The 72089-nt window shown below is 43.0% G+C and overlaps 1 protein-coding gene and 1 pseudogene across 2 annotated transcripts; one reads left to right on the plus strand and one right to left on the minus strand.

The window, feature by feature from the left end:
• Window positions 1-14197: 14197 nt before the first annotated feature.
• LOC306665816 (putative vomeronasal receptor-like protein 4) lies at window positions 14198-15084 on the plus strand (the record flags this gene model as incomplete). Its single annotated transcript, XM_079147415.1, is given in 2 exon segments — window positions 14198-14938; window positions 14941-15084. Coding segments are annotated over 2 exon segments (885 nt in total).
• Window positions 15085-50961: 35877 nt separating this feature from the next.
• LOC306666995 (vomeronasal type-1 receptor 4-like) lies at window positions 50962-51747 on the minus strand (annotated as a pseudogene). The gene has a single exon. The product of its transcript is annotated as a vomeronasal type-1 receptor 4-like (transcript).
• Between the last annotated feature and the right edge of the window lie 20342 nt (window positions 51748-72089).

The following is a 72089-nucleotide window of genomic DNA, read 5'->3' on the forward strand; positions in this document are numbered from 1 at the left end:
TACACTCATACATTGCTGATGGGGCTGCAAATTAGTGCAGCCACTCTGGAAAGCAGTGTGAAGATTCCTCAGAAAGCTTGGAATGGACCCACCATTTGACCCAGCTATCCCACTCCTTGGCCCAAAGGACTTAAAATCAGCATACTACAGAGATACAGCCACATCAATGTTCATAGCTGCTTTCACAAGAGCTAGATTGTGGAACCACCCTATATGCCCTTCAACAGATGAATGGATAAAGAAACTGCAGTATATATACACAATGGAATATTAGTCATAAAGAATAAAATTATGGCATTTGCAGGCAAATGGATGCAGTTGGGGAATATGCTAAGTGAGATAAAACCAAAACCAAAGAATGAATGATCTCTCTGATAAGTGAATGATGATACATACTAGGGGGTGGGAGGCAAGAATGGAGGAAGGTTGGATTGTATAGAGGAAAAAGGGGTGGGTGGGGTGGAGGGAAGGAAAAATAACAGATTGAGACAAACATCGTTACCCTATGTACATGTATGATTACACAGATGGTATGATTCTACTTCATGTACAACCAGAGAAATAAGTTTTACCCCATTTGTTTACAATGAATCAAAATATATAAATTATTTAAAAAGTCATAATTTTGTTCTTCTTTAAAGCTGAATAATATTCCATTGTGTACATATACCATGTTTTCTTTATCAATTCATCTGTTGAAGGGCACCTACATTGGTCCCATTGTTTAATTCCGGTGAGTTGAGCTGCTATAAATATTGATGTGGCTGTGTCACTACTGATTTTAAATTCTTTGGGTATAAACCAGGAATGGGATAGCTCGGGTCAAATGGTGGTTGCATTCCAAATTTTCTGAGGACTCTTCATACTGCTTTTGAGAGTGGTTGCACCAATTTGCAGTCCCAGCAGCAATGTATGAGTGTACCTTTATTCCCCACATCCTCTCCAACACTTATTATTGCTTGTAGTTTTGATAATTGACATTCTGAGTGGAGTGAGATGAAATCTTACAGTAGTTTTGATTTACATTAGTCTAATTGCTACAAATGTTGACCATTTTTTCAGGTTTGTTGATTGATTGTATTTCATCTACTGTGAAATGTCTGTTCAGTTCCTTAGTCCATGTATCAATTGGTTTATTTGCGTTTTTTGGAATTAAGTTTTTTGAGTTCTTTATATAACCTAGAGATTAATGCTTTATCTGAGGTGCATGTGATAAAGATTTTCTCCCAGTCTGTACACTCTCTCTTGACATTGTTGATTGTTTCTTTTGCTGAAGAGAAACTTTTGAGTTTGAGTCCATCCCATTTATTGCTTCTTGAGTTAACTTTTTGTGCTTTAGGGGGTCTTGCTAAGGAAGTCAGATCCTAGGTCGACGTAGTGAAGATTTGGGCCTACTTTTTCTTGCCATAGTCTCAGGGTCTCTGTTCTAGTGCCTAAGTCTTTGATCCACTGTGAATTGAATTTTATGCAGGGTGAGAGATAAAGATTTAATTCCATTTTGTTACATATGGTTTTCCATTTTTCCCAGTACCATTTATTGAATAGACCATCTTTTCTCCAATGCATGTTGTTGGACCCTTGTCCAGTGTGATGTGACTGTATGTGGGTTTGTCTCTGTTTCTTCTGTTCTGTACCATTGGTCACCATGTCTGTTTTGGTGCCAATACCATGCTGTTTTTATTGCTATAGCTCTGTAGTATAGTCTAAGGTCTGGTATTGTGATGGTTTCTGCTTTATTCTTCTTGGTAAGGATTGCTTTGGCTATTCTGGGTCTCTTATTTTTCCAAATAAATTTCATAATTCATTGTTTTTAGTTCTGTGAAGAATGTCATTGGGAATTTAATAGAAATTGCCTTGAATCTGCAAAACACTTTTGGTAGGATGGCCATTTTGACAATATTAATTCTGCCTATCCAGGAGAGTGGGAGTTTTTTCCATCAGCTCAGGTCTTCTTCAATTTCTTTTTTTGGTGTTCTGCAGTTTTCATTGCAGAGATCATTCACCTCTTTTGTTACATTGATTCCCAAGTATTTTACTTTTTTTTTTTTTTTTAGGAGACTGTGAATGGGGTAGTGTTCTTTTCTCTTCAGAGTCTTGATAGTTTCTTTTGCTGTGCAGAAGCTTTTTATTTTGATGTGGTTCCATTTACTGATTTTTGGTTTCATTTCTTGTGCTTCAGGAGTCTTGTTAGGGAGTCTGTTCCTGTGGTGACATATTGTAGTGCTGGGCCTGCATTTTCTTCAGGCAGTTGCAGAGCTTTTGGTTGAACGCCCCAGTTTTGATTTATGTTTGTTGATCTTGGGTCCTGCTCTTGACTAAATTTGTTTATGAGCTCTGTAAGTCTTCTGGTGGAGATTTTCTGGGCCTTTTAAATACATGATCCAGTCTTCAGCAAATAGATAGACCGAACTATTCTTTTCCTCTTTGTATCCCTTTAATTTCCTTCTCTTGTCTGATGCTTGGCCAGGGTCTCAAGGACGCATTGGGTGGCAGTGGTGGAAGTGGGCTTTGGGAAGACGAAGCTTCGTCTTGCACCTGTTTTCAGAGGAAATCCTTTCAGTTTTTCTGCATTCATTATATTGTTGCCCTGTGATTCTCACATGTGTCCTCCACAATGTCAAGGTAAGTACTTTGTATCCTTGTTTCTCTGGTGTTTTATACATGTGTGGGGGATGTACTGTGTCTAGAGCTTTTTCTGCCTCTATTAAGATAATCATGTGATTCTTGAAGTCTAAGTTTGTGATGAATTATATTTGTAGATTTATTTAGGTTGGATCGACCTTGCATCTGTGGGATGAAACCCAATTGTTTATAGTGCACTGTCTTTTTAATGTGTTTTTGTATGTGATTTACCAATATTTTATTAAGAGTATATGTGGTTTTCCTGATCGTCTGGGATCCAGGATCCATCTGGGAACTGCAGTGTGGCCGACTCAATTTCCATTGAAACCCAGATCTGTGAGTTTGCAGCAAGGTCTGTGTGAACTTGTCTGAGCCTAGCAATCCAGCGGGAAGTCAGAATCTGGGAACATTTCACCCGGGGAGCACAGGTTGGAAAGGCTGGAGAAAGCTGGGCTCACCAGAGCTCTTCCAGTCCTGAAATACTCTGAAAAAGACAGGATATCCAACCCCCTCCCCACTACAACATCCTCTGATCCCTGGGTCCCACCAGGTCTGGCATTGCTCGGTACCCAGCAGGGACCTCCAGTTCTCCAAACCCCAGTCCCCAACCTCTCTCTAGACCCCAACCCAGCCCATCACTCGCTGCTATATGACTGACCAGCCTGAAACATAAAAGTGCTCTGTGACAGGCCCACAGGTCCTGGAACCCAGCCCTTAAGACCTCCTGGGAGAGAAGTGCCTGAGAAGAAATTCAAGAGGGTGGGGGTTGAAGAGATTTTGGAGATTAAATCTGACACCAGGATTGTGGGGTCTGCAGTGACATTCGGGGATAAGATCAGGATCCTATATCACATGAGGGGAATGCAAACGAGACTCCTGACTGCAGTCTTCCAACATGGACCAGAATACTGGACCCAGCCCCAAGCCTAAGTCTCCCCCTAGAAACTCTCAGCATCCTGAGGGCAGAGCAACAATCAGGCTGCAGACAAACCCCCTATCAGCTGAGCATGGAGCTTGAACTGTTTCAATTTTCATCAAGATTCTTTCCCTCACTATTTCTCACATCTCTACCATTTTTGAAACCAAGTATTTTTCATGCATCAGTTCATTGAGGATTGGGATGTCTGAATAGTTATATTACAGCTTTGTTGCATATTATTTTATTTTTACTTCTGTTTTCCTTTTTCTTTTTATTTGCTTTTCTTTTCTTACTTTATATGTATTTTCTTCTCATTACCTCTTTCCCTGGATTCTCTTTCTCTCTTCTCTCCTGCTAACAGCCAACCTCTATTAATCCCTCTTTCATTCTTCCTCTAATAATTTTTTACTTTTATCTTCTCTTTCCTCATAAACATCACATCCTACTCCACTTCTGCTCTTTCTTTGCTTCATTTGTAATTGTAAACCCCTTTTGCAAACTAACTGTTTATATTGAAGACAATAGTTGAATACATCATTTCTGTGTATTGCAACAAAGCTGTAGACATCTTGATGGGAGTTATTTGGTTTAAGGCTGTATATTGCTTGCATTGGGTGCTGTTAATATTGGTCTTCCCCTTAAAGGTGAGGTGCTGGAAACCTTCAGGGACCTCATAAATCTCAGAACCTCATAGATAGATGGGAAGTCACACAAACAGCATGAAAAACAACAACAACAAAGGAATAAAGTCCTCCAAATAAACCGAGATGTTCCAGTTATAGAATCAACTGACAACACAGTAGAAGAAATGTCAGAGATGGAGTCCAGAATTTACTTAGTAAAACTGCTCCATCACTTGAGGAGTGAAATCAGAGATATGTTTCAGAAGAGAAAGATGACTTAAATAAAGAGATGAAGATCCTAAAAAGAAATCTAGAAGTCTTTGAAATGAATGAATCAATAAACCAAATAAAAATTCAATGGAAAGTAGCACCAACAGAGGAGACACTTGGAAGACAGAACCTCAGGTAATGTATCATCTTGAAAATAAAGTTGACCACACAGAGATGATAAATTGTGTGATGTTCCCTCATCCAGACACAATGCCTGGAAAGCAGCTGCTGAAGCCAAGGTAGTGGAGATACTGTGACTACCTCTGTTCTCATAAGAAGGATCTCCCAAGGCAATGGCCCCCATGGCAGGGTTCAAACTGCTGCTCCAAAAGCAACTGAAAGGAAAACAAATGCAGAAAGAAATGTCTGAATTCATCCAAGAGAGGAGAAAGATTGAAGAAGAACATGCAAAGAACTTGGCTAATCTCTCTCAGAACTCCTTGACTGCACAGGAAGAAGGCTACCTGAGAGAAGTGTGGGCCCAGGTGAAGAAGAGCCTGGCAGATGAAGCAGAAGTTCATCTCAAGTTCCCCACCAAGCTTCACAGTGAGTAGAGAAGCCCCTTATGAACTTTCATGAGAACTTCAAGTGTGACCACCATATTGCTGACCTTTGCCAACAACTTGCCAGTCACTATACTCTAGTGGAGAAGGCTCAAAAGGCTCTCACAGAGTGTCAGAAAGACCTGGAGATAAAGATCCAGCAGCTGGGGATAAAACTAAGCAATAATATGGAGGAGGACATCAAGAAGGCATGGTGGAACTCCACACAGACTGGAAATGACCTCATGTGCTGTGTGGACTTCTACAACCAGGCTCAGTCCAAGTGGTTTGAAGAGATGGTGACCACCATTTTGAGCTGGAATAACTCGAAGTGGAGAGGGTGGAGATGATCTGGCAACATCTGTGCCAATACACACAGCTGTGGCATGAGAAAGACATGTTCAACCAAAGCACAGTTTAGCCTGTGAATCAACTTCTTCAAAAAGTGGACCCAGCCAAAGACAGAGAGCTGTGGGTCAGAGAACACAAAACAGGCAACATTTGCCCTGTGGACATAGAGATCTAGACATGCCTGTGTGGCCCCAGGGGGTTCTGCCCAGGAGAAGGGCCGGGTGTCCACTGAGGGAGAAGGTGGTTCCCGCTGTGTGACGCTGCCCTCCCACCCACTCTCCCATCCACTGAGGAGAGAGGAGAGAGCTGGGGATTCCAGAAGGGTGATCTGGATGGCCCAGCTGGGGATCCCAAATATTTCCAGACCAAGAAGACAGACTTGCAACTTTGCCCTTGTCTCCGATCCTGAAGCCCCCCAAAACCCACACCAAGTTTGTTGCTCTGAGGACAATCTAAGGCTGGAACTTTGTGGTCCATGGTGAATTCCATAAGGGTGGCCATCACACACTTGTGCCCAAGGCCCATCCTCCAGGTGGTCCCTTTATCTCTGGAGCTTTAGAAGTTCAGGGGAAGGCTGTGTCTGCCTCTAAGCCAATATCAGGGTCAGAATCATGGATAGAAGTCTCCATCAGCTCAGCCTGCACCTAGAATTCTTTAGCCCTCTCTCTATATTTTTCTCATTGCATTCTGAGAGCCCAAATCTGGCTTTCCTTGGCCACTTTTCATCCCCATGGGTCTTCAGAAGGCCTGTTTTCTGTCTTCCCAGACCAACCTTGCCTAGAGAGGTCAGGATAGAACTACCTCATTCAACAAATTAGTCCCAAGTAGTAACACTGAATAATGGTTCCTGTCAGACCCGGCATCATCTCTTAAGTCTCTGGAAATCCCAACCCATCTACTCCTCAGCTGCTTTCTCAAGGCAGTCCCCACATCCACCCTGCCACCCCTGCCCAGTCTCACTAGGGGGACTTTCCAAAGTTCTCAGCCAGCAAGACTGCCTTCAGCTCTGTGCATGTCCAAAGGCTTTGAGGGATGCAGATGAACCAGCTCACCTCAGAAACCAGATGGGTTCTGTGTACCATAGTGTCCTGCCCTACTCTAGGCTACCCTGTCCATCACTCTCTTGGGCTGCCCACCATGGGCTTAATGGGGCTGGGTAAGTCCCATATGGGATACAGTTTAGGGCAAGTTCCTTAGTCATCTCCCATGTGGCTCCATCAGCTCATGCAACATGGTGTTTGGACTGCTGTCCCTTCTGTGGGCATTGCAAACTCTCATGGCCATAGGAGTTCATGGCTATCCGGGCACGTCCTGCCTCCTGGGCCTCCAGCCCCTCTGGACTTTCCAGAGTCCTGTGCCCAACCATGACTTGGTGCCAGCAGCTCCTGTCCCTCTGTCCATCTTCCCTGGAGAAGCCTGGGTCAAGTGTGACACAGGAAGCTTTTCAACACTACCACTGGATTCAGTCCATCACTTCCTTTCTCTAATACAAAAAATCATATTAATCTAGATATTAGCCTGAGGGGACTAGGGGAAAAAAACTGACATAGTGAGCAAGGAACAGATTCCAGCTGGAATCCTGTGCTCTGAGGGTCCATCTTTCTTCATCTTTCCCATCGATGGTTTTGGACTTGACCCTGCCATCTCCCATGGGGGCAGAATTCAATGAGCACAATTTGCTGATCTTTCCCTCAGCTTTACATGCTAACAATGGATGACATTAATCTTGAATCTTTCAGCATCTCTTCAATTAAATCAGAATTGCTTTCTCAAGTTTATATTTGAAAGCTGTCCAATATACTAAAGAAACCCAAATTTTGTCACTTTTCTTACTGAAACATGGTAAGCACAAGAGCCAGTGTGAAGGGGTATTCACAAATGTGAAGGCAGGATCTGGTGGGATCTATGCATGACTGGATGGAGAACCACTCCTTTTGGATCTGGGTTTGAACTATGGCACCAGCTACCAATTTCAGGATATTTCTTGGCTTCTTTCTCTAAAAATGGGTGCTAGTGGTAATTTCTTTGTGGCTTAGTAAACTAATCTATAGATGATTTAAAAAAGGATATTTGCTTTAAGTTCATCAAGGATAATGGACTGAAATTTATTTCCTTGATGTGTCTTTGTTTGGAGTTGGTATGGTAATACTGGGCTTACAGGATGAGTTTGGCAGTGTATCTTCTTTTTCTGTTTCATGGGATAAATTGAGAAGGATAGGTACTAGTTTTTCGAAGGTGTGTTAGCACTCAGCTCAGAATCCATCCAGTGCTGGGCTTTCCTTTGCTGGAAGGTTTTGGTAGCTGCTTCAATTTCATTACTTGGTGTTGATCTGTTTAAGTGCTTTGTGTCCTTATGCTTCAGTTTAGAGAGGTTATATGTATCTAGGAATTTGTCAATATCTTCCAGATTTTCTAGGTTTTTGAAGTATACATTTTCAAAATATTTTCTGATGATCCTCTGGATTTCAGTAGTGTCTGTGGTGATGTTTGTTTTTCATGTTGGATTTTGTTAATCTGAGATTTTCTTTTTCCTTTGTTTAATTTGGCAAAGAATTTATCAATCAAGTTTATCCTTTCAAAACCCTACTCTTTTTAAAATTCATCTTTTTTTTTATTCTCCATCTCACTGATATTGTCTCTGATTTTAATTACTTTTTGTCTTCCACTGAGTTTGGTGTCAGTTTGTTCTTTTTGTAGTCTTGAGATATAATGTTAATTTATTTGGTATTTTTCTTTTTTTTTTGATGTTGATCTCAGTGCTATAAACATTCCTCTTAGAACTGCCTTAGGAAATGTAGTCCTGCTTTTTCAATCTACTGGCATCATGATATGGCTCTTGCAAGAATTTACATACATCACGAACTCTGGCAAATATTGCAAGTTCATAAGCAAAATCCTGTGACAAATATTACAGAGTTTTGTTGTCCTAGTGTACACGGGAATGATCATGGTTATTTTTCACTTTGTTTTTAAGCCTACAAGTGTCATGAATGATAACTCAGGGTTTCCCTTTTCACACAGGGAATGTAACCCAGGTGAGTCTTCCATTGGTGGCACAGGGTTCCATTCTGTAAGGTGTGCAGCGTGCATCTCTAGGTGATGAGTCACACAGGACGCAGAAGGGAGCCCAGTGACCAGGAGCCTGCCTCCCAGGCCAGCCCAGACTGCTCTCTCTTCTGAAGAAAGGATGCTGCTCTCCCCTCTCATCTCAGCCCTGTGGCCTCATTTATTTACATTCCATTGCAACAGGGACGAGAACAGTCCTGCAGGAGGTAGCAAGCCTAGTTGATATGGGGACCATTCTGGGTGTGTATGATTTATCCAAAGCCCTTCCTACATAGCACAGAATGTTTGGATTTTTAAACACTTTTATTATTGTGTTTTAGTCCTACTACCAAGGGGCTCATCTGACCTGACCACATTTGCATGCAGTGTCCTGTGCTCCCTGCAGTCCCACTGATCCTCTCTCCATGCTCTCCTGCCTCCCCTGTTCCCTTCCCTTCTGCTCTTCTTCCTTCTGTCTATTTGTTTAATTGGTGCTGTGTAGATACACACAAACGTGAAGCCCACTCTGGTGCATTCACACGGGCACATGGTGTAAGTACCTCAAGTTCATTCCACAGTTCCTCCTTGTCCCATCTCTCTCATCTACCCACTCCTTCCTTTGCTCCACTGAATTGTTTTCTATTTTTGTGAGATCTGCCCACTCTTTTCCCCTTAATTTTCTCCAGTTTCCACCTATGAAAGGCAATATTCAACCCCTCACTTTCTAAGTCTGGTTATTTCTGATAGCCTGATGTTCTGTAGTTCCATTCATCTCCCAGACAATGAGATACTTTCACTTCTTCACGACTGAGTAGAACTCCACTGTGTTTGTACACCACATTTTCTTGATCTATTTATCTGCTGGTGGTCACTTGAGCTGGTTCTGTAACATGGTCATTGTGAATTGTGCTGCTATAAATATTGGTTCACTCATACAACTATCTTATGCTAATTTTACTTTTTTGTATAAATACCATGTAGTGGAGTAGTTGAATCATATTGTAGCTTCATTTTTAGATTCATTAGGAATGTCCATACAGATTGCTATGGTTGTACTAATTTTTAGTCCCATCAAAAATGTATGAATTTACATGTTTTGGTCACATTTTTGAGAGGATCTACTTTAATTTGTATTCTGGAAGAATGCCATTCTAAATTGAGTGAGAAGCAATCTCCCTGTAATTTTGATTTGAAAATCTGTGATGGCAGGTTTGGTATTTTGAGAGGAAGAACATGGGTGCATTTATCATTTGGTTCCAACTTGTTGTTTAATATATGAGCAATAAATAAACCACCAATATCAATGTCCTTGATCTGCCAATGTGCATAGGTGGAGAAAAGTGACTCCTGACCTGCCCAGGTGCTGGTTGGGGCTTGCTCTGAGAGCAGAGTCCCCAGTGCTGGTCATCACATGCCACATCCCTGCACCTGGAGAAGAAGGCCTTGAATGTGAGGGAGGTGACCCTCTGTGCCTGAGAAGCTGGGCCCTTTCTGGTTCAACTGTGGGCCTCTGAGAAGGTGAAGGGAAGACCAAGACATAGGAACTCAGACACAGAAACATGGCTGGTTGTTCACTTTCTGTCTGCACAAACTTCTATTAAAATAATTAAGGCCCAATTAAGCCTGGCATGACTTCTGAGCCCAACAAAGCAGTAATTGTGGAGGGAGAGGGAAGTCGTCCTCCAGGGACTGAGGTTCTGCAGGGTTTTGCTTCTCCCTGACAGGTGTCAACAGTGACAACTGGAGTCCTGGTGGTGGTTCATGGAAGGCAAGGGCTCCACAAACACAGAGGGTACAAATAGGACCTGGGAAGCTGCCCTTTATCAGAAGGACCCGCGCAGAGCCTGTCTGCAGCCACCCAGGTGAGTGGGCCTGAGGGTTCTGGCTTCTTCATGTGCACGTATGACATTTCCTCAGCAGCACACATCTTGCTGGGAGGATCCCCAGCCTTTAGACCTTCACTCTTTTGGTGTTCAGGCAAGTACCTGACGGCAGAAGGACATAGGGTCTGTTTAAAACAGACATTCCTCCAGAAATTCTTAGGGTCTCTGTCCCTGTGTGCAGGATCTGATACCAGAGAGAGCTCTGGGGTGCGTATTTGCAGAAGGTTACTCTCTTATTTTCTTTAACTACTCAGAAGTACATATATCTTTTCAAGTGTCTATGAAAAAGTTTGTAGTCTTCAGCCATCAATTTCACCTGGATTATGACTCCATTAGCTTTAACAAAATCTGTCTTCTTCATGTTAATAATTCCCTAAGCGTGCTTCTGATTAATCTGGAAGTTTTCTTTCTGTGTTCATCCTTGAATTATCCCTATTGCAACATATCACATGATGCCATACTTGGAAGTCAATTCATTACTTACATGCCTGTTTGATAGAGAAACTATTAAAAACTACTAAGATTAAACCTTATAGTTGCTCTTAAAGAGTATTTACTATGACTGTCCCAGGCTGGGAGTTACTATAACATGAAATAACTCATTTCAGTTTTATGCTGTTCTTATGTAGCAAGGGTCAATAATTTTACTATTCATTTTAAAAACCATGTCTGCTGGATGATGCACTCACCTGCCTAAGCTGTGGACTATTAGGTCCCGATGGGGCTTATACTTCCCTGAATGCAAAGCCTGGCTTTTAAAACTGCTTAATGTTTCCCAAGGCAACATGGGAGAGAAGACAGATATTCCAATATTCTTCACTTTGTTCAGAAAGAAAGAGAAGCCATATATTAGATGTCTCTGAAGCTGCTCCCAAATATGAGTAAGAGCTTTAGAATTTGGGAAAAGGAAGAAAGAGCTAGAAAATATGAGAAAATGTAGCAAACAAATGAATAAAACACAGGACAAATTCTGATAAATCTGCCAGGGTATTGGAATATATTGAGTGCAGTCATTTTTCACATATTAGTTAATTGTTAACAATGTCAGTACGGGTAACTAAATAATTGCTTTTTTATTTTCAAAATTTATTTACTTTGACGCATTGTTCAGAAATGGAGTACAACTGTTGTTTCTCTGGTTGTACGTGAAGTAGAGTCACACCATTTGTGTAATCATATATGTACATAGGGTAATGATGTTTGTCTCATTCTGTTATTTTTCCTTCCCCCGCCCCCCTCACCCCTCTTTTTCCTCTATACGATCCATCCTTCCTCCATTCTTGCCTCCCTCCCCACCCCCCATTATGTATCATCATCTGCTTATTTGGCCTTTCATTTTTTGGGGTTGGCTTATCTCACTTAGCATGATATTCTCCAATTTCATCCATTTGCCTGCAAATGCCATAATTTTATTCTTCTTTGTAGCTGAATAATATTCCATTGTGTATGTATACCACAGTTTCTTTATCCATTCACCCACTGAGGAGCATCTAGGTTGGTTCCACAATCTGGTTATGGTGAGTTGAGCAGCTATGAACATTGATGTGGCTGCATCTCTGTAGTATGCTGATTTTAAGTCCTTTGGGTATAGGCCAAGGAGTGGGATAGCTGGGTAAAATGGTGGTTCCATTCCAAATTTTCTAAGGAATAATTGTTTTTTAAAATTCAGACTCCATAGTTAATGCTGCTGTGCTGGCTTTAAGTCTTGTAGGACATTTCATCATGTGTTGCACATTTAAGACTCTGTAATGCTTTCAAAGGTACGTTGGTACAGGGCAAGGGTTTAAAGGAGTAACTGAAATTCTGAGATCATGCGATTTCCTGGTACAACCTGGGCAAAAACCTACATTAATGCATTTTCTTTTTTGGGGGCAGTGTTAACCAGTAATTGAACCCAGGGGTACTTAATCACTGAGCCACATGTCCAGTCTTTTTCATTTTTTGTTTTCAGATAGTCTTGCTAAGTTGCTTAGGGCCTTGAACTTGTGATCCTCCTGTTTCAGCCTCCCAAGCCAACAAGGTTACAGGTATGCACCACCCTGCCTGGCTTGATTGTGCACTTTGTGTTGTCAGAGACCTTTAAGATAAGGGAGCTAAAGCAACCTCCAACATTCTGTAGGAAGAAGGGGAAGGCTTGCAGAAGGGTTTTGCCAGTATAAACAACCAGGGCAATTCTCATGTGTTGGATCAAACATCCTTGTTTCCTTTATTCTGGAGAAGTTGCCCACAATTTGAAAGAAATCCCTAGGTGAGAAATGGGACTGAGAACATCTGTGTAAGGAGCAACTTCGTATCCATGCCTGGAGTCTGAAAATCAGCTTGGACTGATAAAGACCAAAGCAGCCCCATTGTTAACCAGGCTTGCAGGGAACCACACAGGAAGAGCGAGGTTCTGCAGCAGCTGTAAAGTGCCACCTTGACCCTTGTGTGAGTTCAACACAATGATCCCCTGACCTGCTGTGTTATGTGTGGCCATTACAGGGAGCCTAATCCATTAGAGGCCCTACCTACCACAGCACTCAAACCCAATTATCTCCTTTCTCCTAATCCAGCTTGGTAAGCATCCACTCACCTAGAACTGATGCTGGCTCCCCCAGTGCCTCCTGAGATCACTCAGTGGGAGCTCAGATCTGCAAAGACCCTCCTAGAGGGTCACACTGGCTCCTCTGGGAACCATGGCTGCACCTGCTGCTGATCTGATTTTGTCAGACAAGACACTTGATGCTGGATGTCTTTGATGCAGAGCTAACATCAGCGCCCGATCTGGAAAGGCTCTGCAGGTTGACCTGACACTGAGGACCACAAAGGCCACTGCAGACTTGTAAGCAGGGCGCCACAGAGTCAGTTGGGGCTTAGAGTTCAGACCCACTCAGGTTCAGGCATCAAGGGCATGCAAGAGGCACACCTGGAAAGCCTCACCAAAACGTGGAACCGAAAGGAGAACTGAGCAGAACAGGAGGCACTCTGAATGGGGCGATGGTCAAAGACCTTAAAGACCCCAAGCAAGTGGATTTCCTGAGTGTGCACGTGGGTCTGCACCAGGCTGGAAGGACAAGCAGGATTTTAGAACTGGACCATGAGAACAGACAGAATGAAAGGAAACATGGCAGAAATCCAGGTTGGGCAGCTGGGGGCTGCAGGCAGCCATGCTGAGGTGGAGCACAGGTGTGGTGTCAGGGGTTGAAAGCAGATTGACTGTGCTTGTGTCGACCTTGAACAAAAGCTGGGTTGAAAACTTAGAACTTTGAACACTAGTCCTCAAGATGGCATTTTTTTTTTCTAAAAATTTTAGCAGTTAAAAAGACACGTAAAGGGTGCTGTTATGGTATAGATGTGAGGTGTTCCACCAAAGCTCATGCGTGAGGCACAAAAGTTCAGAGCTGAAGTGCCTGGGCTGGGGAGCCTCGATGTAATCAGTATGAGAATCCCGGACCAGGAGTCGCCGGGTGGCAACCATAGGCAGGGCTGTGGCTGACCGTGGAGGTGGGGGCTGCCTTGCCCTTGTTGAGGGGAGTTTTCTCGCTCTCGCTCTCTCGCTCTCTCGCTCTCTCTCGCTCTTGCTTCCTATGCAGTGTCCTCAGCTACTTTCCTGCACCACACTCATCTGCCACGGTCTTCTGTCACCCCTTAGAACTGAGGGTGGAGTTGGCCATCTGCAGACTGACAGCCTGACACCATGAGCCCCCAAACACACCTGTCCTCCTCTAACACTGTTCTTGTCAGCCCTCTGGTTACAGCAGAGGAAAAGCTGATCAAAACAACTGACAGGAAAAGGAATAGTACAGTTCCTTGGATAAAATGATCACCATTATGTGTATCCTGATCCTTACCCTCTAGAAAATGGGTGGTATGAAATGCTTTCTGAAGATAAAGATTATCATTTCTGATTTTTTTAAAAATGATGTGTGCTGCATCAAAATGCTTCTGCCTATGGAGTAAGAAATGAACCTGGTCAAGGGAACAACCTTCACGTTCCTAACAGGACTCGGCATTGCAGGGAACATCTTTGTTCTTGTGAACTACATTTACTTATTTAGAGGTATTGAGAAGAAACCTATACACCTTATTCTCATCCATTTGGCTTTTACAAACATCCTAATGCTTTTTACCAAAGGAACACCAAGGACAATAGCTAGCTTTGGTTTGCACAACCTCCTAGGTGATGTAGGCTGTAAGGTTGTGGTTTACCTGGAGAGGGTGGCCCGTGGCCTGTCCATCAGCACCACCAGTCTCCTCACGGTGGTCCAGGCCGTCACCATCAGTCCCAGAGCCTCCAGGTGGAAGAGGCTGCAGCCCAGGTCTGCCTGGAACATCCTTCCCTTGTTGCTCTTCTTCTGGATTCTCAATTCCTTGATAAGCATGAATTTACCATTTTACATCAAAAATAGCAACAACATGAACACATCAGAATTTAGTAAAAGTGACAACTACTGCTATTTTCATCCAGACAACTGGATAATCAGATGGATTTTTCTTTCTTTCATGGTCCTACGAGATGCTGTGTTCCAGGGTGTAATGGGCGTGGCCAGTGGCCACATGGTGTTCCTCCTCCACAAGCACCACCAGCATGTCCTCTACCTGCAGACCTCCAAGCTCCTCTGCAAAACTCCCCCGGAGATGAAGGCTGCTCAAAGTGTTCTCCTTCTGATGCTCTGTTTTCTCTTCTTCTATTGGACAGATTGTTTTCTTTACATTCATTTTTGTCCTTATTGAAGGATTCCATATCTGTAAGCGCTCAAGAATTTCTGACTCTTGGTTATGCGATTCTTAGTCCATTTGTGCTGATTCACAGAGATGGACAACTGGCTGAACGTTGTCATGCTCAGTAAGAAAGAAAGACATTGAGAAATTATCCATTTCATTGATCCTTTCATCATGTTTTAAATCATGTTAGTTGTGTTTCTACCTGTGATTCAAAATCCAGTAAGAGCAGGGAAGTCACATACAGGTGCATTCTCACACCTCAAAGCTGCTGACAGTCCTGAGTGGACAGAGTCTTTGGGAGCTGGGAAGAACCAGACCCATTCCCATTCTCCTTCTTGCCACTCTTCAGGAAGCAGCTGATGTTCTCATGCATGTGAGATGACTCTTTCACACCACCACATCTGCTGGTAAGACGCAGAAGAACAATTTGGAAATAATATCAAAATTACTTATGTGTTCACCTCTTGACCCAAGAAGTTCAGTTCTAGGGCCTGATCTTACGGATATACTTGCTCACATAAGATATTCAGAATGAAAACTGTTTTAAACGGCAGTTTTATTTTATAAACAAACTTAAATATTCAATAAGTTGGCCATCGTTGTTAAAGATAATTACAGATTTTCATCCTTCAAGTTGAGTATCATTGAACTTGTAAAAAATGGGTGGGTTCAAACTGGGTTGATATATACTAGGATGTAAGGTGCATTATAATTAAAAAGCATACACACCAACAGTGCTTTAGAAGGGAATCCAAAATGTTTAATTTGATTTTGTCTAAGTATGAACAGTTGCATATCACAAAAGAAACATAAAGAGTAGCTGCCTCATTGAGGAAAAAGAAGCCTAATGGAGGTGGACCAAGAATTCATTTTTTTCTTTTATTATATTCTAATTTTCTAATCTTTTTAATGCATGTTTAAATAAATGAAAAAATAATGTTGAAAATAATTTCTGGCTTCTTTAAAGGTGTAGCTTCTCACTGAGTTTACATTGGCCAGTGCTTTTGATCTTTTCTAATTTTAAAGATACACAAAGTATTCTGGTTCTTAATTGAGGGAAAAATTGCTTTGTCCTTTTCTCAAATGGGATCCAAGTACACGTGGGTGTGGAGGGCACAGTTCTGACTATGAGGGATTCCATGGGGCCACTCTGAACCATCTGTGACGCTGCTGTGCTTACTGCACATACTCACTGACAGCATCAAACTAATGAGACACAGACGTGCTCCAGTTGAAGCACGGCCTCTGTGTCTCCTGGTGGCCCTGCATCTGGGTGTCTTACTTCACTCTTGGATGATGGTGAATGCCTGCTCTTTCCATCAACACAGATTTTAAGTAACTTGGTAACATTATTATGTCATACTCTAGTATGTTGGAGTTTATCGTCCTTGCTTGGAGACCAGGAGGGTACTCCTGACCTTACTTCCACTGCTCTCCTGTGATGGCCTCCTTCTATTATCTAGCACAGAGAACAAGACCAAGTGCACAGTCCCTAAAACGTCCTGGGTTCTGGGTTCAAAGGGAAGGAATGTGAATCCTGGCAGTGTGACCATGGATGACATTTACAGGTGTCCTCATGAAGGTGACGGCATGTGTCATGACAAGGTATTCAGATGAATAAGAGGAAGTTTTGGAACTACAGGCAGAAGTTAGCCAGGGTTTTCCTGGGGCTTTGTTTTCTAAGTATGTGTTGTTCTGTCTTCCTCCTAGAAGTTGGAACTGAGTTGATAAAGGTTAAGTACATTTTAATCATCATCAAACATTTTTAAAAAGAGAAGCATGTGATTAAGGCCATGGCTTCTGTAAGCATGGAGGTAGATAGGAAGCAGAACTGGAAAGTCTTCAGAACACTTCATATTGCAGCATGTCCCTGGGCCTCGGGCCCTCTCTCAGGCTGGCTGGTGGGACTGGGGACAGGCTGTGGCCTCTACCCTAGAGACGGAGCTCCGGAAATTACACACCGACTGGCCTGACTGTGAGGGATGGCGAGCTCTTTCCCTAGCTGGATGACCTGATGGGGCGGCAACCTGCTGACCCTGGGTCCCACGGGCTGCTGGACCGTCCAGCTGAAGCAGCTGCGGAGGCCATGGTGCCTTCAGGTGGCAAGAAGAAGGGTGGCCTCCTGTCAACACGTGGAACAAGACTGTCAGGGGCATCAAGGCCCCAAAGGTGCATGACTGCTGAAGACTCAGGCTCACCTGCACAGTCCAGCTGAGGACCAGAGCTGTGTGCCTGCCAGGCGGGCCCCTCAGCCCGCACCTCTTCAGACAGCAGACCAAGGCCGACTGTCCTGGAAAGTGACCAAGCCCAAGGCGGCAACAGGACTGGCAAAGCCAGGCAGGAGTCTTGGTACAGAGAATCAGGGAGTGGGCCTGATGGCTGCAGAGGGCCCCTAGGAAGCTCCTGGCCGTTGGAGAGGCCCGTGTGCAATGCCAACGAGCTGCCCTCCACTTCCAGACCTCTTAGAACTTCGCCACAGCTGGACATTCTGGTGTGAAGAGGGTGCCGGGTTCCACATGAGAAGCCCCTTAGACTACTTCAGATTGTGTGGCCAGTGTTACATGTGCATTTCAGTTAATATCGCTGGGTATTAAAGGATAAGTCCTAATGCCCAAATTTTGTTACATGTAGCAAAATAATCCTATATAAATATCTTTGTGTTAGATTTTAGGAAGAACTGTCTTCTGGGAATGACCCTTGTTATTATTAATCCACCCATTGGAGCTGGGGTGTCCCTGAACTTAGTCACTGAATGGAGAAGAGGGGAAGGGGAAAGGTGAGTGGATGTGATCTTTGCTAGTGTCTCCATATCTGGAAGACAGGCTTAGATCTTGACCACAGAGCTATGTGTGCATTTCAGTAAAGTACTGGTGCTTATTGTGCACAAAGTTCATACTTTATTTCACAACCCTTAAGCTATCCAGATGTCCTGAGGTGACAGTGAATCATAAAAAGTAGAGCTAGTGAATTAGCCAATTTGTGAATAACATTGTTACAACTGATGGAAAAGATGCATCTTGGCCATGGAATTGCTCCATCTCTGAGTTGTGTGTGTCAGGACTGCTCATCAGGGTGGCAGCAGAGGGACGCTGGGACGCACACAGGGAGAGATGAGAGCTGGTACTGAAGGATTGACATTTCCATGTGAGTCACTGGTGTGCACATCTCCAGGCTGTGCTGTAGGAATACCTTATCTCACTGGGAACACGCATTCTTCTTAATATTTTACAAGTAGAAATCTGTTGATGAAACAAACTTGGCGTATTCTGTTGCTTTGTCTCCTTTTAAACTGAGGGTTAAGGGAATGCATTATTTTAGTTGTAACTCTGCCAATATATCTATCTAAAGGCCTGTTCCCATTTCTGTCTTCAGTGGAAATATTTGTCCCCAAGAAAAGATAACAGATTGAATTGGTATGGTGTTCTTGGTGTTCAAAAGTACTCATGTATCCTGGGATTTTGAATATTCATGATGTGTGGGAGAGTGTGACACACACTATGATCTCAGTCACACAAAAGGAATATTGTGTACGTATATGCACAACCTGGAGGGACATGTCCAAATAAGCTGCTTGTGACTGGATGACTTTGTTCTTTGCTTGTATTTTTATTTTTCCTGTAATGCACACATTAACCTTTAAAAAATAAGCACTATTTAAAAAGAAAAACACATCACATGGTTCATGACCAGCTCTGAGAACTCATATATTCACAGCTCTGCTTTAACCACTAAAGTAGGAGCCAGGTGAACTCTTTCTCAGGTTTAGCTTTGAAAGATTGAGGTCTTTTTCTTTCATTAGAGGAATCAGTCTGATCCACACACCATGTCCTCACTTTTTAAGTATTTTCTGGATCTTTTATCTTTATTTCTAAATATTTCTTCAGACTTTATTTCTCAGCCTAATCCCCCACCTCCATTCAGTTTACTGATCCATTGCTGTGGTGGAGGTACTAAGAGGTTTAGGGGGAGGGGAGGATGGCAAAGCCGATAAACAATACTAAGTTACAGTTACATTGGAGTGAGGAGCCCTGGGGGGTTATGAACAGCAGGGTGAGAACAGATGGTGTGTTTTGAAAAGCTGCAAGGAAAGGTTTTCAATATAAAGAAATGATATTTCAAGAGATATACTCCTGTCCTGATGTAAACATTATAAAATGAATACATGTGCAGAATCATCATCTTACACAAAATATAATTTCATGTGTGACTTAAATAAACAAAAGAAAATGAACAGTATTGATCAAAGTTCTAAGAAGCTGGTGCTTTGAATCCTCTTGATCCTTAGTGAGAAGCCAACGTCTATCTTAAAGTGAGGTCACAGAGTGAAAGGAGCCAGACATGCATTCCTGGGCCAGTACTGCCTGTTTTCAAAGAAGAACTGAGTGAGAGCCTCCACATTCCAATGTGCAAGGAATTTGGAGACAGCTGCCAGGGTTGGAAGCAGTTGCAACCCGAGGACTTTTCCACAGTGACATCTTTGAAGAAGCTGTGTTTAGATCTGGCAGAACAGAGTCTTCAAGGTCGTGAAACAATAAAGCCTGTATACTTCAGTAATACTGTCCTGTAGGGACAGAACAGTTCTTCTTTAGGGACCCAATACAGACATACACATCTGGGCAAAACCCTTTCTAAAAAGAAAAAGATCTTTAAAATGTTTTTATTAGTGTATTACACATAAGAGTGGTTCACTCTGACACAATCGTGCATGAGTGGAATCTCATTTTTCAGCAGTTGTAGACTTGTTACAAATTGATGGAAGAGGGCAGAGTTCCACACCCCCTTTGAGTTCCATATTCCTTTCTCCTCCCCAGTGTCTCCCCCCAATTACACACTCCCTTCTCTCTTGGGGTGGGGGAGTACCAGTGATCAAACTCAGGGGCACTCAACCACTGAGTCACACCCCAGCCATATTTTGTATTTTATTTAGAGATGGGGTCTCCCTGGGCTGCTTAGCACCTCGCTGGTTGCTGAGGTTGGCTTTGAACTTGTGATCCTCAGGTCTCAGCCTCCCAAACTGTTGGGAGTGCAGGCGTGGCCGCGCCTAGCATATCTCTTATTACAGAACATGAACTATTGTCTTTCCTTTTAAACCCAGTTTTGGCTGTAGTTTGGTTATAACTGTTTTTGCTAGGTGTTAAAGGCCAAGATGGTCAAATTGAACTTGTTCCTATCTGCTGTTAAGGGTCAGCTGAGTTTCCACAGGGTCTACTGTGGAGAACTTGAGAGCAGCTTCTTAGCTCCTTTAGTGCCGTTCACTAGGTAGTGTCTCCTTGATGAGGTGACTTCCCTTGGAAGGGAATGTCTCCCTTTTTCAATGACCCTCCTCTTTGTAGCAGATGCACTGATTGGCTTCTCGTCCTCTAGTGGTCTTATCAATCTCCCTGATTAGGAGGTTGTATCGCCCAGAGTTGCAAAGTTCCTGAGAAAAGCTCTCCCATTCCCTGGGTTCAGGCTGACTCAGAGGGCAAGAGCTGAATATTGATTTTCTTGGCCCCTGTATTTTAATCTCAATCTCTAAGTTTGATCTTAAACATCCAGCAAGCTAATCTTACCAGTCATAAAGTAAGAATACTAGGCTTTAACTTTAATGTTTATGACTTTACAGTTATTTACCCCCTTTTATTTAATTGGGTCTATAGTATCTATTTTATAGGTGATGGCTTACTATCTCAAATTAAGTGAGGTCATTTCTTTTTGAAGCAGTACTTCTGCAAAACCTTAATCAGGCAACAGTTTTAGAGTTTATAAGGAAAATACTAAATGGAATTAACAACAGTAAAATATTTAGTCTGTGTAATAGGTATCTTGAATTTTGGCTGAGTTATATATTACATCCTCTGTTTGAAGTCACAGTAATTTTACAACAAAAAACAATCTTTTGAATATAACTTTAAATAAACTGAAGTCTGGCTTGTTTTGGAGCCATTCTGACATGCAGCAGCGTGGAAGGTAGAGCCTTATCTCAGGTAAGACAGGGCTCTTTACAAACCTTAGGCAAAATGTTCTGTTTCTGAAGTTGATCTTTGCCTCTTTCTTAAGTGTCGTTTTAAGAAGTTTACATATATTGTTTCCTGAATCTATATGAACATTAGTTAACACAATGTAACATTATATCTAAAATATGAATCAAAGACTTTCCTTTTGTGTGGCAAAAAAGGCTGAGAGAGCTTTTAACTTTCCTTTTGTGTGGCAAAGTGGAAAAATGCTTTCATGTTTCAGGATATTAACCTTTAAACAAATCAGGTTCTAACAAGTCCTGTTATAGAACATTAAATGATATAAATAAATCCCCAATACTATTCTTATTGACACAAGAGGGACAAGAACAAAGAGAAGAGAAGTTTTGAACATAGGGAATCTCTACTCGCTTGCTGCTGCAGTGACAGAAGTTGTATAAGTCCCATTTTCTGGCTAAGAGGAGTCATTATCTAACTTATATTGGGACTGTGTTGCAGACTGTGTTCCAATAGAAAATGAACCTGAAAAAAAAAAAAAAAAAAGAAAATGAACCTGTGAGCTTTGAGATCTGGAGTCAAGAGGAGAGGTTGAATGATTTTGAGGAGGCAGCCAAGGGGATGGGGGTTGCAGAGAATAGACTGAGCAGAGCCCATGGCTAAGAGTTCTCAGGAGCCTGGAGAAGGGAAACAGGAGAGGAAGGGGCATCCCCACCACCTCCCTGGTTTCCCACATAGAAGCAGATCATCTGTGAGGGTGGTCACCATCCCTGACAGTTCTGTGGGTGAAGCCGAGGGAGACCCTGACCCAGTGCTGGGGTTTTTGGAGAGAAAGTGGGGGGGAGGTCAGAGCCACAGTAGAAGAGGTCTGAGGACTCACCACCAGGAGAGGGAAGGCTGTCCAGAGTCGAATTCTGTGGTGGGTGAGGAGGTCGGCAACAGCAAGAGGCAGGAACACCCTGTGGTGGATCAGGGAGGAGGAGGCATGGTCAAGGTGCTCAGTCCCCATGAGAGGAGAGCCAGCAGGTACTGTCCGTGGATCCCATCCCGGGTGTCATCACAGAAAGACTTTCCCACCCAGAAACACTTTCCTCTCCCTTCTACTAAATATATTTCTGTACCTAGAACCTTTTATTTTCCTTTCCTATACATTGACCCCTTTTTGTTCACATTCTGAAATAACTCTTATGAAATTTCTGAATTTAGATGCAGTACTCTAATTGAAAGAGTTGAAATTTTTGCATCCCTTTGTAAATATGATTCTACCTGTTAGGACTTAACTCTTAGTAAACTTGTTTTTAATGATGACACAAAGTCAATTTTAAACCCTTTTTAGTTACCAATCTATGAAAACATCAATGATCTTTAAGTATGTTACCCCATGGAAATTAAGGAGTTAGCATTTTAACTTTGTAAATTAGCCAGATGTCTCTAACAAACACTTTTGAATAATCCCATATGTGTCATAATAATCTACTTATTTTACTGTAAAAGCCAACATATCAGTCAAGTAGTATCTGCTGTCATTTTCCTGTGGAACAAAAGTTCTAGAAACAATTGATATTAGACATTTTATAGACATCAGAATTTATTAATTTGACTACCTAGGGAGACTTGTACATTAAGTAATTTTAAAGACATTTTACCTTCACTTGTTTACCCAATTTAAATTGAACCTTTTTAAATCACGTGAATTAAAGTTACCTGGATCCAATTTTTACATTTTAATTTTATGAGTGCTCATTATTTATGTCAATTTTTTCATCATGTACATACATAGACAATACAACATTAGACAACATGATATACACATAACACAAAAGCAAAGGCCTTTTAGTTTTATATAGGTGAATCTCCATTGCAATGTAACACATGTTCAAAAATAACTCAAGTTGAATAAAAATAGAACTGATTAAAAAACCATTAACCTAGGTATGTAGGATCAAAATTGTGAGCTCAAAAAATATAGCATTGAAGAAAAACAAAACAGGAGGCCTAGAAGAAAAAATGATTGTGGCCACTAATTATAGCATGAGAGAGTGGGAAAGAGAAAGGCAGGGAGAGGGGGTGAGAGGGAGAGTGTTTAGCCCAGGAGAAGTCTAAAACAGACACTTTTCTTCAGTCTCAGGTTGGTCCTTCGCCGAGCCTACTGCAGTCTGCATTCCAATGCAGGCTTCAGCAAAGCTAGGCAGGGAAAATTGCCCAGGGCTTTTTAACCCCTTTTCCTGGTTGGTAATCAGGTCAGGTTTGGATGCAGAAAATTATGAAACATTATCTCCCGCTACTTTTGAGGAATGGGGCTGCTATGTCATACTCCTTACTGCGATATGCCACGGGCTGTTGGGCTGGTTAGGGTCGCTCCCTCCACACCAGCCACCTCCCATGGGGGGCTAGAATATGTGTGCAGGACCTTGTGGCAGGAGGACTGGTTGGACTGGGCAGGGGAATGGAAGCAGAAACAGAAGGGGGCGAAGGAGATGGAGGAGCAGGGGCCAGAGGGGCCTCTGCTGCAGGGGACCAGTATGGGGCTGGTTTGTTAGCCAAGCTGAAGTTGGAGGAGGAGGAGGGATTCAGAGGGGGAGAAGAGAAAATGAGGTGTTCAGAATTGCAGGAAGAACAAAGATCAGGTTTAGTGTGCAAAAAGAGAAAGCTTGAAGATAAGAAATCCATTTCCATTTGCCTGCTTGCTTACAGAAATTGTATGCCATTACATGGCCATTTTGGATTAATTCAAGGATAAGTTTTGGTGGTTTTAGGCCAGGGGTCAGGTAAAGGCATTTAAGATCGTCTAGTAGACACACGAGGGATGGATCTGCTGGAATGGAGGACCCAGATCTCACGGTGGAGACTGGTACAGCTGAGTCAGTGTCCAAGGTGTCCCAAGGTCACAGACTAGAAGGCATCACAGTGATGGGGTCGTCACCTGACCATCGGTGTGGGCTGAACAAAAGCTGAGAGAGTTGAGGACCTGACATTTTCGAGAAAGAGAGTGAAGAGGAGCCTCAACCCTGAGAGAGAATCTCCACATAAATACCGGGGACCCACCATCAGATAAGGTCAACTAAGTGGGCCAGCCATTGTGACTGGGGGAACCCCCACTCCTCAATCGCCCCAAGGGTGCTGGACATGGTCACCTCTCAGGTCAGCAGGGGAGTGCTGAAGTCAACCTAGGGGAAGACTCACCAATCCGAAGCCAGTGTCTGGATGTGGAGGAGGGTGAATGGAAGGTGAGACCAACGTCTCGGAGCCTGGAGTGTGGGATGGGATTCCACCCGCCTAAGTGGAGGTAGAAGAGCCCACCCAAGTCACAGCAACAATTAAAGCACCCAGGAACCACTCTGGATGCTGGAACTCATGCAAGAGATTTTACCAAGTGGACAGGCAGAGTGTCTGCCTGCAGGGTGGGGGAGGGGGAGAGAGAGAGAGAGAGAGAGAGAGAGAGAGAGAGAGAGAGAGAGAGAGAGAGGGAGGGAGGGAGGGAGGGAGGGAGGGAGAGAGGGAGAGAGAGAGAGAGAGGGAGGGAGAGAAGGAGGGAGAGAGAGAGGGAGGGAGGGAGGGAGAGAGGGAGAGAGAGAGAGAGAGAGAGGGAGAGGAGAGAGAGAGAGGGAGAGAGAGAGAGAGAGAGAGAGAGAGGGGAGAGAGAGAGAGAGGAGAGAGAGAGAGAGGGAGAGAGAGAGAGAGAGGGGAGAGAGAGAGAGGGAGGGAGAGAGAGAGGGAGAGAGAGAGGGAGAGAGAGAGAGAGAGGGAGGGAGAGAGAGAGAGAGAGAAGAGAGAGAGAGAGAGGGAGAGAGGAAGTGAGCAAGAGTGAAGAGGAGAAGAGAGAGAGGGAGAAATGGTGGGGGAGATATTCTTAAAGTGATTGAATTTCATGGACTAATAACAATAAACCAATGACTGACGAGAATGTTTCCAGGCTGACAAGCAGACCAGTGACTGGCTAGGATGTTCGCAGACTGATGATCTGGGTTGTAAAATGGTGTATGTGTGTGTGGGGGTGGGGGTGCAGAATACTGGTAGCAGCCAAATAGCAGATCTGATGCCAATACCCTCCTCCATGAAAACATGCCATCCTCAAGAAATAGCACCTCACGTTCAGGTCTGCATGAGGCCCCGACACCACACTGGGCTGGTACTTTAAATGCAAGGTCAGTGCCTCACTGTGGAAAAGATTTCTTTCTCTGGAATTGAGGACCCCAGAGAAGCAGTGCCCAGGTGGGTAGGTGAGCCACAGTCTTCATCCTGGAAGAACATTACTCAAAACATTACCCAAAGTGGAATTGCTTTGTAAGAACTAGTAGAAATAATGACTTTCTGGAAAATGTGAGAAGAAAATGCAATCCCTGGTGCCAGGGGGAGTAGATTTAAGTCAGCTCTCACCTTGAGTTTGGACAGGGGTTGCTGCATGGATCCAAGTAATGCTGGAGGCACTGGGCATCCTGATTCTCCTGCCCTCTCTACTGGTGTTGGAGTAGAGTCCTGTTGACATCCAGATGCTTGCTTTGCACCCCTGGCATTTAACAGATCCTGACTGGTTGCTCTGAACCTGCAGGTAAGAGTGACATTCTTAGCTGCCCTCAAACCCCATGGTGCTTGTGGTTCCCTTCTTCATGAAAACATGCCATCCTCAAGAAATGGCACCTCACGTTCAGGTCTGCATGAGGCCCCCACACCACACTGTGCTGGGACTTTAAACGCAAGGTCAGTGCCTCACTGTGGAAAAGCTTTCTTCATCTGGAACTGAGGAGCCCAGAGAAGCAGTGCCCAGGTGGTCAGGTGAGCCACAGCCTTCATTTGGAAAAGATGAGCAGATCCCCTGGCTTCTCTCTGAGCTGGACCTGGTGCTCCTGGGTAGCACACTTCTGAGTCCCTTCCCTTACTCTTCCCTCACCTGCTGGTCCATGAGAATCTTGTGAGTGCTTTTCATCAGGCAGGAAGGAAGTCTATGAAGAAGTGAGGGGAAGAGTCCAAATGAAGATCTGGGCCTCCAGAGCCTTTGCTTAAGTGTCAGTCATGGAAGATCCTGGGCTTGGTTCTCAGAATAGAGTGATTTCAGTTATAAAGCAGATAAGAAATTGATGTCTCCCCATATCTTGACTTCCAAACTTTGCTGTGAATAGTGACACATTGAACATGGTAGTGCAGACTCCTTTTCAACGTACAGATTTATTTCCTTTGGCCATGTACTCAGCAATGGGGTTGCTAGATCATACTAGTTTATTTTCAATTTTTGAGAAAGCCCAAAGCCTCACACTGATTTTCCGTGAATGCTCTACTAGTTACCATTGAACCCTAAGGAGCAGGGCCCTATCCTCCACACCCCAGCCAATGGATCAGCTTTTGGATGATAGCTGTTCTAAGGGAAGTGAGATATCACACTGTGACTTTTTCATCCCCAGATTGTTAGTGGTGGTGAATGGATTTTCATATATCTGGTTATATTTTATGTCTTCTACTGAGAAATGTTTGTTTATTTGCTTTGCACAATTTTTAGTCAAGCTTATTTGTCTATTTGTTACTGATTTACGTGAGTTTCTTATAAATTTTCCAGATTTTCACCTGTTGCATAGATTGACTTTTAATTTTTTGGTTTCTTTTTAAAATCATATTTATTATTTAATTGAAAAAATGTAACGTTAGTGTACGTGCAGTTTGGAAGCACACATACGTCATGGGGTAGCGAAATTGAACTTAGTAATATGTGCTTTTCCTCATACTTTTCTGCAGTCAGAACACTCAACATCTGCTCTCTTGGCAATAGCCAAGAATACAGAAACTTGTCCTGAATCACACTCACCATGCTGTAAATAGTTCTCTTAAGTTTGTTCCTCCCATGTGACTAGAATTTCATAACTTTGTTCAACATCTCTCCAGCCTCCAAACCCTGGCCCTGGTAACTGGCACTCTGTCCTCTCCTGGGTCCGACATCTTTAGATTCCACGTGTGAATGAGCTCGTGCTGTGTGTGTCTCTCTGTGTGTGGCTTATTTCACTTCTCACACATTCTTGGGGTTCTTTGTGTGTCCCAGGTACAGGACGTCACTGTCATGACTGCATGTGCTCCATGGTGTCACCCACATAGTCTGCATCTGCTCCTCTGCCAACAGGTTGACTGCACACCTAGGTTATTAAGAACAGGGCCTCAGTGTGGACTGGGGAGCAGACATCTGTTGGACATGCTGATTCAGTACCTTTGGATGTATAACCAGCAATGGGATTGCTGGGTCACGTGAAGAAAGCTGCACACACCTCCAACACAGTCAACCACTCCAGAGAGCCGTACATGTCCACAATGCACCCACAGTTGGAGGAGCACAGCCGTTCCTGGGACAGAATCTCTCCCAAGCTCCCCTCCCAACAGAGCTTTCCTCTCCTGCTGGCTGCACGCTGACTCTCCTCCACCTTGGATCTTGCCGTTTTCCTCCTTCAGTAGTAAAGTGATGAGCACCATCTCAATTTACCTGATATCTTCAACATGGCCACCAAAAAAAATTTGCAGGTCAGATTACTGGATTTGGTGGGAAAAGTAAGGGAATGTAGATCAAGAGGGAGCAAAGGATGTAGACAGAATTATAAGAATGGACCAAGATTCCTGCCGCACTGACATAAAAGCCCTTGATATGCCACTGCCCATGCTTGTGGCCAGATTATCCAGCGGAAGGTGGAATTTCACTACTGAGATTTGACTGCCTGATGAGGCAGACAAGAGTATTTGCAGATGTAAATAAGGCCCTTCATTAGTTGACCAAGAGCTAAATCTTTGGATTCTCCTGCATAAGTTCAAAAAAATAAGATAAGTCTTTTGAAAAGACAAAGATCAGAGTGATGAGGTTGATCCGAAGGTTTGAAGGAGCAGCGGGCTGTGACGGGGAGGCATGGGCAGCCTCAGGGCAGGAGTAGCCAGCTTGGTGTGAACGGGTCACCATCCCGGAGTAACCAGCTGTGATGTCAAGGGTGGTGGGCCACCTGTCAGAGGCCCCAGCCTTGACATGGATGGCTGTGGAGCTGCCTCATGCAGGGATCCACCATCTATGCAACTGGTTGTGTGGCAGCCTAATGTAGGAGTCTGTGAGAGCTGAGTCCCTGGGTTCTGAAACAACAGGGCACTGAATTCTGTCAGTGTTTTGTGGCCTTCGGAGAGGACTCTAGTGCTCTTCTTTTTTCCATTTAATACTTTACTGGCCTCCTTTCTACAGTCATGAGATCTCTTTAATTCTTTTTTTCTTTCTCTATAGCTTCCACAAGTAAGAGAAAATATTTGACATGACTTTCTGAGTCTGGTCTAGTTCACTTGGACTGATCTCTAATTTCATTTGTTCACCAGAAAAATCACATAATTTCATTCTTTATAACCAAGTAATATTCCACTGTGTATAGGACCAAATTTTCTTTACTCATTCACCCATCTTGTGTATCTTGGCTATTGTGAATTGCACTGACATAAACATGGACATGCATATATGACTCAAGTTACTCATTTCATGTCTTTTGTGTAAATACCAAGGAGTGGGCCTGGTTTATATGATGGGTCAATTCCTAATGTTTTGAGATATATCCATACTGCTTTCCCAAGTGGTTATAATAACTTGAAGTCCCACCAATAATGTAAATGTATTTCGCTCCTTTCTGCAGTTATTATTATTTGTAGTTTTTTTGTGTGTGGTGCTGGGGATTGAACCCAGGGACTTGTACATGGGAGTCAAGCACTCTACCAACTGAGCTACATCCCCAACCCATATTATGTGTATTCTTGATGGCTGCCATTCTCATTGAAATGAGATAAAATTTCAGTGTAGTTTTGATTTTCATTTTTTTGATTGCTCTAAGTATTTGCTATTTATTGATGTATTTGTTGGATATTTGTACTTTTTCTTTTGAAAAATGTCTGTTTAGGTCATTTGTCCTTTAGTTAATTGGGTTATTTGTTTTCTACTGTTAATTGATGAATCCTTGATTTTTCTGAATATGATACCCTGATGGAATATTGTCTAGAAAAGATTTTCTCCCATTCTGTAGACTCACTTTATTTCTAAATTCTTTCTTTTGTAAAACTCCTTTGAGAATAAAAAGTATAAAAAAACTACAGTTGTAACATTCTTTTAGTCATGTCAACAATTATGAGATTTTAATTATGTATTCTTTAGAAGAATAACATCAGGATGGTCTATTTTCACCTTTATCTTTTGCACTGAATCACTTATGAGTCTATAGCTAGAGCTCATGAGCAGTGCTCACAGACAAAACAACAAGATGAAGAATGGAAAACCAGCATTTTTAGGTTAATGTTGGTGATCATAACTCTCAATATGCATAACAACTAAAGTGTAAACACAATAGGACTAGTGAATGTCCAAAAAACTAGTGCTGGTCTTTTTTCTTTTTCTTTCTTCTTTTATTTTAATTTATTTTTATTGTAAACAAATGGGATACATGTTGTTTCTGTTTGTACATGGAGTAGCAGCATACCATTTGCATATTCATACATTTACACAGAGTAATGATGTTTGATTCATTCTGTTATTTTTTTCCTTCCTCCACCCCTCCCACCCCTCTTTTCCCTCTATACAGTCCCTCCTTCCTCTATTCTTGTCCCCCTTCCACCCCCCATTACATGTTATCATCTGCTTATCAGTGAGATCATTCACCTTTTGGATTTTTGAGATTGGCTTATCTCACTTAGCATGATATTCTCCAATTTCATCCATTTGCCGGCAAATGCCATAATTTTATTATTCTTTATAGCTGAGTAATATTCCATTGTATATATATACCACAGTTTCTTTAACCATTCATCAATTGAAGGGCATCTAGGTTGGTTCCATAGTCTGGATATTGTGAATTGAGCAGCTATGAACATTGATGTGGCTGTATCTCTGTAGTATGCTGATTTTAGATCCTTTGGGTATAGGCCAAGGAGTGGGATAGCTGGGTCAAATGGTAGGTCCATTCCAACTTTTCTAAGGAATCTCCACACTGCTTTCCAGAGTGGCTGCACTAATTTGCAGACCCACCAGCAATGTATGAGTGTACCTTTCTCCCCACATCCTCGCCAACACCTGTTGCTTGTATTTTTGATAATCGCCATTCTAATTGGGGTGAGATGGAATCTTAGGGTGGTTTTGATTTGCATTTCTCTTATTACTAGAGATGTGGAACATTTTTTCATATGTTTATTGATTGCTTGTACATCTTCTTCTGTGAAGTGTCTATTCATTTCCTTAGCCCATTTGTCGACTGGATTATTTGAATTCTTGGAGTAGAGTTTTTTGAGTTCTTTAAAGATTCTGGAGATTAGTGCTCTATCTGAAGTATGATTGGCAAAGATATTCTCCCACTCTGTAGGCTCTTTCTTCACATTACTGATAGTTTCCTTTGCTGAGAGAAAGCTTTTTAGTTTGAATCTATCCCAGTTATTGATTCTTGCTTTTATTTCTTGTGCTATGGGAGTCCTGTTAAGGAAGTCTGATCCTGGGCTGACATGTTGAAGATTTGGACCTACTTTTTCTTTTATAAGATGCAGGGTCTCTGGTCTGATTTCAAGGTCCTTGATCCATTGTGAGTTGATTTTTGTGCAGGTGAGAGATAGGGGTTTAGTTTCATTCTGTTGCATATGGTTTTCCAGTTTTCCCAGCACCATTTGTTGAAGAGGCTATCTTTTCTCCATCGCATATTTTTGGCCCCTTTGTCTAGTATGAGAAAATTGTATTTATTTGGGTTTGTGTCTGTGTCCTCTATTCTGTACCATTGATCTACCTTTCTATTTTGGTGCCAATACCATGCTGTTTTTGTTACTATTGCTTTATAGTATAGTTGAAGTTCTGGTACTGTGATACCCCCTGTTTCATTCTTTCTACTAGGGATTGCTTTAGCTATTCTGGTTTTCTTATTCTTCCAGATGAATTTCATGATTGCTTGCTCTATTTCTGTAAGGTACGTCAGTGGGATTTTAATTAGAATTGCATTGAATCTGTATAGCACTTTTGGTAGTATGGCCATTTTGACAATATTAATTCTGCCTATCCAAGAACATGGGAGATCTTTCCATCTTCTAAAGTCTTCCTTAATTTCTTTCTTCAATGTTTTGTAGCTTTCATTGTAGAGATCTTTTACCTCTTTGGTTAGATTGGTGCCCAAGTATTTTATTTTTTTTGAGGCTATTGCAAATGGAGTTGTTTTCCTCATTTCCCTTTCAGCTGTTTCGTCGCTTGCATATAAAAATGCTTTAGATTTATGCGTGTTGATGTTATAGCCTGCTATTTTGCTGAATTCATTGATGAAGTCTAGAACTTTTCTGGAGGAGGTTTTTGGATCCTCTAAATATAGAATCATGTCATCCGCAAATAGTGACAGCTTATGTTCCTCTTTTCCTACTTATCCCTTTAATTTCTTTAGTCTGCCTAATTGCTCTGGCTAGAGTTTCGAGGATGATGTTGAATAGAAGTGGTGAAAGAGGACATCCTGTCTTGTTCCCATTTTTAAAGGGAATGGTTTCAGTTTTTCTCCATTAAGAATGATGTTGGCCATGGGCTTAGCATAAATAGCCTTTACAATGTTCAGGTATGTTCCTACTATCCCTATTTTTTCTAGTGTTTTGAGCATGAAGGGGTGCTGTATTTTGTCGAACATTTTTCTGCGTCAATTGAAATAACCATATGATTCTTGTCCTTAAGTCTATTGACATGATGGATTATGTTTATTGATTTACGAATGTTGAGCCATCCTTCCATTCCAGGGATGAACCCCACTTGATTGTGATGCACAATTTTCTTAATATGTTTTTGGATACGGTTTGCCAATATTTTGTTAAGGATATTTGCATCTATATTCATCAAGGATATTGGTCTAAAATTTTCTTTCCTTGATGTGTCTTTTCCTGGTTTGGGTATGAGGGTGATATTAGCTTCATAGAATGAGTTCGGTAGGGTACCCTCCTTTTCTATTTCCTGGAATACTTTGAGAAGTATTGGAATGAGTTCTTCTTTGAAGGGCTTGTAGAACTTGGCTGAGAATCTGTCTGGTCCTGGGCTTTTCTTGGATGGTAGGTTTATAATGGCTTCTTCTATTTCATTGCTTGATATTGATCTGTTTAAAATAAGTATGTCCTCCTGGTTCAGTTTGGGAGGAGCATACGTCTCTAGAAATTTGTCAATGTCTTCGGTAGTTTCTATTTTGTTGGAATGCAGATTTTCAAAGTAGCTTCTCATTATATTCTGTATCTCAGAGGTGTCTGTCGTGATATTTCCTTTTTCATCATGAATTTTAGTAATTTGAATTTTCTCTCTCCTTCTCTTTGTTAGTGTGGCTAAGGGTTTGTCTATTTTGTTTACTTTCTCAAAGAACCAACTTTTTGTTTTGTCAATTTTTTGAATAGTTTCTTTTGTTTCAATTTCATTGATTTCAGCTCTGAGTTTAATTATTTCCTGTCTTCTACTACTTTTGCTGCTATTCTGTTCTTCTTTTTCTAGGGCTTTGAGCTGTAATGTTAGGTCATTCAGTTGTTGACTTTTCATTCTTTTCAGGAATGTGCTCCATGCAATGAATTTCCCTCTTGTACCACTTTCATAGTGTTCCAGAGATTTTGATATGTTGCATTGTCATTCTTATTGACTTCTATGAATTTTTTTTAGCTCACCCCTGATGTTTTCTGTTATCCATGTTTCATTCAATAGCATATTATTTAGTCTTCAGGTGTTGGAGTAATTTAGTAATTTCCATTTTTTATTTTGTCATTGATTTCTATTCTCATTCCATTATGATCTGATAGAACACAAGGCAGTATCTCTATTTTTTTGCATTTCCTAAGGGCTGCTTTGTGGCATAACATATGGTCTATTTTCGAGAAGGTTCCACGTGCTGCTGAGAAGAAAGTGAATCCACTCGTTGATGGATGGAATAATCTATATATGTCTATTAAGTCTAGGTTATTGATTGTGTTATTGAGTTCTATGGTTTCTTTGGTTGGTTTTTTGTTTGGAGGATCTATCTAGTGGTGACAGCAGTGCATTAACGTCACCCAGAATTATTGTCTTGTGGTCTATGTGATTCCTGAAATTGAGAAGGGTTTGTTTGATGTACAGGGATGCACCATTGTTTGGGGCATAAATATTTACTATCGTTATGTCTTCCTGATTTATGGTTCCCTTAAGCAGTATGAAATGTCCTTCTTTATCCCTTCTGACTAGTTTTGGCTTGAAGTCCACATTATCTGACATGAGGATGGATACTTCGGCTTTTTTGCTGAGTCCATGTGCATTGTATGTTTTTTCCCTTCCTTTCACCTTTATTCTGTGGGTATCTCTTTCTATGAGATGAGTCTCTTGCAGGTAGCATATTGTTGGATCTTTATTTTTAATCCAATCTGCCAGTCTATGCCTTTTGATTGATGAGTTCAGGTCATTAACATTCAGGGTTATTATTGAGATTTGATTTGTATCCCGGTGATTTGACTCATTTTTGTTTTTTTGACACGACTTGGTTTCTCCTTTATTTGGCTATTCCTTTAGGGTACTTCCTCCCTTTGCTGATTTACATCATTGTTTTTCATCTCTTCCTCACGGAATATTTTACTGAAAATGTTCTGTAATGCTGGCTTTCTTTTTGTAAATTCTTTTAGCTTTTGTTTATCATGGAGGGACTTTATTTTGTCTTCAAATCTGAAGGTAAGTTTTGCTGGGTATAAGATTCTTGGTTGGCATGAATTTTATTTTAGAGCTTGAAAAATGTTGTTCCAGGCCCTTCTAGCTTTTAGGGTCTGGGTTGAAAAATCAGCTGATATCTATATTGGTTTTCCCCTGAATGTAATTTGATTTTTTTTCTCTTGCATCCCTTAAAATTCTATTTTTATTTTGTATGTTAGGTATTTTCATTATAATATCCTTGGTGTGGGTCTATTGTAATTTTGTATATTTGGACTCCTATAAGCCTCTTGTACTTGAGTTTCCATTTCATTCTTCAGATTTGGGAAATTTTCTGATATTATTTCATTGAATAGATTGTTCATTCCTTTGGTTTGTTTCTCTGTGCTTCCTCAATTCCAATATTTCTTAAATTTGGCCTTTTCATGATATCCCATAGTTCCTGGAGAGTCTGTTCATGATTTCTTACCATCTTCTCTGTTTGGTCAACTTTGCTTTCAAGATTAAATATTTTGTCTTCAATGTCTGAGGATCTGTCTTCCAGGTGTTCTATCCTATTGGTTATGCTTTCTATGGAGTTTTTAATTTGGTTTATTGTTTCCTTCATTTCAAGGATTTCTGTTTTTTTTTTTTTTCAGTATGTCTAACTCTTTATTGAATGATCTTTTGCTTCCCACATTTGCTCTTTTAACTGTTGATTGGTGCGATCATTCAAAGCCTGCATTTGCTCTTTCATCTTATCATTTGCTTCCCTGATTGTTTTAATTATGTACATTCTGAACTCCCTTTCTGACATTTCTTCTGCCATGCTGTCATTGGATTTTATTGATGTAGCATCTAGGTTTGTTTGAGACATTTTCTTCCCTTCTTTTCTCATATTGGTCAGGTATCTACCCCTGTAGTAGTGAAACTCTGAGATATTGCAGAATTCCTCTATTGACTTATAGTGTCCCTGAAGATTTCCAATAACTCATCTCCTAACCTTCAGTAGATTGAAGTCTTGGAGGAACTTGATAATTCTGTGCTCCACAAGGAAGCTGCCCCTCTAAGGGTGGTGGCCTTCAGGTGGGGTATATTCACTGCTAGTGGGCAGAGGTACCTCCACTTGTTGACCAATGGTCAGCCAAAGGGGGACTAGACTGCAGACTGGGGCATGACTGGTCTGGGCCTGTGTCTCTGGTTCTACCTCCCTGGTGGGAAAGCCTGCCCAGCAGGGAAGACTCACCTGGTGGGGACGTTTCACTGGGCAGCTCTCCTCTGAGAAGTTCTCTTTGGTCCAGAACTACTACCTGGGCTGGGCAGCCTTCCTCTGTGACGTTCCCAGGGGTTTGGACCTATCTCCTTGGCCAAGGAGACTACCCTGTGCCGAAGTCTCTCACTGGGCGACCCTTCTCCAAGAAGCTCCCTGTGGTCTGGTCCTGCCACCCGGGCCTGGGACCCTTGCTCTGTGTCAAAGCCTCTCGCTGAGCAGCCCCTCCTCTATGATGCTCCCGATTGTCTGCGTTCACAGCTCCAGCGGGTGAGTCTCACTGGGCCACCCTACTCCACAAAGTTCCCTGTGTTCCGGGACTACTGCCCCATCTGGAGAGCCTCGCCCAGTGGGAGAGACACCTGGCAGCTCTGAGTTGGCCCCGAGTCTCTCAATAACTCCTCTTCTTGAATCCTGAGTCCTGTCAAAGGGCCTCTAGTCTCCTGTAGGTAGGAGATTCTTAGGAAGGGAGCTGCCCTTCTGATGATGATGGCCATGCCTTCGGGAATAATTCAAAATGCCTACACCAGCCTCCAAAGAAGCTAGGGAGCCCCAGCGAGGGTGCACTGAGTCAGCAGTAGGGGGGCAGGCAGGCAGACTCAGCAATGGTGTTCCACCTCGGTGTGGGGGTTAGCGGGTGGGCTGGTTGACTTGCTCGCTTGCTTTGAGTTGGCGTCCGACCTTGGTGTCAACTGTCAAAGTCAATATCTTGATAATACTTGCCTGTTAAAAAAAAACGGATTTGTATCAGATTTGTTTAAAATGTCAGATACATAACTCTGTGAAAGAAATAAAATCGTAACAGCAGGTTTTAGAAGACTAGTTAAAGTAAATGTCAAACACCTCTGCAAATGGAAAGTGTAGGTAAGAAAAAGCCCAAATGTAACTGGATCATCAGCTGTGTCACCAGCCACATCGTGGAGCCTTGTATGTACTCTGCAGAGGAAGCTGATGGATCAAACCTCCAGGACAGCCTGAGCTTACCCTGGGGCTGTCCACGGGGTGGCTTATGTGCCCACGGATAGAACGCCTGACCAGTGGCCACCAAACTCATGGCACAGAGAAGAATGGAGAGGCAGCACCTCTAGATCAGCACTGGAAACCATCGTAATATCTCAAAGTGCAAGAGCCGGCACCTGAGAAGAGCCATGCTGTGGTGTGGATAGGATTCTGAGGAGCTGTGCAAGTCTGAAGAGGGAGACGTGTTTCCTCTAACCCTCATTTGGGATGTGCCTGTTTTCCTTTTCTTTCCCTTTTGGTTCTCATGACGCAATCCATGGGAACTTTCCCACTGAGCTACAGCATCAATCTTTTTTATTTTTCTCTTTTTGAGACAGTCTCATTCAGTCCAGGCTCCACTAAACCACTGCTTTTTGCCACTGTAGTTGATCTCCTGGTCGCATACCTCAGGTGCTGGATGTGAAACTGCAGATCTTGATGTTCACCCTCTGCATCTCAGTCCTTGATTCCATGCATTTTTAACACACCCACTCCTCCCTTTCTGAATGGACTGTGCTCTCTGTGCCATCGGATGCTGACTGACTTGTCCAGGGCTCACAGTCAAGAGTTTGCCTTGAATATCAGAGCAGACTTTGGGCTTGGACTTTTGAGCAATACCAGAACTGTTAAGACTACAGGACTCCTGGGATCTACTTAATCCAGCACTTTGAGATGGGCACGAGCCGTTGGGGGCCAGGGAGGAATGCTGCATTTTGGAACTGGAATGTCCCCCAAATCTCACGTATTAGGCAATGCCGTGGTGTCCAGAAGTGGAGCTTCGAGCAGCTGATCCATCAGAAGGACTTGAACTTCATTAGTGATTTGAGTGAATGGTATGAAAAAGTGACTCCAAAAAGTGGGTCACCAGGTCTGAGGGCTTGGGGACCATAACTGTCCCTGGGCCCCCACCCTCTCTCTTTCTCTCTCCCCTCACTCACTCCCTCCTGGCTGCTGTGAGCTGGGCAGCTTTCCTCTAGTGTGTCCTACCACCCTGAGGTTTCTGCATAGGGACTGCTCACCCTGGACTGAATGCTCTGAAACCAGGAGCCAAAGGAAGTCTTTCCCCTTCCAGTTGTTCTGCTCAGGTATTTAGGTCACAATAATGAAAAGCATGAACACATCGGGGACTCTGATATATCCAGATGGTGATGACACTACACATTGTGATTGATTTTCACTGCAAAAGTGGGAGAGGATCTGCCATCAGTCTCCAAGACCAGCAAAGAGAGTATTCAACACTCAGTAAATGATAGTGTATGGAGAAGGGAGCCATCAACCTAGAGAGATGAGTATCACCCTAATGCTCACTGAAGGGAAAAGAACTGGCCAGCACTGTGACATGCAGGGCAGTCACAGGAGGATGCTGCAGCCCAGATGTCCACGCCATCCTGTCCCTCGTCTAGGCCCTCCCAGCAGTGTGGCCGTGGGCCAGTCGTGCCCAGTCTTGCTGCCTGCTGCCCCTCCTATGTATAAGGAGCTACAGAGACTCCCTGCAACGCAGGATGGCTTAGAATGCTTCACATGGGTTTCTCTCTCTGCCTGGGGTGAGAGGAGACAGGCAGATCTGACAGCACAAGCCACACCTCCCTGACTCCTCCTGCATCTTTCTTAATTGCTGCCTGGATTTCTCAAAATAAATAAATTATAAAACATAAATGGTGCTAGTGCTAGAAAAACTGGATATCAGAGTGAAATTATATCCCTTTTTTCCCAATAAATTTTTTATTTTAATGCAAACTGAAATGATCCAAACACCTGTGAACAAAAATCAGAATAAAAAAATCCAGGAATTCCAAAAAACCTTAAAATATAATCATATACCAAATAAGATTGAGTTTGGCAACGTATATTAATTGGTCTCATAGAATTATAATGAAGCTGAAAAATTCCTATTATCTAGTGATATTGTATCTGCTAGTAACACTGTAGCACAACATGTTACCCATGTGTTTGTACAGATGTTGGTTTAAACAAATCTGTTTAGATACACGGATACATGTAACTATGTTCCAGTTGTCCACAGTGTTCAGTGAAGTAGCATGCTACACAGATTCATAATCCAGGACCAATAAGCTGTGCTAACATTGTAGTTGAATGATAGAATAAACACAAAACCATTTCCAAAAAAAAGAATGATTTCTAGTTTCTCCAATTACTGAAATTTTAAAATTCTGTGCAATTAATTTCACTAATTATTTTAGAGGCAAAATGTGAAATACTTATGTATTTTCATGTTTTTGAATAAGCCAATGGCCTTTATGGAGTGAGCGAGATGGGATTATCTCTCATTTTTCTTTATGCCTCAAGTATTTTCACTATATTCTCTCATGTTTTGCACTAAATTAGACTGTTACATTATTAATCTTGTCAATTTCCCATACTCTGTTTAATGAGGGGTTAGAAAACCTAAATTGATTAATGAAGTCCTGGTAGTGAAAGGGGGTGTACTTTTTTGGCCTTTTTTAATAGGTAAACTCTCAGAGTTGGCCAGGTCTGTAGAAAAGGAAAGACAACTGGAGTAGCCGCAGAATAATGAAAACTTTTTCAACTCAACTAAACAAAAGTAGGTACAAAATTAAGAGGAAAAAAAACACTTACATGAGCATTCTCTTCTTTCTATATTTGACTCATTTTTAGTTTCTCAAAGTAAAAGGAAAGAATGAAGCAGAAAAAAAATAAAATAAAAAAGACAATGAAATGAAGGAAAAAAAGAAAAAGAAAAGGGAAGAAAACAAAAGGAAAGGATAGGAAATTTAAAAAAAGGGAGAAGGTTCTCTATTGTCAGGGAGAGGAAATGGACATAGAACTTTTTCTCCTAAAATGTCTCTACCTCCTTCCTTGTGTTCTGCACTTGACTTTGATGGACAGGCAACTAAATGAGTCCCATGAACCCAATGCCACAGGTTACTTACATGATTAAAGCTTACATCATCGTCACTCTTATGAGTAAGATAGCATTTCTTAATTACTCAGGTGTACCTGAATTCCTCATGTTCTTTCACTGAGTGGAAAGGTGGGGAATATATCTTACATTATATGACAGAAACAATGAAAGTGTATTTATTGTTTTCCAAATCACATGCTATCTCAACATAGTCCACTAACAAGAAAATATTTTTTATTAACTTCTATGACTCCAGAATATGACGCAGACTTGTTACCCAAAGAAATTTGGTTACAATTCATTTCCTGATGGAATCAATCAACTAACAGCCCTGTGCAAAGCGTAGCTTTGCAATGCTCAGATTCACTGACAGATCTTCACTTCAAATATTCTGTCCAGTTGTACAAAAAGGCACATGATGGGGCAGACCAATACCTGATACATAAAGTAGGTTAATCATATTAATACTGCCCATATTTTTGATAATTTATAATAATTGTCTTCCATTTATCTTTTAGAAGTAGAAATCATTTTTAAGCAAAAAAAATTTTGCGTACAATATCCCTATCTTTGTCCCTCACAAAGGTCAAATCCAAATGGACCACGGAGTTGGGGATTAGACCAGAAGCCTTGCAAGTGCCAGAAGTCCTAGGGTCAATGCTCCGTCATGTAGCTGCAGACGAGATGCCTCAAACCCAAGAAATCAAACAGGACTCAATACTGGGATGCCATCAAGTTAAAATGCAAACGATTAAGAGAGTGAAGAGAGGCCCACAGAATGAAAGGAAATCTTTGCCAGCTACTCCTCTGGCAGGGTGTTAATATGCAGAATATGTAAAGCTCTCAAAAACTCAATGCCCCCCAAAAAACCAAATAACCCAATCAATAAAGGGGCAAAAGAACTAAACCAAAACTTTTTAAAAGAAGATATGCAAATGAACAACAAATGCATAAAAATATTTAATATTCTAGCAATTAGGGAAATGTAATCAAAACTGCATTAGGATTTTGCTCTAGTCAGAGTGTCAATTATCGATAGTATGGATGATGACAAACACTGGTGAGGACGCGGGGATGCTACATCACACATTGTTGGTGAGACTGCAGATCGGTGCAACCACCCTGGAAAGCAGTGTGGAGACCGATAAGAAATTTGTGAACAGAACCAACACATGATCCAGTGATCTCACTCCTGGTATTTACCAAAAGAATTGAGATCTGCACACTACAACAAGACTGCCATTGCAATGTTTACACAGCACGATTCACAAAAGCCACACTAGGTTCAGACCCGGCTGCCCATCAGTGATGAGTGGATCAAGAAGGTGTAGCATAGGTACACAATGGATTCTTACTCGGCCATAAGGAGAATGAAATAATGGCATTGCAGGTAAATGAATGGACAGGGAGAACTTCATGCTAAGTGGAATAAGACTCAGCACATCAAGGGCTGAATGTTCTCTCCCACATGTGGAAGCTACAGCAAAGTAAGGGAAAGAAGGCTGTGGGAGGACTGGGCATCATAAAGGGAGGGGAAGGTCAGTGGAGTAGATTAAGACAATGGGTGGGAGGAGGGAAGGAAGTAAGTCTAGAATGACTCTCCATATAGACCTCCCAAAGGCAATATCTTCTTCATGCATGTGTAGAAAGTACCAATAGAAAATAATTAAAGGAGTGAAGAGAAGACAGTAGAGGAGAAGAGAGAGCAAAGGAACTCGAGTACTAGGTATTGATATGACCTCCAATAGACAGAACAGACCTCCAATACACAGAGATTGGACAGGCGAGGAGAGTGGAGGGGAGGGAAGGAGGGGAAGGGAAGGGAGCGGAGCATGACATCACTAATTCCTGAGGGATCCAGATTGTCCAGTGCAAATGGACAAGGTGGTTTCCCAATTACTTTAGTATTTCTTATTTACATGTGTACTGGTATTTGACACCTCTGTCCAATTAGGAGGGTAACTGGATTTTTCATTCCTCCAAAATTTAAATTCTTTTCCCATTTACATTGCTTCTATTATTAAGTTCAGACTATTAGCTAAAAATATGTTCCAAACTCTTTTCAAAGAACAAACATTTTCATCTAGTTTTGGCCATTTTCATGTCTTCTTTGAGAAAATATCTACTCAGGTACTTTGCCCACTTTTAAATGGAATTACCTGCTTTATTTGCAGTTGAGTTCCTTACACAGCTCGGAAGCTAGCCAAGGTTTGCACGTATTCTCTCCCACTCTGTCTTTTCATAATCTTGGTTGTTTCTCTTTATGTGAAGAAATGTTTCCATGTGCTGTAGTCCCAATTTTATTTTATTTTTTTTTTTGGTGGCTTGTGCTTTTGGTCCCATTTTCATAAATCATTGCCAAGACCTTTCCCCTTTTTTTGAATAGAGCTGAGTGCCTTATATTTAAGACAGATAAGTTTCAACTCTGTCCTTTGGCACATGGCTGCCTAGTTGCCCCAACACTGTGTATTGAAGAGGGAGGAAGAGGAGGTAAGATTCTGTGGAGCTCACAGTGAATTCCCTGGAAGAGAAATCCAACACAGAGGACCCTTCTGAGCCCAGAGCCCGGTGATGATGATGACCACCCCAGGATTCTCCCATGACCTTCAGACTCTTATTTGGAGAAAGAGACACTTCCTGAAGCTTCTGCTTCACACTGATCTGAAACCCAGCTCCCTGAGTCCTATCAACATTCTGCTCCATCAACCTGCAGGTTCTCCTGCTGTGTGAGCTGCTGCTCAGGCTGGCTGTGGACCACAGGGCCCCGCAGGAGCAGAAGCAGCTCTGCAGACTGCTGACCAGTGCTGCAGGTGAGCTTCCCACCCACAGTGCACCTGCTCACCCTGAATGCCTCCCCAGCTGGGTCCCTGCTCCAGGCAGCCTGTGTGCACCCAAGGGCTGGGAGTCTTCAGAAGGAGCCTGGACTGAGTGTGAGGCAGTGCTTTGCTCTGTCCACAGGAGGGTAGGGGAAATTTGAAGGTGGAGACTGGAAAGCTCTCTTGGCTACAGTCCCATGGTCCCGATTCTGTGGATGGGACAGGAACCATAGCTCCCACGTGGAGGAAGTTGAAACAGCTCCATAGACTCAAAACTCAAAAACAGCTCCACAGACTCTTAAACAACCATGGCTTTTTAGATTCACTTATGAGTGAGACCACACAGTGTTTGTGGTTTTGTGTCTCACTTATTTCACTTAATATAATGCCCTGGAGGATCCATGGAGGGTACCTGTGGAATTCTTCATGAGGGTGCCCTAGAGGTACCATTGAGTCTGCCTAAGAGAGTCTAAGGAGGGTTCCCTAGAAGAACCATGGAGACTGTCTGTGAGAGTCCTCAGTGGATTTCCCTAGAGGAAAAATGATTGATACCTGTGAGCATCCTCAGGAGGGTGCACTAAAGAATCCACTGAGGATACCTATAAGTGTCTTCAGGGGAGTGCCCTAGAGGAGCCTGATGGATACCTGTGAGAGTCCCCAGGAGGGTGCCTTAGAGGAACCGTGGTTACATCCTGTGAGAGTCCTCAGGAGGATAGCTTATTGGAACCATGATGGATACCTGTGACATTCTTAGTAGGGTCCTCTAGAGGAACCACTGAGACTGCCTGTGAGAGTCCTCAGGAGGGTGTCTTAGAGGAACCATGGAGGATAGCTCTGACAGTTTTCAGGAGAATGCCCTAGAGAAACCATGGAAGATACTTCTGAGAGTCCTCAGGAAGGTGTACTCAAAGAACATGGTGGATGCTTGTGAAAGTCTTCCAGAAGGTGCACAGAGGAACCATGGAGGTCACCTATTAGAGACCTAGAGGGTGCCCTAGAGGATCCATTCAGGAAATCTTTGAGAATCTATAGGGGAGTACCCTAGAAGAATCCTGGATGATACCTGTGAGAGTCTTCAGGAAGGTTCCCTAGAGGAACCATGGAGAATGCCTTAAAGAGATTTCAGGAAGGTTCCCTAGAGGAACCATGTAGGATGCCTGTAAGAGTATGCAGGAGGGTGCCCTAGAGGTACCATGGAGGATATCTATTCAAGTCTTCAGAAAGGTGCCCTAGATGAACCATGAGGCCTGCCTGTGAGAGACCTCAGAAGGGTGCCCTCAAAGAACAATGGAGCTTGCCTGTGAGAATCCTCAGAAGGGTGCATTAGAGGAAACATGGAGGATACCTGTGAATGTCCTCAGTGGAGTACCCATGTAGTAACCATGGAGGACGCTTGTGAGAGTCCTCAGGAAGGTACTTTAGTGGAGCCTTGGAGGATACCTCTGAGAGTCCTCAGGAGATGGCCATAGAGAATCCATGGAAGAAACCTGTGAGAATCTTCAAATGGATGCCATAGAAGAATGATGGAGGATCCCTGTGAGAGTCCTCAGAGGAGTGGCCTAGAGGAACCATGGAGACTTCCTGTGAGAGTATTCAGGAGGGTGCCCTAGAGGAACCATGGAGACTGCCTGTGAGAGTATTCAGGAGGGAGGCCTAGAGGAGAAATGGAGGATTCTTGTGAGAATCCTCAGAGGAGTGCCCTAGAGGAACCATGGAGGGCCACTGAGAGTCCTCTGGAGAGTGCCCTAGAATAACCATGGAGACTGTCTGTGAGAGTCCTCATGGGAGTGCCCTAGAGGAACCAAGGAAGAAACCTGTGAGAAATCTCAGTAAGGTGCCCTACAATAATCATGAAGAACTTATTTGAAGTTCTTCAGGAGGGTGCCCTCGAGTAACCATTGAGACTGCTGTTGAGAGTCCTCAGGAGGGTGCCCTAGAGGAACAATGCAGGATGCCTGTGAGAGTATTCAGGAGGGTGCCCTAGAGTAACAATTGAGGATATCTGTGAGAGTCTTCTGGGGAGTGCCCTAGAGGAACCATGGAGGACACCTCTGAGAATCCTCAGGAGGGTGCCCTAGAGCAACCATTAAGACTGCCTGTGAGAGTCCCCAGGAGGGTTCACTAGAGGAACAATGCAGGATACTTTTGAGAGTCTTCAGGAGGGTGTTCTAGAGGAACCATGGAGACTGTCTGTGGGAGACTCTGGGGTGGTGCCCTAGATGAACAATGGGGAGGGTGCCCTTGAGGTATTATGCAGGATACCTGTGAGATTTGTCAGGTGTGTGCCCTAGAGGAAGCATGGATGATGCCTGTGAGAGAATTCAGGGGAGTGCCCAAGAGGAACCATGAAGGATACCTATGAGAGTTCTCAGGAGAGTGCACTAAAGGAACCATAAAAACTTCCTTTGAGAGTCCTTAGCAGCGTGCCCTAGAGTAACAATGGAGAATACCTGTGTGAGCCCTCAGAAGCGTGCCCCAGAGGAACCAAGGAGGATGCCTGTGAGAGTCCTCAGGAGAGTGCCCTGGAGGAATCATTGAAGATACCTGTGTGAGTCCTCAGGTGGGTGCCCTAGAGGAACCATGGTGGAAAATTGTGAAAGTCCTCAGAAGAGTGCCCTACTGGAACCATGGATGATATCTGTGAGATTTCTCAGGAGGATGCTCCAGAGGATCCATGGAGTAAACTTGTGAGAATCTTCAGGAGAATGCCATAGAGAAAACATGGAGGATACCTGTGAAAGTCCTCAGGGGAGTGGCCTACAGAAACCATGCAGGATATATGTCAGTGTCCTCAGGTGAGTGCCCTAGAGGAACTATGAAGGATGCCTGTGAGAATTTTCAGGAGTGTGCCTTAGAGGAAGCATTGAAGATACCCGTGAGAGTCCTCACTAAGGTCCACTACTGGAAACATGGAAGATACCCATGAGAGTCCTCAGGTGGTTGCCCTATGGGAACCATGAAATATTCCTATGTGTGTCCACATGAGGGTGCCCTAGAGGATCCATGGAGGATGAATGTGAGTGTCCTCAGGAGAGTGCTGTAGAGGAACCATGGATGAAACCTGTGAAAGTCCTCAGGTGCGTGCCCTACAGGAATCATGGAGGATACCTGTGAGAGTCTTCAGGAGGTTGCCCTAGAGGAACCATGTAGGATACCTGGGAGAGTCCTCAGAGAAGTGCCCAGAGGAACCATGTAGGATACGTATGAGAGTCCTCAGGATGGTGCCCTAGAGGAACCATGGAGGATGCCTGTGAGAGTCCTCACCTTCCGGACACAGAGCTCAAGAATGATGCAGAAAGGTCACCTTCAGGATGCAGAACTCATGGAGGATGTAGAAGGACACCTTCAGGACACAGAGCTCAAGGGTGATGCAGAGAGAACACCTTCAGGGTAAACATAGTGCTCTTACGTACCCAGAAGTATGATGCAAGAGTTAAAATGCTCCCTGTAGACACTTCAATAACCAAAAATTTGGGGAAGAAATCTTGTGAAGTTAAGAATGCTGACAGAGTCATAGCAGGATGATGTGAAGTCTAAGGAAGACTGTTTCTAGAATCAGATCCTGTTTAACTTTCTAATGTCTGGATGCACCCCAGAACTCTCTGATTAATCCTGACCCTGAACACAGGGTCAACAATGCTCTGGCTTAGCTAAGGGACACCTGCAGTAATGGCCTCTTCATCTTCCTGGTCCAGGTGCACATCTGTAGATACCAGAAGAAGAGGGAAGGTCCTAAGGCTCAGACTCAGCAACCCCCTTGCTCAGTCACAGAGAGTAAGATCTGTGCTGCTGAGGAAATGTCACCTGGCACCCAGATCCAGTCAGAACTCTCAGGCCCACTCACCTTGGTGTGCTGCAGACAAGTTCTGCGCTGGTCCTTCCGACAAGGGGAAGCTTCCCAGGTCCTATTTGTACCCTCCAGCTTTGTGGAGCTCTTTCCTACCATGAACCACCACCAGGACTCCAGTTGTCACAGTTGACACCTGTCAGGGGGAAGCAAAGACCTGCAGAACCTCAGTCCCTGAAGGACGAATTTCCTGCTCCCTCCACAATTACTGCATTTGTTGGGCTCACAAGTTATCTCATGCTTAATTGGGGCTTAATTATTTTTATAGAAGTGGAAATGGACAAGTAACAATGTTTCTGTACCTGCTGTTTCCATATCCTGACCTTCTCCTCTTTTCCCAAAGTCCCATACTATGAACCAGAAGAGACAGATTCTAAGGAACAGAATAAGTCACTTCCCTTCTTCCTCAGTCCTTCTTTACACTCAGGATTAGAAATGATGTCCAGCTGCGGGAGTCTACTCTCTGAGAAGGTCCTAATCCTGGACAGGGACAGGACAAAGTCACCTTGCTCCACCTACACACATTGGAAGATCTCGATCTTTTATTTGGGTGGTGGCTCTATTGTGTACTAAACCACAAATTAGACTCAGTCACTGAAAGCCCCACCAGCAACACCCACTTTCAAAAATTCAGTCTTGCCATTTGAAGCCTCATAGACACTTGTATAATTTTTCTCTACCCAAGAGTGGGCCTTCAGTCGTTACCCATTCTGCTGCCAGGGAGGGCCCCTCTGGTCCCTGGGGCACAGGAGTGTCTATAAATGGGGCCCTGGATTGGGACGAGAGGAGTGGGCCATGATGGCTGGCCTGGGAGGCAGACTCCTGCCACTGGGCTTCCTTCAGCATCCTGTGTGACTGTGTTCTCACCACTAGAGCTGCCCCTGGCACAACAGGGGCTGAAATCCCTGTGCCACAAATGGAGGAGCCACCTGAGTCATGGTCCCTGATGTGAGTCAAGCCCAGGCACCTATCACCACAGGAAGCTGCACAGGTAAATCTAAGGCCAGCTGGAAAGAGCATGATTGATGTTCCTGGGTGCAATAAGTGCACTGCCCTCCATCAGTTTTAAAGAATATTTTGTTTAAAAGTTCTTTTTCTGCCAGTTTTGCATGCATTAGAATATCTATTGATCTTTCCTCTGTTATTTTTATTATTAATAGTAGAAGTAGTATTTTAACAAGCTATACCAGGCTCTTGCCAGTCTGATAAGCCAGGACTGCTCTCCCCAAGGCCCTGCAACCCTCTTTAGGAGTGTAACCATGAAGGAGTATCAGGCCTTGTCCTCTGGTTTCTGCAGAACTGTGAGACCTAACTGCCTGGGATACGCTTCCAGTGGCAAAAGCATCTCCTGTTCAAAAGCTGTGGGGACATTGTATCTTCTGAATGATACCTAATTGCCCCCGCCCCTGCAGATGTCCTGTGAACTAGGTGCAGCCTGGTGCAGTCACGTCCCTGCCTGGGGCGGCTGTCCTGCTGCAGGCATGTGCCCTCCACCCTCTCTGCCCACTGCCTACAGAAGTGCTTCCCCTGCACACGCAGCCCCTCAGGGCACATCCTGGGACCTGCATCAAGCTCTGTTGGATGCTCTGCTTTTCTTGTGCCATATTGAGTGATTCTTATTCATACCATTTTCAACTTCTCATTTAGTGTAATAATACCTACTAGAGGGCTAAATCAAGCCACCTTCACATGTGCACCTGACATGACTCCATCAACGTTGTGCCCCAGACCTTCCCTCTGCCTCCTGCTCTCCCTGCTCCTGACCTGCTGGCTCTGCTCTGTAGATCTGCCCTCTATTATAATTAGTAGTACCAGGCATAGTCACAGTGGAGGGGGTGGTACTTGAGGGAGAGCATGATGCATATGTGTGATTCACTGTGGTATTTCCATATGTGAACATGGCTTAATTTAGAATATTCTCTTCCCTGGTACCACCCCATGTCCTGCCATGCTTCTTAATTCCCTTCCTTTTTTCTAATTCCACAAGATCCCTCTTTTATTCCTTTTTTCTCTATCTTTCACATATGAGAGAAAACATTTGACCCTTGACTTTCTGGGCCTGGCTTATTTCACTTAGCTCGATGTGCTCCAGTTTCATTTATTTACCAGCAAATGAAACAATTTCATGCTTTTGTGCAGAGTGGAACTCCATGGTGTCTATGTACACCACATTTTCTTTATTCATTCACCCATTTTTTACCAATCATCTGTGGAAGGACATCTGGACTGCTTCCATAGCTCAGCTACTGTGAATAGAACTGCTGTAAACATTGATGTGGCTTCTCCTCTGTTGTATGCTGATTTTGGATCTTTGGGATAAATACCAAGGAGTGGGAGAGCCAGGTTGTAGGGTGGTTCTGGTAATGATCTTTTGAGGAATCTCCACTGTACTTTCCAGAGTGTTTGTACTAATTAGTAGTCCCACCTTCAAAGTACAAGTGTACTTTTCCCCACATCTTCACCAGCAATTATTATTATTCCTACACTTGATAATTTATATCTTGAGTGAGATGAAATCATTAAGTAATTTTCATTTGCATTTCCATGATTGCTAAGGATATTGAATAATTTTTTTTGAACATTTTTATTTCTTCCTTTGGGAAATGATTATCGAGATCTTCACCATTTGTTGACCAGGTTAATTGTTTTTGTTTCACTGCCAGTGTGCACAGATATCATCCTCCCACTCTTCTCCAGAGCAATCTGAGTGAGTTACGGAGTGATTGGTGGAAGGGACAGTGTACAGTCACACTTTTTAGAGAGTCAGGGACACTGGGTATGAACGGACAGTATCTGCTGAAGACCAAGAATGTCACTGTGACCACCATCAGGGAGGGGCTCAACGGCGTCTGGTGGTCAGTGGAGTTTTGTCACAGGCTCAGAATTTCCTGTGTGGAATCCACTACCAAGCGGCAAGCATGGTGGACTCTCAGGAAAGTGTTCTGACTGCTTTCAAGATTTTTCTTTATTTTACTTCCAACAAATGGATTCTGATGGGTCTGGAAGAAAACATTGCTGGCTGAATCTCATGTAGGGCTTTCTGGGTTTCTGAATTAGAAGGTTTATCTCTTCCGCCACATTTGGGGAGTCTGGACTATCTTTCTTTTAAATATTCTGTAAGTTTCTAAGGGAAAAACTGCTGCATTGTTCACCTGCTTACTTCTCTTTTGTGGGTGAAGGGAAACAGCGCAGGTGAGGTGCCACCAGCTCAGTGTGCCACCAGCTGCCTGTGCGCTCTGTGATCCGTGCTTTCACACCAGCTCAGTGTGCCACCAGCTGCCTGTGCGCTCTGTGATCCGTGCTTCCACACCAGCTCAGTGAGCCACCAGCTGCCTGTGCGCTCTGTGATCCGTGCTTCCACACCAGCTCAGTGTGCCACCAGCTGCCTGTGCTCTGTGATCCGTGCTTCCACACCAGCTCAGTGTGCCACCAGCTGCCTGTGCTCTGTGATCCGTGCTTCCACACCAGCTCAGTGTGCCACCAGCTGCCTGTGTGCTCTGTGATCCGTGCTTCCAGTTCTCCTTCCTATCTCCCAGTTCATCAGACATGAGCCAAAATCTACCACACGCTTCGCCCTTTGCAATCACTTTATTATTGTGACTCTGGAGGAATTAAAATGTTGGAACTCAATTCTGATATGTGACAGAGAAACAATCACACACACTTAGGGTAAACTAAGATCCATGTAAACCTCAACTGACTTTTGCTAATGGTCACTTACCATCTCATTCTCCATCTAGATACTTCCTCTGGGTTTAATGCCCAGGCTTCTGTTCTTCGTGCTGCAACTTGGGAATGTCATTTCCAACTGCATTTCCAGGGTCTGCACCCACCCCTTCCCTCCTTCTGTGAGTGCACAATCAAGGACCTGCACAGGGACAGTGCCCCTTGTAGTGCTTTCTGGGCAGACATTAGGAGGAGGCTAATCAGGAGAGCTGTAGAATCAAGGGAGTTAGAACTCTCTTGGTCCTCAGGAAAGCCACTGTGAAGATTATGAACTCCTCACCATTTTAGAATATGACATCATAGCAATAGAGAGTTACTTACAATCTGTGTGGACATATAGAACCAAACCAAAGAGAAAGGACTTCACCACTGTTTACTAGAGAAGCAAGACACTCAATGTATACAGGGCCACGGAGACACAGAAGGAAACTCATTGATGCCCAATTTATACAGGGCCCCCAAAACACAGAAGGAACCTCATCGACAATGGTGTGCAAGACTTTCTACATTGATTCTGATGTTTGGTGCCAGGTTAGTGTGCAATCAGTAAAATAACATCACAAATTTTCAGAACAGCTCAATCAAATATCTTAAAGCCAGAACTTTGCATTCTAAATTAATATGTATTTTGTTTCCATGATAAGAAAGAGAAAAAGAAAGTCATATCAAACACTTTCCAATGTTTTCTATTTCCATCTCCGGTCCCTTCTCTTCAATCCCATTTGTCTAATCCAGTGAATTTCTATTCTCCTCCCTACCCTTCCCTGTTATGTAAAAACGCACTGTGCTGTCTTGTATATCTAAAAACAACAAATAAAAAAACAATAAAGAAACTAAAGAAACAGGAAAGGCGAGTTTTTCACTTAATGAACATCCAGTACATTTTGTGGATCCTAAAAGTCAGGGAGACTTAACAGAAGACAGCCATGGCAAGGGTATAATAATTGCTGTCTCGTGAGTTGCAACATATCAGGTTCCAGGTTAATTTTCTATTCATTTGTTGAAAATGTATCCAAATAGTTAGAAAACTGAAGCAAAACATGCAGATATAAAAACTAAATTCTCCTTTCTATGCCTCCATTAAACTAGTTTCTCTCAAAGGAGGCAACTAGGCTTTCAGTCTCTCATATTCTCTCTGATATTCATATGTAGACAGTACCCAATTAAATATATTAATGTAGACCATTTCAAGTACTAGTATATTGCATAGCTGAGTCAATCATACTTATTACACATCCATCCAGCGTGAACTCGGTCACTTTTCACAAATTCAGTAGATCTCATGGGATGGATAAAATTCATGAACATCTTTCAGGAATACGCAGAATGGTCCTTTTACTGGATACTGAGGTTGATTTTAAAACGAACACTGCAACCTAAAATATTTTTCATAGCATTTGTTTATGTGAACAAGTATATCTGGACATTCAAACCTGGAAGTAAAATTCTTGGATCCAAGGGTGAATATATAATTAACATGTTATTTTCATATTATTCTCCAAATTATTTTTCTGCATCTTGCTAGCAGAAGTGGTAGTGAAAGAGCTGTCTCCTGTGCCTGGGAACATCAGCCCCGTCCTGAAGGTGGCAGGACGGAGTGGGGGAGCAGCTTCCTGTGACCTCTGTGTGAAGGAGGGACTGTCAGCAGCTTGTGGTCTGAGAACATACCTCTGTGTGAGTCTGCTGCTGTTTCTGGACTTGGAATCACAAACAGCTCAGACATGAAAGTGATTTCAAGTTTTCTTCCTGAATGTGTTAATAAAACAGACAACTTCTCAAGGTCTTTCTCTCTTATTGAGCAAACTAATGCTCAGCCAGATTCCCATCTCCACGAACTAGCACAAATGGACTGAGAATTGAAAAAACCAAGAGTCAGAAATTCTTGAGCACTTACAGCTACCAAATGTTGTATAAGGAGAAAGTTGTGTATAAAGTCATAAAACGATCTGTCCAGTAGAAGAAGAGAAAACAGAGCATCAGAAGGAGAACACTTTGAGCAGCCTTCATCTCAGGGGGAGTTTTGTAGAGGAGCTTGGAGGTCTGCAGGTAGAGGACATGCTGGTGGTGCTTGTGGAGGAGGAACACCATGTGGCCACTGGCCCAGCCCATGACACCTTGGAGCATAGCATCAGGAAGGACCATGAGAGAGAGGAAAACATCTGATTATCCAGTTTTGTGACTGAAAATAACAGTAAATGTCACTTTTACTAATTTCTGATATGTTTGTGTTACTGAAATATTCGTTGTAAAGTGCTAAGTTAAAGCTTATTGAGGAATTGAGTATCCAAAAAAAGAGCAACAAGGGAAGGATGTGCCAGGCAGACCTGGGCTGCAGCCTCTCCCACCTGGAGGCTCTGGGACTGATGGTGACGGCCTGGACCACCGTGAGGAGACTGGTGGGGCAGATTGAGAGGCCACCCCCTCCAGGTAAATCACAATCTTACAGCCTTCATCACCTCAGAAGTTTCTCAAACCAAGACTGCCTATTGTCCTTGGTGTTCCTTTGGTACAAAACATTAGGATATGTATAAAAGCCAAGTGAGTGTGATGAACCGGGTGGATAGATTTCTTCCTGGTGCCTCCAAACATGTAAATACAGTTCACAAGAACAAAGATGCTCCCAGCAATGCCAATTCCTGTTAGGAAAATGGAGATTGTTCCTCTGACAAGATTCGAAACCATCTCTTACTTCATAGGCAGAAAAACCTGGAAGCAGCAAATGCCGTTTTTGAAGAAAGCAGCAGCAATGATAGTGAATATTTGTGAGAAGTGTTTGATGTCAGCGATCTGCTGCAGTGTGGACACAGTCAGGATATCTGCTCTGGAGTTCACTGTTCTCACAGGAACTACTCCTTTATCTTGGCACTCCTTGTGAGCCGTGCTATGTAAATGTCAAAAGCCATCATGAGAACCAGTACGGAGAAACCTAAATTCTCAACCCAGTTATTTTTGTTAACTCCACCCTAGCAAACTGTCGACTTGTTCAAATGCTTCATTTCCCTCTGTGTTCAACCTCAGTATGTCTGCACTAAACTCCGTGTTCCCAGTCAAAATTTTTCTCTGCCTTTTTTCTTTCATTGTATCATATTCTCATTATTTAAATAAAAAAATCCATTTTTTTCCTGTCTACCTTCCCCATGTCCTGCACACATTCCTTCTATGTCTTTAACATCTTGTAAATTTGGCCAGTGTCAACATCATATTGTCTCTTATTTTATAGAATACTTCCTTCTTTTTTAGTTTAGCACAACATCTTTTAGCTTTTCTTCTTGCTTTAAAGTTTATGTCTATAATGGTAATGTTTTTCATATTTTCATACTTCCGCACACCAATACAATTCTAACGTTTTAAGGCTTATAAATATTCTGTGCTTTTTGGTATTCCTCAAATACAGTTAAACTGCATAACATTTTCAATCAGGATCTCAACAGTTAGGGCTGAATCTGCTAAAGACCTCCAGGATCCAGTCTCTATCATAGGAAAAGTCACAATCAGTGAGATGCCACCAGGGAGGGTACCCTAGACTAACCATGGGATGCTCCTCTTTCAGGGTCTTCAGCAGAGGCCTGGCTTCCTACTGATGTCTTCAGCATCCTCAAAGGGAAGCGGGGTCAGTTCTGGATGTGTTGTGCTCACCAAAGGGGACCAGGGCAGGACAATCCTCTATGCATGTGCACTGTCAGAGACGAGGACAGTCCACGGATCAGCAATGCCAAGAAAAGCCATGCAGTAGCTAAGCAGGTTGGGAGTGTTGGGTGTGAAAAGAAACCTCTCCTGTAGCTATTGTGATGACGTGTACAGTGACTATAGAACCTTGCAGGAAATAACGATTTCAGTTGACTCTGCAGCCTGTTCCATCTGTCTTTTTCCCATCCTGGGCAATAGAACCACTTCCATCTTTATTCATCCAAGTTGATTTCATGCAAAACTGAACAGGATGTTACCTTGTCCATGTAAGAGCTCCTATGTCATAGCTTACGAAGAACTTATGTCAAAATATTGTCAAATTCTCCAGAACAAAAGACCTTGGCTCCTAGAAATAATCCCAGGATTTGCATATATTTTGTGGACTAGGAATGAAATTCTACCTTCCTTCTTCAACTTCCTGCTAATTATTAAAGGCTTACTTTAGATTTCGCAGTGCCAATGGTTTCTGGCAGTGTGAAGTGCAGGAACACAGACTTGGAACTGGGTTTGGTACATGGCGGCACCTGACTTCAGGAATATCAGTTACAGCCTTTCACTCTGTTTCCTCCCCTAACAAATGAGGAGGATGGAGAGTATGCCAAAGCAGGAAAGAAAGCAGTTCACAGTTCTATATTTCTAACAATGAGGTCTTGTGTTACATGATAGGCAGGGCAGTTTCCAGTAAGAATCTGGGGTCTAAATTAATTGAATACTCAGTCAGAGACTGGATCTATCAAACATGATGTGGTGAAAATGACTGCAACCATTTTACCTTAGTGGCTGCACTAGTGGCTTGTCAATCTTTTTATCTCATGTCTTTCTACTAATTCCCATTTTCCAATCCTCCTCATCTTCTCAAATTTTCATAGATCTGAATCAGATCTAGAATCTACTTCTTTTCTCTTTTACTCTTTTCTCTTTTACTCTGTGAGAATGAAATGAGAAATGGCAGAGGGGAAAGAGGAGGTGCATATTATTCCAGATTGATTTTATAATCTCCCATAACATTAAGAGCCTAGGCAGGTAAGAATCCACCCAGGTAGTTTTCTCAAGCACAGTATGAGAGTAGTGCTTCTTCCTGCATAATACTGAGCTAACTTTAAACTGTGTTCCCACCAATTACAGTAACAAACAGACTCACAAAAACATACCAGAATTCTCAGAAAGGAAACTATAATTTCAAATAATGTTTTTTTTTTTTAAGTAGAACTTCCTCAAAAAGAGACACATAAAGAAATTGACTTACGTGTATGGAATAATACATGCAAGGACAGAGACTTAAAAGGTGGATGCAGTGAATTAAACCCAATGCACTAAACAACTTGCAATAATGCAAGACCAATACTGGTCCCTTGCAAACCAAAATGGTACAAGGAAATTGTAGGTAAGCTAAGGAGGCTCACAAAGTCATAATTCAGGGCAACATGGAAACGGAGGAAGTCTGAGTATTTCCTCAAGGTCGAGGATATTCCTGTGTAACTTCAAAACCCACTCAGAGCTCTCTAATGAATGCAGGTCCTGAACACAGGGTCAAAGCTGCTCCAGGTCAACTCCAGGGACATCTGCTGGGCGTGACCATTTTCCTGGCCCAGGTGCTTATCTTTAGATATCACACATTCTCTCAGCAACTGCCTCGCTCTGTCACAGAGGGGAAGATCTGTGCTGCCAGGGAATGTCATATGTGCCTGTGAGGAGACCAGAACCCTCAGGCCCACTCACCTTGGTGTCAAGCTGCAGACTAGCTCTGCATTGGTCCTTCTGACAAGGGGCAGCTTCCCAGGTCCTATTTGTATCCTCTGACTTTGTGGAGCCCTTGCCTACCATGAACCACCACCAGGACTCCAGTTGTCACAGTTGACACCTGTCAGGGAGAAGCAAAGTCCTGCAGAGCCTCAGTCCCTGGAGGACCACTTTCCCTCTCCCACCACAATTATTGCAATTTTTGGGTTCACAATTTATCCCAGGCTTAATTATTTTAACACAAGTTTGTCCAGTGAGAAAGTGAACAAACAGTCAGGTTTCTGTCCAAGAGTTTCCGTATCTCTGGCCCTCTCCTCCTCCTTCTCTTAGTGCTGCGTGCTGGGAAGCAGAATGGGGACAGCTTCTGGGAATCAGAGTGAGGCTCTTCCCTTCTTCCTGCTATAGATCTTTAAGCTCAGGAATACAAATAATGATGAACGGCACTGTAGACTCTGCTTTCTGGACTTCCACAGGATAGGAGTCCCCTTGCTCTATGTAAGCACATTGGCAGTTCAAGTTCTTTGCCAGAGGACCTTGATGGGTTGATTTTTTAAATATTAACAACAAAGCGAACTCAACAATTACTTGGGCTCACGCCAAATTCAGAAAAATCAATAGTGCTGTATGAAGCTTCAAGGACACTTGTACAATTCATCTACACCCAAGAGTGGGTCTTGTATTCACTATGCTCCCTGCTGTCAGGGAAGACCCCTCTAGCACCTAGTATCCGTGTATATAAATGGGACACTGGGCTGGGCAGCATGGGCTGGCCCAGGATGCAGGCTCCTGTCCCCGGGCTTCCTTCAGCATTCTGTGTGACTGCATCCTCACCACCTGGATCTGCCGGTGGCACACAGTGGAAGCTGAATCCTTGTGCTTCTTGTAGGACACCCGACTGGCCCTGATTTGAAGGAGGAAATTCAGACCACATTTAACACGGGTTGAGTGAGTTGCAGTGATACATATAAGGTCAACTACAAACTGAATAATGACAACACTTAATTTTCAGTGGGGCAACAAGTTCAATCTTCACTCTTACATTCATTAGAACAGTTTTTAAGAAGATTTAAATTCCTTTTCTGCCAGTTTGAGGTCTATTTATATCTTTGTAAATTCTATATCATGCTCTTGTGAGTTTGGTAAATAGGAGCTGATTTCCCCAAGACCCTGGAACCCTCTTTCTTTCCTTTTTATTGGTTTTCTTTGGTGATGCACAACATTAGAATGCATTTTGACACATTGTGAAAGTACAGAGCACAGTGTGTCCTGATTCTGTCCCAGTACTGTCTCTCCCCGCCTCCCCCTTCTCCTCCTTCTACTCTGCTCATTTTTCTGCTATTTACTTTCAGTTTTTTTCTTAATAATTACCTCATTGATATACATGATGGTGAGTCTGTCTCTGCTGTATTTAAATAGGCACATGCAAAATTCAGGTCAGTTTCATTCCACTCTTCTTCCCTTATCCTTCCCTCCTCTCTCCCTCAGTCCACTTCATCTATTCAAATGACCCTTCTTCTGTTTTGTTGGAATTCCCCCTACTCCTCTCCTCTCTCCCCCTCTCCTCTCCCCTCTCTCCTCTCTCCTCCTCTCCTCTCCCTTCTCTCCTTTTCTTCCTCTCCTCCTCTCCTCTCCCCCTCTCCTCTCCCCTCTCTTTTTCTCTCCTTCTCTCCTCCTCTAACAAGTGCTAAGAAAGCAGATTTTGAGTGTTCTGACTTCAGAAAAGTATGTGAGGTAAAGTACACATTATTTACTGAGTTCAATTTAGCTACTCCAGGTCATATCTGTGCTTCAAACAGCACGTATATGAAATCTACATTTTGTCAATTAAATAATAAGTACAATTAAAAAGAAGCCAATAAATCAAAAGGGCAATGTACTGAGCTGCATTGGGAGGAAAGTTTCATTGGGCATTGCTGACTTTGGAGAGATAAGGCCTTTCATGGACTAAGGATGCCCATAATGGCTGCAGCTGGCACAGCAGGTTGGCAGAGCTGCTCACACTGGCTCAGGATGCACTTTGCAGCTGTGGCAGAACCTTGGTGGGATCCGATTTTAGCCAACCCTGCAGCTGTGACACCTTGCTCTCTCCTCCTCACATGGCAACTCCAGGGCTGCTTTGCTCTTCTCAGTCCAAGCTGGTGTTCAGACTTCAGGCCTGGATAGGATGTTACTCTTTACACCTGCTTTCTTGAGTTCCACTTCTTACCTCAGGATGTCTTTCAAGCTGTGGGCAATTTCTTCAGAATAAAAGAAACCAGGATTGGATGCCAACCCAGGGGCTTTCCACGTGGCGTGTGTAGGAACAGTGCCTTTGCAGACAGCCCCTCTGTCCTCCTGCAGAATGTGGAAGGGTTGCTTTAGACATTGTTCTGCAGGTCTCTGACAACATAAGTGCATAAACACAGCCTCTGCCCAGGCTTGGACCAGGGGTGTCTGATCCTGCCTTTCAACCCCTTCCCCAAAGAGTGGGTGATTGCTTTCTGTATCAATGCACCTTAGAAAGCGTAGTGCACCTAACTGAAATGTGCCAGCACATGAAATAACCAGTCTTGAATAACAATCAAGAAGGTAGGAAAAAAACCTTAAAAATTAATGACTCCTAAAAATGACCATAGGAAAAAACTCAATATCAAGTTTTCAGCATCTGCTCTTCCTTGTTTATTAGTCACTTTTTATGTTTACTTAGGTTTTCTCATCTTTTCATCTTTCTTCCTTTCTTCCAATTCCAAAATCTTGAATCATGATTGGAAATAAGCTCAGAGACATTTAATAAGTGACTTGGCTTTCTGACTAAAGTGAAGAATATCAGAGGATGCAGGTGTGATGTCTTTTCCAGATTGTCTTGGGAAATGGTACAGTAAACACTTTTCAAAGGCAGGCTTTGCATTCACACAGGTACAATTCCGATCCACACATAACAACCTACAGCTTAGGCAGATGTGTGATCCATCAGAAATGGTTTTCCCTCAATTAAACAGTGAGATTTATGCTCCTTGCTACTTATGCCAGGGTAAAACTAAAGTGAGTTAATTCCAGCTGTTAACTCCCTGCTTGGGTGATGCACAGTAGGGCTTCTTGAAAAGGCAAATATAGTTTTCAATCTTAATAGTTGTTCACAGTTCCCCATCAGACAGGCATGAGAGGAATGGGATTGACTTGCAATATGGCATCATAGTGTGTGAGGACAAGAATGGTTCAAGAAAGATGCGAAAAGGAAACCTTCAGATTAAATAGAAACACACTTATGAACTTGTAATATAATGAAAAAGATCACTGTGGTCCATCCTGGAAATACAGAAATGTACCAAAAATGAAATGTCCTAAAGACAGGGGCAGAGACACCTGATCCTATCTGGAGGAACATCTGTGGCATATGGTCCCCTCCATCCTTCTGGCCTCAGGTACTTGCCTAAAGGTCAGGGGAAGAGCAAATTCTAAGGCTCAGGACCCTCTCAACAATTCCCTTCCTTAGTCACAGGGAGAGTAAGATCTGTGCTGCTGAGGAAATGTCACATGGCATCTATTAGGAACCCAGAACCTGTCGCTGTCCAGCGGGACATAAAGACACGTACACCTCAGATTGTCATGAAGCAGCTTCTTCTTTATTCAGATCCCAACAACAACAACAACAACAACCCCCCAAAGCAGTCTCACCCTCAATATATAAGCAGTCTCATGCATAAGCAATTTCGATCAAATATGTCCACCCAATCCTGTTAAAGGTCAAGCAATCACGAGCTCAAGCATGCATGTAGCCAATTGTAACAGCTTCCTGTTTTTCTCCAGGCATACCAAGCACGCCCTTTGGCTCCCTGCCAGCCCACATCTCCCCGTTCATTTATAAAAAGACCATGCCTGTCTTAGGTTGTCCATGACAGAGCAGCATCCTTACCCTCATCGGAAAATGAAGCTTATATCCTCATTCCCTGTCTTAGGTTGGTATGAGCTCTTCATGAATCTTACCCGTCTCTGACTACTGGTCTAGCATAGCCAAACGTGGGGGGAGGTTCCCACATAACCTGCTAAGTCGTAGGAGCCATTTGGGAAGGGGGCTAAGTCAGGAGAAAAGTGTACAGTAGGTAATTCTAATGTGGAATTAGTGGTAAGAATAGGAGGATGTAGATTGGAAGAGTTAGTAAGGGGCAAAGGGCAAGGCCTCGCCTTTACTATCCCCCATAGGTAATGCACGGCTCCTCCATTAACATGGTGAGGGATCATCAAGAACAGCAGTTGGAGGAACTTCCACATCTTCTTCTTGTTCTTGGTTTTCTATTGAGGAAGCCTTGACTAATCTTTCAGGCACCCAAATTGGCGATTGTGCGTCCTGCGGGAAAACACAAACAGACCCTCGGGTCCAGATTAACACCGGATCCGGGCCCTTTCCATTGTCTCGATAGAATGTCCTTCCAGAGCACTTGAGGTAAATGTTTTTCATTAGGCTCTGAATGACAGTCAGCAGCTGATCAGCCTCAGAATCAAGATTTAAAAAATTTAAATGAACAAGGCAACAGACAATTGTCCTTTTGGGGATCTGTATGATGCCCCTATTCCCCCTTTTTGTTTATAAAGCATGTTTTTAAGTGTCTAATGGCACACTCAACAATGCTTTGTCCAGTAGGATTATAGGGAATTCCTGTGACATGTTGAATACCAAAGGTGGAAAAAAATTGTTTAAAGGCCTGGGACGTATATCTAGGACCATTATCTGTTTTAATTTGTTTGGGGACCCCTAGGATGGAGAAAGAGTGTAAACAGCGTGTTATTACATCTTTGGTTTTTTTCTCCAGCATGAGCAGAAGCCATAATAAATCCTGAAAGGTATCTATTGACACATGGATGAATTGTAGTTTTCCAAATTTTGAATAATGAGTTATATCCATTTGCCAATATGATTGGGCTGAAGCCCTTTTGGATTTACTCCTAATGAGGGGTTAGGAGTAAGTGTTGCACACTTAGCATAAGACCTTGACTATGTCCCGAGCTGTTGCCTTAGTAATTTTATAGGGTGTACATAGGGTGGAAGCATTTACATGAAATTTGGAATGAAAAGATTTTTGCAGTTTCAAGTGCATCAAAGATATGTGGGTCTCTGGTGGCCATGTCTGTTAAATCATTGTGTAAACTTAGAGGACCTGGAAGGCCAGTATGAGCCCAACATGCCCAATAAAAAAGGGCTTTTTCTATCCCAAATAAGTTTTTGTAAAGATTGTAAATACTTAGTGATGGTGGAAGTGAGGGAGAGCAGATCAGTTAATTCTAAATTTTGAATAGCAATTAACAACGTATTTGCTATCAGAGAATAGGTTAAAGGGCTCATGGTGGGTTCTGAATACTTCTATAGCTACTAATAGTTCTGTTTGTTGTGCAGATAGAGTATTAACAGCAAATGTATCTGTAACATTATCTATAGTAATAGCACCCGTACCATTTTTTGATCCATCAGTAAATATAAGGGTAGCTCCTATATATAGGTTCTTTTCAGGTGACTTTGGGGAAAATTATAGGATGTTGACTCCAAATTGGAGAAGAGGATCAGATGGCAAATGATTGTCAACACAAGCAGAAGTACTAGTAAAGACTATAGCCCATGAATTTGAATTATTAATAAGATATTGTATCTGATCAGTAGTATAAGGAGTAGTTATTGTAGAGGGATGTGACCCAAAGGTGGAAAGGGATACTTTTAACTGCCTAAGGATTAATTCTGCCACAGATTCAGTAAACAAGGATAAGACCTTGTTAGGGGCATAATTCATGTGAACCCATAGAATAGGACCTTTTTGCCAAAACACTCCTGTGGGTAACTTATTTGTGGCCAAGACAATGAATGATAAAGGCTAGCTAGGTCAATACGATCAAGATGAGCCCTTTCCATAGCTGTTTCAACAAGCTTGAGAGCTGTTCGAGCCTTAGGGGTAAGCAATTGCTTAAAAAGAGGGTCAGAATCACCTTTAAGAGTGTCAAACAGGGGGCCCAAACTTGAGGTGGGTAAGTGAAGGTAAGGTCTAATCCAGTTAATGTCACCTAATACTGCTCTGGTGGAGGCACAGAGGTCTGATCCTGCGCTTCCTCTTGTTTGTCTAATTGGGGAGTCAAGGGGTAATGGGTCCGAGGCACAGACTGGATAGCCCGTATATGTGTGGGCCCCAAGGCAGGGGGCCCTGATTCCCATTTTTTGGAGGTAAAGGGTTACCATCTTTGTCTCTAGTTGATTTACAGTCACTTGCCCAGTGTTCCCTTTTTTACATCGGGGACATAATTTTGGCACAGGACCTTGGGGGCAGTCCTTTTTATGTGTCCATATTGTTTACACCGATAACACTGTTGGCCTGGGCGGGAGAGTTGGCATTGCCTCTAAGACCCTGTGCAAGTGCTGCAGCCATCACCTGACCTTGAATAAAAGCCTCATTAATATCCTACAAGCCTTTAATAGGCCTCCAAGGTCTTTGTTTTTCCAAGGTCTTATTGCTTCTTTACACCATTTATTGCTTGCTCATATGCAAGCTGCTCGACTAAAAGGCATAGCCTGGTCTACATCTCCAAATATCATCTGCTGTTGAATCAATCTGTCTAAAAAAATCGGCATAGGGTTCATTGTTGCCTGAATAACCTTAGATAACTGTCCTTGAAGATTGCCAGCACCTGAAAGCATTTTCCAAGCTTTAGTGGCAGCAGTACTAATTTGTTGATATGCACCAGGGTGGAAATTAATCTGATTACCTTGCCCCTTAATATGGTCCTTGGCCTGTCAGCACATCTAGATTCCATTGAGGATTGCCCACAACTGCATTACGTCGGGCAGCATCAGAACATAACTCCTGGTTAGCCACCTTCCACATAAGATATTGTCCCCCAGATAGACATGCTTTTGCTAAATACCCCAATCAGTCGGAGGAAGATTTGACTTGCAACCTTCTCTAATAAAGAAATGGTAAATGCGGCTTGTACTCCATAGGACATAACTGCCTCTTTAAACTGTTTCACTAATTTTATATCTAATATTTGATGATATCTCTGATTGTTTTGATCTTCAAATACTGGGAATATTGGGAACACTGATCAAGATTCTACATCAGCCCACTGTCTGGGGGCCACCCCTGTGCAGCAAGTACATGCACCTCTACAACTTGGAAAGAGTGGTGACCTGGATTATATGCCGGAGGGCGTGGTGCGGTAGGGGCTAAATGCCACTGAGAGAACTTCTTTTCTAGCTTCTGTCCTCAGATAGTTCCTGTTCTTCAGAGTCACATCCCTGTGCTGAGTCTGAACATCTCCTTTCTCTTTCAGAAGCTCGACTTGATTGTTCTTCTTTTACAGTGTTTCTAATATCGTTTCCCCCTTCTCTTAGCTGTTCTTGAAATTTTGGTTTTTGGGAGTCAGACAGAAACGAACTTAATGTCCATATAGGCAAAGTACCAAGAGGGAGAGGCATTAAGAGAGCCTTCCATGTTGATTCATAAAATTTAAACAGAAACCAAACAGAAAAAGTAACAAAAATATTAACACAACTAACAGCTTACACACATTCATTTACTACAGGACATCCTTTGCTGTCTCTTAGGACAGCCTTCTGTTAAGTTCCATCACCAGGGGAGCCTTCCATTAGTACCTTAAGGCCACTGTTTCTTCGAATAGGGAAACCTGCTAGTTGACTGCTAGTTGACTGTGCTAGTGAAAATTTTTCTCCTTTATTACTTACCTGAGCACTTCACCGTTCCCCATACGGGCCACCAAATGTCACATCCAGTGGGACATAAAGTCATGTCCACCTCATATTGTCATGAAGCAGCTTCTTCTTTATTCAGATAACAAAAACAACAAAAACCCCAAAAAGCAGTCTCACCCTCAATATATAAGCAATCTCATGCATAAGCAATTTTGATCAGATATATCCACCCAATCCTGTTAAAGGTCAAGCAATCACGAGCTCAAGCATGCTTGTAGCCAATTGTAACAGCTTCCTGTTTTGCTCCAGGCATACCAAGCACGCCCTTTGGCTCCCTGCCAGCCCACAAGAACCGCAGGTCACTCACCTTGGTGTTCTGCAGACAGGCTCTGCACTGGTCCTTATGACAAGGGCAGCTTCCCAGGTCCTATTTGTACCCTCTGGCTTTGTGGAGCCCCTTGCCTACCATGAGCCACCACCAAGACTCCAGTTGTCACAGTTGACACCTGTCAGGGAGAAGCAAAGCCCTGCGAACCACCATCCCTGACGGATGACTTTTCCTCTCCCTCACAATTACTGCATTTTTGGACTCACAAGTTTTCTTGGTCTTAATTAGGGCTCAATTATTTTAATAGAAGTTTGTGCAGTGAGAAAGTGAAACAACCAGCCACATGTCTGTCCCAAGGGTCTCCATGTCACTGGCCTCTCTTCCTCCTCCCAGTGCTCCATGCTGGGGACCAGAAGGGGACAGTTTCTGGGAAACAGAGGAGGCACTTCCCTTCCTTCTTCACTCTTTCACATTCAGAAACAGAATTGATGATGATCTACACTCAGCACTCTGCTTTCTGACCAAGTCCCTAACATGGACCTGCATTGGACAGTCACCTTACTCTCTCTGAACACATCTTAGGTCTAGTTCTTTCTCAGAAGTGATTGCTTTATTTCTTGTATATTAAACAAAAAATCGGACTCAGGAACTACAAGGGCTCACCCCCACTCTCAAAAGTTCAGTCCGACCCTGTAGTTTCAAGGTCTCCTGTATAATTCTTACGTGCCTGAGTGTGTTCCTCCTATCTGTTATTCACTTATGACTAAGGAGGACCTTCTGGTCCCTGATGCAAAGGAACATGGATAGGTGTGGACACAGGGCTGAGAAGAGAGGAGAGGGAAGCACTGTTTTCAGAAGCAAGAGTGGTGAGAGGCTGGCCTGGGAGGCAGGCTCCTGGTCCCTGGGCTTTTTTCTCTGACCTGTGTGACAGTACCTAGCAGTGTCCCTGGCACACAAGAGAGCTAAAATCCTTGTGCCCCAAAGGCAAGTCACCTGATTTATTTCCCTGATTAGAAAGAGGACCCAGGCCCCCGTGGTAGAGTATTATTCACACGTACAGGTGAGGTGAACTACAAAATGAAAAATCACAAGATTTCCTTGGGGCAATAAGGACCACTTCCCTCTCAGTTTTCTTATTTTGTTGAAAGACTCGCAATTCCTTTTCTTCCATTTTGAGATGTATTTAAATTTTTGTGGGAACTCCATCGTGCTCTAGCTAGTTTTAAAATCTGATGGTTTCCTCCAGGGCCCTGCACCCTGTTCAGAAGTCCCATCAGGGAAGACAGTGCCCATGTGCCAGGTGCTGTTCAAGGAGAGAAGCCTACCTGGAGACTTCCTTCATGTTTCAAAATCATCTCCTGCTGAAAAGCTGAGGGAATGTTGCATTTTTCTGAATAAAGATAACTAATAAACGAATGATCACTCCACTACCAGGTATGAACTGGAGGATCCGCATGCAGCAGCTGGTGCTGCCAATTCCTCTTCCCTGAGCTTGAGCTCTCATTTTAGTGTGTGCACTCAATGCTTGATACCAACTGGCTCTAAAAGGAGTCTTTTCCTTGTGCTTGTAGCCCCTAGTGCATTTCCAGTGGTGTGCGTCAAATTTTGTGGGAATACTATTTTTTCTACTGCTATTGAGAATGATTTTATTCTCAACCTTTTAAAAAACTGTTCACTGTTCCATGATAACGATAGGTACTAGAGGCCTATGTGATGCCTGTTCACGCATGTTCATAACATAGCTTGATCAACTTAACTCCACAGCTCCTTCCCATCCCACCACTTCCTCCCTCCCCAGATATCACTCTGACCTATGGATCTCTCTTTCATAATCATTATCTGATTATATTATTACTGTTTCAGTTCATGCACCCTAAAGAGTCTTATGTGCGTATATATAGGTGTGTGTGTATGTGTAGGGTTTACTGTGGTGTGTCTGTACAGGAACATGGCGTGACTCGGCAGATTCTCTCCGCTCCCCTCCTCCCTCCCTTCTTGTATTCTATTGGTTTCCCTTCCATGTTCATGAAATACCTTTTCCATTCCTTTTTCATTTGCCTCTAGTTTCTATATATGAGAGAAAATATTCAATAACTGACATTTTTAGTTTGGCTTCTTTCACTTAGCATGATGTTCTCCAGTTCCATCCATTTACTAGCCAATGACAAACTTCATTGCTATTTTTGGTTGACTGATTACTCTTGTGCATATGTACTTCAAAAAATTGATTTAGACTGGTTCTGTACTTAGCTCTGTGAATTATACTGTTTTAAATTTCGCTATGTGTATCACAATAGCACAGTATAATATGCTAACTTTCTTCTGGATAAATACGAAGGGATAGGAGAGCTGGGTCATAGGGTGACTCTTTTGGTAGTCTTTTAAGGAATCTCCATACTGATTTCAAAATGGTTGTACTAATTTGCCAACCCAGCAGTGAAATACAAGTATACCTTTCCATCCACAACTTGGCTAGCGATTATTTTTTCATACTCTTTATGATTCACATTTTTGAGTGAGAGAATGAGTCTGTTTAGTTTAATTTGCATTTCACTTATTGCTGAGAATGTTGAACACTTTTTTATGCATTTGTCAGCTTGTTTTATTTCTCCTTTGAAACATGTCTGCTCAGATCTATTGATTGGGTTTTTCTTGGGATATTGATTTGGCTATTTGGAGACTTTTTTTTGATGTTCAGTTTTTTCAGGCCCTGATAGATCCTGGATATTAATTCCCTCATGATGAGTAGTTTACAAGTTTTCTCCCATTCAATGGCTGGCTTTCTTTTCCAAGTCTTAACAGTTCTACTTGTGAAGAAGTTGGTAACTTGGTAATTCTTGGTTTTATTTTCTGAGATTTGAGAAGTTGGTGGCTGTACTAGTATGTTGAATTGTCACTCCTGTGTTTTCTTACAGTAGTTGGTATGTTTCAATCTCATTCCTAGGTCTTTGATCCATTTTGAGTTGACTTTTGTGCAGAGTGAGAGGCAGGCATCTAGTTTCGCTCTTCTACATAATAATATGTGGTTCTCAAACACCATTTCTTTTTTCTTTTTGCTTCAGTGCTTGATTTTATTTTTATATGTCATCTATCTGGAAACCTAAGATGCTTCGCCTTATACATTAGAACATATATCCATAAACTGAGGCATTGCGACAATTCCAGGTAACTTTAGAACACAGTCAGTTACAGTAATTGGACTAACATTACACAGGTAATTGTGTAACTTTAGAACTTATTTGCATAGTTAACACTGTATGATACTCTATAAAATATGTGCCTACGTCTAAGTTTCCCAGGACCCACTGAGAAGCAAGCAACTTAATAATTATTTAATGTTCTACAGAAATTCAGATCAAGTATATAGTGCAGCCTGTCCTGTAGTTAAAAACTTACAAATCCACCATCAGCATAGTGCACCAGGACTGGAGAATGCTGTTGGAGCAGCCAAGAAAAAGGCTAAAAAAAGCCAAATTCTGTACCACACTTTGTATTAGAATTTGTGTTATTGAGTTTTAAAAGTATGATAATGATTGCATTTCAGGAAAGATCCTGTCATTGTATAGCACCCTGTCCCCAGCTTGCTGAATCTCACGCAGCAGCATCGGTTACAGTGATCATCCTAAGGGATATTTACATCTTCCTTTGTTTAGAGAACAGAGTAATGCCCTTCTCACCCCAAATCTACCAGGTATTATCACTAGTGACAGCTAAGGAAAGAGACCTAAATGGTTTAATATTCAGTCCTATAAAAATAAAATTCCACTCTATATTAACTAACAATTTTCTCCTAGGTCACTGGATTTGTGACTGTTGTCAATGAGCCGCCCAACACCAGGAAAGTGGGCAGAAGGGGGAAAAACAGCAAGAGGGATAAAATGCTTTTGGGGGGCTCTAATGCATATGCACTGAAGTGGAATATTTGGTGCTGATTTATTCAAAACATTCTCATTTTTTATGCCAATAATATTTTTGAAATTAACTGAGTTAAAATCTGCTAGTTGACTCATTTCATTATAAGATGCTCCTACCCTTAAAGCTAATTATAGGTAGAAAACTGCTCCTATTCCAATTTTTTAAATTTCAGTGCTTTGTCTTTCTCTAAAAATTAAATAGAAATACTTAGCAACTTAATTTGAAATATTTTAACTTTAGACTGAAAAATTACTGTTTTTATGGTGGATGAAGCACCATTTCTTAAAAGACGGTCCTTTCACCAAAATGTTTTTGGCAACTTTGTTGGTGGTCAGATGAGTGTGTCTGGGTGGGTTTGTCTCTGTCTTCTATTCCATTTAACTGGATTTCATGTCTGTTTTATGTCAATACCATGCTGCTTTGTTACTACAGCTCTGTAGTATAATTTGAGACGAGGTACTAGATGCCTTCAGTATCACTCTTCTTGCTCAGGATTGCTTTGGCTATTTTCATTTTTTAATTTTTTTGACATGAACTCTAGGACAGTTTTTCTAGTGACAAATGTCATTGGTAGTTAATATAGATTGCATTGAACTTGTGAGTCACTTTTAGTAATACTGCCCAAAGCACATAGATTATAGATATTTAAGAGAATTGTCAAACATATTCCTTTTTAAACACTGGGTGACTTTGTATCTCTGCCTACATATATTTCTTCCTCTGTTTTGGAAATAGTTCACAATTAGGCACATAATAGGACTCCACATAAATATTAACCTATGGATATTAGTAGCTATGATTTTAAAAATCTACATGATTTTCCATGATTGGATATCTTCTCCCTTTTTTCCCACTTGGACTACAGTGGAAATCCTCACACAAAGCTGCCTCCATCTAGGAAAATCATGTACAGAAAACCAGTGCTACAAACCTGGAGGGACTGCAGAGTTTAGGCCATCATCTGGGACTTGAAAGATGCAGCACGGTGATTCCCACTGTCACCACTCCCCCGATCGCCCCGAAGCCCGACCCACTGTCCCTGCGAAGGGCTCGGACCTGTGGCCTTGGAGTGGCAGCCTGTGTGGGTTGGAGTATCCGGGCCAGAACCACCTGCTGCTGTGTGGAACCCACCCAGCAGGTGGGCCTGAGGCTCTAGGAGCCAAGCTGTGTGGACCTTCCACCCTTCTCTGCCCGCCTGGGCACAGCGTGGGCACCTGCAGCATGACCTGAGACCACAAACCCTCCCACCTCAACCTCAGCTACCTGACCTACAGGGGGAATGGAAGTGGCCAGACCTGAGAGAAAGTCAGATCTTGAGCTGACCACTGGCATTAGTAGGCTTCCAACCCTGATTAGCATAAGCTTGGACCAATGGCATTAGTACTTCTTCAAACCCTGATTAGCATAAGTTTGGACCAGTAGCAGTGACTCTAGTGCTATATAAACTCACAAATGGACAAACTTGTGCATAGAGGTATTACTACAGAGAAAGGAGAGTGAGTGGCTTTTTGGTCTTAACACAACATTTAGAAATGCTTAAAAATGTTATAACTGAATTATAGTTATTTACAACATTGGGGTTCATTTTGACATAATTATGCAAGTATGGAATTCAATTTTCTCTCATTCAGTACCCAGTACTCTACTGCTTTCTTCTTTTTATTTATAGATCGTTTTGTGTTTTTGAATTAGGGCATCATAGATGTACACAAAAGTGATATTTACTATGGTATGTGCATGTGTGTGGCACAAGGTGGTTTGTCAGATTCCTTCCACTCTCCTTCCTTTTCTGTCCCTTCTCCCTTCCCCTCAATCCTCATGCTCTGCTCCATTGATCTTTCCTGTTTTGCTTGGATTTCCTGCCCCATTATTCCCACTCATTTTGCTGTAGTTTGTACATAGGAGAGAAAACAATTGACCCTTGACTTTCTGGGTCTGGCTTATTTCACTTAGCCTGATGGTCTCTAGTTCCATCCATTTCCAACAGATGCCATAATTTCATTCTTCTTCATGGCTGAGTAAATCTCCATTGTGTGTATATACCATTCATCTGCTGGCAGTCACCCAGACTGGTTCCATAGCTTGGCAGTTGTGAATTGCACTGCTATAACATTGCTTTACCAGTATGGCTATAGTAGGATGATTTTAGTTTATTTGAGTAAATTCCAGGAGTGAGATGACTGGGTATAGGGTGGTTCATTCGTAGATTTTTGAGGAATATCCACACTGCTTTCCAGAGTGGTTTCACAAATTCGAAGTCCCACCAACCTATGTAGGGGAATTCACCTTTTAGCCACATTGTTATCAGCATTTATTATTACTTGTGGTTTTTGATAACTTTTTCAAAGAGAAAAGTTTGAAGAGCCATAAGAAAAGATAATCAAAAATAATCAGCATAGGAGTTTTCAGTATATATACTCAATCTGGGGCAAATGATAGTGATTACCTACCATTTATTAAATAAAAAGCTTTTTATAGAGGTACGTATAAAGTAATTCTGGGAACAATTTTAGAAGTGTCCTAGATTAGAACAAATGAGTGAATATGTTCAATTTGAGGAGCCTGGTGAATTATGAGAAGGAGAATCAAGGAACATGCAATGGAGGAGGGAAGAGAGGATGCTGCAGGTCAACTTATGAGCAGAGGCAGGTCTATAGTCAAGTTCTAGAGTAGATGAACGTGAGCCATGAGTGTACCTATGTAGGTGATCGTGTGTACATGTGCAATGAAGGTACATTTATGAACTGTGTTGGCTTAAATGGCAAAGGCACTCTGGAGTCCATGAGTGCACCTCTCACCTAGACCTCTCTGAAAACACACCTCAGCAAGGGGCCAGCACTCCTCAGAGAAACGGGCTGAGTCCACAAGTGAGAAGATAGCAAAAGACACCTTCCACAAGGTAAGGAAGTAAGAACACAAAACATAAGTAAACACAATAGACCACAACAGGATGTGTCTCTAGGACACACAGACCCAGCTTGAAGCTGCTGCCAATGACAAAACCTAAGCTATTTGAGCACCAAAATAATTAGATTTATAAAGAGTTGCCAGCAGTTGATCTTCAAACTCAAGAGGAAGTGAGAAAGAAAGGATGAGAGGGTGAATGTGCATACACACATAGAGATAAAGGTATGTATATATACCTATTACATTCACATTCATAAATATGTCTCGATGTATCAAATGATAAGGTGCAATAAAATATTAACATGTGACTCTAATGTTCTCAGTGTTGTAATATTCCCTTCAGCTGTTCTGTTTGAACAACAAGAGTTTTTAACAATGAAACCATCTCTGAGCCCAGTAGTGGACCTGAGATGAGGAAACCCAAGAACCAGCATGGGCGCTGGGTCCTTGCTGCCCTCCAAGGCCACTGGCCTCCCCACCCCTGCCCAGCCCCTTGGCTCAGACTGGTACACCCCCGCCTCCCATCTGAAGAAAACATGCTCTCTTCAAGGTCAGCGCTCTTTCCCCAGGTGCAGGATCCACTGGACGTCCTTGGACTGGGCCACGTGTGCCGGCTCTGCACACTGCATTGATTCTGGTGAGACAAGTGGAGGTGAAATGGCTCTGCCTCCCTCTTCCTGAGTCATCCTCTCCTGGAGGGACTGTACTGAGGTGTTAGCAAGGCGTCTGGAGAGAAATAGAATCCCTGGCTGCAGCCCACATGGGGTGGAAGCAGGAGGCAAGGTTTCTGCAGCACCAGGTGGACCTTAAGCTTCCTCTGCTCAGACTCCGTGAGCTTCCAGTGCCTGTGCTGACCTGATTCCCAGGTGTGAGACCCTGGCTGGGTGAGGGCTCATCCGCGACTCTGGGCTCAGTGGCAAGGGACTGACCTCCCCTGTGGTGCACAGGTGCTGGGCCCACAAGAGCCCCTCACACAGTCCTACTAGCACAGGGGTGGTGGCCAAGTCCCGGGGCAACAGCCTCCTACTGGGCTGTGGCTCATCCCTGTGGAGACAGGTCTGCACATCGACCCAGCACCTGCCTGAGACATCATGGGCTGCAGGGTGAGGTAATCTCTGCCTCAGGTCAGCGGCAGCACCTCGTAGGTGAGAATCCTACCCTACTGCTGCTGTTTGGAAATTCCAGAAGACTCCCCCTGGGACTCTTGAGGGGAGACCAGCTCTTCTCAAGATCTCTGTCCCAAGTCCCTTAGCGCTCCTTCAACTCCTTTACCTCTTCCAACCACGCAACGGTGGCTCCTTATTTACCTTGTTTTCCTTGTAAGTAAGAGTGTTCTTGCTTTTATGGTATTAATTTTTCAAATGTCACAAAATTTCCCGGATATTCCTCAAGATTTACCTATATAGCTATTGTTCTTTTCATATGTAGCACACTCCTGAAGGAGGATTTGGTTTCGACAAGTTCATAGCAATTAAGTAGCATTTGTCACATAGAACATCAGTTTAATTAGGTTCTAAGAGAAGATGGTGGAAAAATACAGAGATTGGACAGGTGAGGAGAGTGGAGGGGAGGGAAGGAGGGAAGGGAAGGGAGCAGAGCATGTCATCACTAATTCCTGAGGGATCCAGATTGTCCAGTGCAAATGGACAAGGTGGTTTCCCAATTACTTTAGTATTTCTTATTTACATGTGTACTGGTATTTGACACCTCTGTCCAATTAGGAGGGTAACTGGATTTTTCATTCCTCCAAAATTTAAATTCTTTTCCCATTTACATTGCTTCTATTATAAAGTTCAGACTATTAGCTAAATATATGTTCCGAACTCTTTTCAAAGAACAAACATTTTCATCTAGTTTTGGCCATTTCCATGTCTTCTTTGAGAAAATATCTACTCAGGTACTTTGCCCACTTTAAATGGAATTACCTGCTTTACTTTGCAGTTGAGTTCCTTACACAGCTCGGAAGCTAGCCAAGGTTTGCACGTATTCTCTCCCACTCTGTCTTTTCATAATTTTGTTGTTTCTCTTGATGTGAAGAAACGTTTCCATGTGCTGTAGTCCCAATTTTAGTTTTTTTTTTTTTCTGGCTTGTGCTTTTGGTGCCATTTTCATAAATCATTGCCAAGACCTTTCCCCTTTTTTTGAATAGAGCTGAGTGCCTTATATTTAAGACAGATAAGTTTCAACTCTGTCCTTGGCACATGGCTTGCCTAGTTTCCCCAACACTGTGTATTGAAGAGGGAGGAAGAGGAGGTAAGATTCTGTGGAGCTCACAGTGAATTCCCTGGAAGAGAAAGCCAACGCAGAGGACCCTTCTGAGCCCAGAGCCCGGTGATGATGATGGCCACCCCAGGATTCTCCCATGACCTTCAGACTCTTATTTGGAGAAAGAGACACTTCCTGAAGCTTCTGCTTCACACTGATCTGAAACCCAGCTCCCTGAGTCCTATCAACATTCTGCTCCATCAACCTGCAGGTTCTCCTGCTGTGTGAGCTGCTGCTCAGGCTGGCTGTGGACCACAGGGCCCCTCAGGAGCAGAAGCAGCTCTGCAGACTGCTGGCCAGTGCTGCAGGTGAGCTTCCCACCCACAGTGCACCTGCTCTCCCTGAACGCCTCCCCAGCTGGGACCCCGCTCCAGGCAGCCTGTGTGCACCTGAGGGCTGGGAGTCGTCAGGAGGAGCCTGGACCAAGTGTGAGGCAGTGCTGTGCTCTGTGCACAGGAGGGTAGGGGAAATTGAAGGTGGAGACTGGAAAGCTCTCTGGGCCACAGCCCCATGGTC

This window comes from Sciurus vulgaris (genome assembly GCF_902686455.1).
Source record: "Sciurus vulgaris genome assembly, chromosome: 7".
In the NCBI taxonomy this organism is placed as follows: domain Eukaryota; kingdom Metazoa; phylum Chordata; class Mammalia; order Rodentia; family Sciuridae; genus Sciurus; species Sciurus vulgaris.